This window comes from Rattus norvegicus, chromosome 12 (assembly GCF_036323735.1).
Source record: "Rattus norvegicus strain BN/NHsdMcwi chromosome 12, GRCr8, whole genome shotgun sequence".
Lineage (NCBI taxonomy): Eukaryota > Metazoa > Chordata > Mammalia > Rodentia > Muridae > Rattus > Rattus norvegicus.
In genome coordinates this window covers 43121670-43185332 of record NC_086030.1, presented here as the reverse complement: position 1 = coordinate 43185332, position 63663 = coordinate 43121670, and the positions used below count along the sequence as shown (strand labels likewise).

Sequence of the window (63663 nt, the reverse complement as noted above, 5' to 3'; positions counted from 1 at the left end):
GAACTCTCTGAAGCTAACAAATGGGTTACACTGGTTCAGTGTGCTGAGTGTGCCAGGCTGAACCGGACCTCCCTGCCCACATGGAGGTGGTTTTGGAAAAGAAACTCAGAGTTCTGCTTTTAAGCTGGATTCGTAGCTTGGAAACTGGGGTGTCTCTCAGGTTCCCTCAGTGTGATGGTTCATCCCTAGGGTTAACAGGATGCGTTTGGAATCTCTTGGGAGACACACCTTGGATGTGTCTGTGAGGGTGTTTCCAGAAAGGCTTGGCTGAGGTGGGAAGACCCACCACAAATGTGGGTGGCCTCATCCCACCAGCTGGGGTCCTGGACTAAATAGAAAGAAGAAAGTGATCTGGACACCTGCATTCAGCTCTCTGCTCTGGACGCAATGTAATCGGCTGCCTCAGTGTTTCCATGGCCATGACTTTCCCACCATGATGGATGTCTCGCGATCTTCCAGTCAAGTCTTCACAATCTTACAGTCAAGTCTCATGATCTTCCAAAACGAACTTTTCCGTTCTGAGGTTGCTATTAGCAACTATTTTGTGACAGCAATGAGAAAATTAATATCTCTCCCAAAACTATATTATGGCCATGTACTTTAAATTCAAGTTGGCTCTGCTCCCAAACTGGCACCTTAATCATAGACCCCCCTAAGACCTCCTCATCCTACCCATGATGCACTTCTGTTCCGATACCCTGTCTTATCCGTAGTTCTTGATCCTCTGTAGAAAGTGTTTACTGTCTTAGAGCAGAGAGCACCATTGGGTGTGGGGGGGAAGGGTTACACCAAGAAACACTGCCTCTGCATATGAAATATTGCCAGTAGGATCTTTCTGCAAGGCGGTGATCACATCCCTGACCCAAAAACCACAAGGGTGGGAAGGTATATCTGGGCTCACAGTTTCAGAGTCATTACAGTCTATCTGTGGCAAGGAAGGCAGAGTGGGCAAGAAGCTCCATCTGCAGCTTCAGCGGTATGAGGCAACTGCAGTTCATACTGTGGTTGATAGGAAGAGAGTATGTGGATATAACTTTGAGGGGCTGTCCGTAATGACTATTCTGCCAAGCATGCGCCATCAGATTCCTAAACAGGATCTCTGACAAGGAAAAAAATTTTCTCAGAAGGTGAACCTGGTGGATACAGTTCAGGCTCAAACTATAACAATCAAATACTTGGGTCATTTGTACACTGTATGAGTTTTTGATTCATTTTATTGAGATGGTAAAACATAAACACACAGTAGCATTGGTAACAACAGTGTTACTACGCACTCTGGCTAGTGAGGAGTCCTCGCTCTGCTAAGGATGTCTACTTTTTTTCCCCTCAAACTTACCACTAATTAGCACCTACAATTACGTCCATGTTATAGTTAAGGAAACATGCATAGAGAGATTGGTCACCTTGCCCAAGGTCACACAGCAGCAGAGGTGGGATTCTTCAGCCTGCCTTAATGCTGACATTGTTGCTTAAGACCAGGCTAAGCACAGAATGGAAAAATTGTAACATAAAGAATAAATGCTATGGTTGCTGCTGTGGGCAGGGGCAGAGGTGAGGTACCAGGAAAGGCAGGTATATTCAGATTGATAGGTTTCTAGAATGAGAACTAGAATGTTCCAGGATCTACATGACCCCTCCACTCCCCCCACCCACCCACTGTGTGAAACAGCCCATCTAATTGTTACAGATTTCTTCTGAGATAGAATCCCACGCCTTGATGCTAACTTCACTTCAGGTTGCGGAACCACAAGTGGGTGAGACTTTCTGTCACTGAGACAAAACACCGGAGGAACAGCTAGGGGGACAGGTTTATTTTGGTTCCCGGTTTCAGATTTTTCTGGCCATTTGTCTCCTTCACACCTGCCCACCTGCCGCCTTGAGTCTGTGGTGAGGCAGAGCATTGAGACAGGAAAGGTATGGTTTAGTATCCTTGCTCACCTCGTGACTGACAGGAAGCAAAGAGAAAGAGACAGGAAAAGGCTGGATCAACACATCCTTCACGCCTGTGCCTCCAAGGACCCACCTCCTTCATCTCAGCCTCTTTCCCCTAGCCTCACCAAGCTCACAGAGGCAAATTTTGAACCCACCCATTTGTGAAACCGTTCCTTAGGTTAGAGCCCTCACAGGCTAATCAAACGCTGCATGTTTGGGTGATCTTCTCTGCAGGCTGGATGCCTGGAGTTCAAGGCAGAGAGTGCACTGATGAATGTGGACCCCTGAGCCCCAAGGATGAAGATATTATTTTCATTTTTTCCTAAGTTCAGATGCCTCCCAACCTTAAGGGCATTTAGGATAGATATCCCTGCCCATTTCTAGTAGATTCTGTCTGGGAAACCCCATTAAGTTTCTTTCATCATACTCTCTAACTTGTGTACTTGGCTTGGCCTCAGAACCCCCAAATCTACCCAGAATGAGGCCACATAAAGGAAGGAAGGAAGGAAGGAAGGAAGGAAGGAAGGGAGGGAGGGAGGGAGGGAGGAAGGAAGGAAGGATGTGGGGTCTCCCAGCAGCCACAAGAACCTCTACCATGAGTCAAGCGTCCTAGCCTGGTCTTCTCCCCTCAAGGTCAGCTAAACCTGGCTCTGAGATTTCCCTGTCAACAGCCCAATTGATCATTTTCTCAGGCCGCCTGAGTAACGGATTCCCAGTCTTGGATGGCTGCCGTGGAAGCCTGTCTCTTCTACCCAATGCCCCGGGGCCTTGTTAAACCCTTTTCTTCAGCCCTGAGAGTCAATGTCCAATCTCAGAAATGGCCCCATCTCAAGATCCATCCCGGTCAGCGGGCAATATTGAAATCCCTGGTGTCACCCTGCAGTCTCCTTGTCTCTCTTCAGGGTCGATGGTTAAAAATTCATGGTTCTCTTCAAAGGAGAAAAATTGCTTAAACTGCTTTCCCACTTGCAAGCGTCCCCCTATTTGATTCAAAATCAAACGTTTGTCTAGACGGGCCAGAGCTTTTTGCTGACATACCTTGCCAGCTCTGAAACCTTGAGGTTCACCAAGATCACCCCTCCTGCCCCCCTGCCTCTTCCCAACCCTGGTTATGGTCTACCCTACAGGATTTCCTGACACAGGCTCCCAGCAGCTCAAAGCCCAGCTCACTGGCAGGATGCCTTGGGCTCTACCAAATCAGCTCAGCTTGCTTCAAAAACCTGATAAAGGACCCCCATTCCCCAAGCACTGCTCTTATACCCCCATCTCCTCCTCTCTCCTTCTTGACTTCTCTTCTGTTCCAAGTTATTATGTGTTCCTTGGAGAGTAATTAGTGATCGGGTGAGGGCCAAGACAAAAACTAAATCAACTCCCTACAGAACAAGACAGAGGCGTACAGGTAATCTCAGGACTCAGAAGGCTGAGGCAGGAGGATTTTCATGAGTTCAAGCCTGAGCTACATAGTGAATTCTAAGCTGATCTGGGCAAAAGAGTGAAACCTTGTCTTAAAACCAAAAATTCAGGGGTTGGGGATGTAGCTCAGGGGTAGAGTGCTTGCCTAGCAAGCGCAAGGCCCTGGGTTCAGTCCCCAGCTCCGAAAAAAAGAAAAGGAAAAAAAATCAAAATGGCAGTATGTATGTATGTATGTATGTATGTATGTATGTATGTATTATGTATATGTATATATAATATATATTATACCTGTGTGTATATAATATTTTATATATAATGTGTATATAAATAATATATAGTATATATAAATGTATACTTACATGTATGTATTCAGACATAATACATATGATTACCTATCAGACACATGATACACACACACACACACACACACACACTTTTTTACCAATATAATAGCGATGTCTATAATCACCTCTAAGCTTTCCAGGTGAACAGTATAATTCACTTTCTCTATTCTCTGTGAGCTAGTCATTTGACAAACTTGTCTGTATACCTGTGACTTGGGGCCTTCTATAAAGATGCCAAAGCATGTTGGGCATGCCGGGCCACTATCTAATCTGATGGCCTGCGTGGGGCTGAGGTTTCTGTTTCTAAGATTGAGTCCTCCGTGGTTATTCCTTAGTGTATAGTGTTGGTAGAGTAGCTCAGTCTCCCACAGGTAGGCCCTGTCTGCCCAGGCTGCTGGATCTCCTGAGAACAAGCATTCTTGGAGGAAGGAAGCAGATGCTACAGGTGAGTTCCAGTTGAGTTCCGAGGTGACTTTGGCCTCTCTCCAGGACTTCAGCCACATTGGGTTGGCCGATAGCCTGGCCGATCTTGGTTGTCAACTTAGTGGGGTTCAGAGTCTCCACAGAAACAAATCTGTGCTTGTCTGAAGGAATTTCTAATTGGGGTTAACTGAGCAGAGAGGACACAGCCTTTTAATCAGAGGCCGGGGTTCCAGGTTGAGTAAAGAGAATGTTAGCTGATCTCTCTCTCCGCCTCCTTACTGTGGATACAGTGTTGCCAGCGCCTCTCAGTCCTGAGGCTGCCTTTCTCCCAGAGGTGAGTACAGCCTCAGACTACCAGCCAGAACGGCCTCTTCCTCCCCCAAGTTCCCTTTGTCAGGTGTCCTGTCAAGATGAAGAAAATGTAACTAATATTATCATCCAATTTAACTGAGACATGGTAGAGAAATATGGTGTTAAAGTGCCCATGGGTTAGGAGGCAGGGAACACTGAGGCCATGCTGGACCTGGCAGCTGTTACAGAAACTTACTAGTCATAACCTGCTTCGTTGTTGTTGTTGTTCTTGCTTTTCTGAGGCAAAGATTCAGAGTATAGCACATGATAACCTAGAATGTGTTCGACAGCCCAAGCTAGCCTGAAACTTGCAATGACTTCCCCACGTTCTAGGATCACGGGTATGTGCCAACCTGCCTAGCTATCTAGAAAGGAAGGAAGGAAGGAAAGAAGGGAGGGAAGGATGGAGAGAGGGAGGGAGGGAGGGAGGGAGAAAGGAAGGAAGGAAAACAAAAACGTCACTGTAGCACATTTACCAACCAGCCAGCCATGCATGGTAACCACCTAGTCACTGATGACCCATTTCTCTAGCGAGGTAGGTGACTCCAGTTCCAGGGACAGTCCTTTGCAGCCAGGCTGCTGACATCCCCTGAACCACAGGAATACAGAAGGAAGGACGAAGCTCATTGCTATAAGAGGATGAGTTTCAATAACTTGCTCTTTTCAGGGTCCGCATATTAGGATCACCATTGTCTGTGGGTAGACATGGCCTCCCTTCTACTGGTTCCTAGGGGAACACCGAGGATCTGTGACAGGGTTAGGCTGTTATGGAAACTGCCATGCATCCTGCTGTTCGCTGGGAGTCCGATGAAAGCAGGGGACAGTTGCTGCTCGGCTGTGCTTGCAGTGTGTGTCCTCTGGAGCATAGAGCAAGATGACATTTCCCCCGCAGGACTTGCTCAGACCACGAGAGAGAGCACATCCAAGTGGGGGCATATGCAGCTGGGCTCAGCTCTCCAGCTCTGCCTTTCTGGGAGTGTCATGGGAGTCCATTTGTAAATACAGACTCCCTCCGTGAAAGATAGAGCTCACTACTTCTGTGGCAAATGAACAGGAAGGATTTCTAGTTATATTGTATCTTGGTCTTTTGGCTAAGACCATGTGTGGAGGTTGTAGCTGTTTCAGATCACCAGACAGGGGCTTTTCTTCCTTCCCTCCCCCTGTTTCTCTCTCTTCCTCCTCCTCCCTTCCTCCTTACTTCCTCCCTTTCACTTCTTCCAAGGTCTTAGACCGGGCTTAAATTCTCTATATATAGCCATAAGTGATCATGGGTGTGTTTCTGATCCTCCTCCTGAGCTTTGCAGACATGCAAGGCCATATCTAGTTTATATGATGCTGAGATGGGAACCATGGCTCCAGGCATGCTGGGCCAAGACTGAGTTCATTCACTGTCCAGAGGTATTTTTGTTACTGTGCAACTGACTAACACAGGGACTCAGGACAAGTGACCAGGATTGACCCAAGACCCAGGAACCGCGTGATACTTCCACACCCTCCCTTTCTCTGCTCTCTGCCTGGGAGAATTACCTCTCAGGCCAGCATGCTGTGACTCCCAGCTTCCCTGTCAGTTCTCAGGCAAGTGGAGCAGGAGAGTGCACGAGGCCACACTCCTTTCTCCGCCCCCTCCCCCGTTCTCTCAGGACACCCTCCCAGAAGAGACTCTTACATCACAATTGTGTTCAGCCTCCTGCACAGGACTGGTGATGGTCTGCCAGTATGGACCTGACTGCTGGACTTGGCTGCGGCTCTCCTTTCTGTTCTCCAGTCTTGGGGTGTCAGAACCTACTTACTGGCTTCCTTCACCATGGCCCATGTCATCTTGGGGTTCTCCATCCCATGGGCAACCGAGTCCCTCCCCAGTTTCAAACAGCTGGGGTGGTTTTGTTGCCAGGATTGACTCCTGACTGGTAAAGGCGTGTAGACTCCATTGGGGCTCATGGAAATCCATCAGTGAGTGAACCTGACCTGGGATCCTGCCTTGAGGATGTGGCTATGACAGAGGATCAGACATACAAGGCTACTTGCTCCAGGAGGGATCAGTACAGCGTGAGCCACACGGTGATCTCTGGGGTCAGAAACTACCAACTTGTTTCAAGAACTCTGAAGGATAAAGGACAGTCCCACTCCGTGGAAGTTTCCGGAATACTGACCCATGCCCCACTGAGGTACCAATGAGTTTGGCATCTGCATTGGGTCCTGCTCAAGAGAATTCAGGCATCTGTCACTGTCACTTTGCTTACCCAGACACCCTCTTCCCTGCCAGGGTTCATCTGGGTATGGTCTGAGCTTTCAGGATTTGAAATGATCAACCAAGTCAGGAAGAGAGCCTGGAATGGCTGGGAAAGGAGGCCTAAGGTCCAAATTCTAGGGCGAGGGGCATTATATGAGCAGAGGTGGGGAAACAGGTTCCAAAAGGCTGATGTTAGAACTCGGGAGGTTGGAGGTCTGAGGTCTGAGGTCTGAGGTCTGAGGTCTGAGGTCAGAGGTCAGGAGGGAATAATGGAGGGCCCATCACAGAAGCAGATAAGAGCAACCCAGACCCTAGGTAGGTGTCAGCTCCCACAGGGGTTTTGAGATTCAGATAAATATAATCTACAAGGACTAAAGACAGAAGAGCAAGGCCAGGCAGCTGGCTTCCAGTCCGGGCACATTCCTTCTCTAAATGTCCCTTCTTTGTCCATTAGAGACCTTCAGTCTCCACAGGTAAACAAACCAAGGTCTATAAAGGCTTCATCTGGCTCCCACCCCCTTTGAGTCCAGCCCTCCCCCACCAACAAAAAAAAAAAGGTGTTGTATAAATACAAAATACTGTCATTCTGATGTGCTGGACAAATCTGTGATAAAGATCAGAGTGGGGGCCCGAGGCCACCGCCGCAGGGGGGCTAGGCACCACTCTGTTCTCAACCGAGAAGACGAGCTGTGTTGCAGAGCCTCTGAGGTGGGCGAAGAAATGAAGGAAATTCCCCATTTCCTGGCACCGAGGGTGGGCCAGCCTGGCCTGACTTTGATGTAGAGATAGGACTGGCATGGATCTCCGAGGGACACAATGTAATAAACTGACACTGGCTTTTCCATGCAAAGCGCAATCCCTGGAGGAGCCTTGCGCTGGGAACACACTGGTGGGAGCTGGGAAGGGGAGCTTGACAGCATCCAGAAACCTCGCACGTGGAAATTAAGACTTTGAGCCCACGTGGCATGTCTGGGGTATTCAGTTCTGAGATGTTTGGGAAAGGCATACGTGAGTCTGGGTATATACCTGTCTGTCAGTATGGAGATGGGTATAAAAGTCGCAGTGTATGGAAATAGAGCAATAGAATTTATATACCGCCCGACAGCGGCCAGATGCATGACAGGCATTGTGTGCCCAGAACGGAATTCTACACTGCCCTGAAAAGTGAACGGCTACAATGCACAGTGGTCCAAGATTCATCCCACACAGAGAGTGAGGCAGGAACCTGGATGGATGGACTCCGTTTAAAGCTTAAAACTCAAAAACTCAATAGCTGCTGAACAGTCAGTGAGGGGACCCTTCTCTGGGCAAATAATTCTGAAAAGCAGAAAATAATTCTGCTTTTCCTAGAGATCTCGCGTCTCTTCACTTCCAGCCTTTAACTGGTAAGGGAAGGTTTTGGCTTCGGTGCCTCAGCACATAGCATTGCTGGACCCTTAGCAATACTTCCAGAAATGGCCATGCGACTCAAAGGCAGTCCAAGCACACAGACTGCTACCCCTCGTCCCCAGATTCCCACACGATGGAATCAAGACTCCTGGAACTTACAAGGGAGAACTTAAATAGAAAATAACAGGAGACAGGTGAGCTGTGCGGGCGCCTTGAGAGGTGGCATATCAGAACCAATATGGCTGGGACACGGAGAAGGGCCAGTTTTAGCCAACCCGAGCTGATTTCCTGTGTCTGCCTGCTCCGTCACCCACGCCAGCAGGACCACACTCTGGGTAGATGTCTCTGCCACGGTATAAGCTGCCATCAACCCTATCCTAACTGGGCTCCAGAAACCGTCCATGTTCTGGTACTATTCCCAGCCACGCATGTAAACGGTACCACTGAGAACAGATTCTGGGTACTAGAACTACCCAGTGGATTTTATCCCCACTGCGCCCCCTATAGGGAGGGGAGGGAATGATGTGGGGTAGGGAGGGGCACTGAGGAAAAAGAAGAGCCACCATTTCTCCTGGCTGGAGGGGATCAGAGAGAGCCTCACCGGATGCCACAGGACCTACCTTAGGCAGTACCTCTCCCGCCCTCAACCTCTCACCTGTTATTTTCCCTCCTAGATCTAAATCTCTTCTTTCATAGAGTGGGGGTATCCCTCTGCAGGATAAGTCTGGCTGTTAATATCCCTCAAGGACGTCTGTGTCCGTTTCTGGCCTGAATGGAACGTCTGTCTTTTAGTGTTGTTGATTTTGAGACGGAGTCTTACTCCGTAGCCCAGGCTGGCCTGGAATTCACCGCTTAGTTCTGGCTAGCTTCAAATCCAGGGCAACCCTTCTATCTCAGACTCCCTAGCGCTAGGATGACAGGTGGGCATCAGCACGTCTGGCTTCAATCTTGTATGTAATAGTCCAATCCCAGTCATCGATAATGAGTATTCGGTCCACACTAAGCCCTGTGCGGAGAGCAGCACTTGAGTCCTGTACCGTCTTCTATGTTGCCTATGGGGACACTGGCCCAGGCCACTGGAGTCTAAGTGGGCTGCCCCATGGAGGTGATCCAAGCTTAGCTTTTTCATAAGATCCTGCTTTCCAAATTGGCAGAGTCACGTCTCCCGAAGTGTTTACTTTGCTCAGACTCTGACTTCTGGGAGGAAGTCGTGTTTTCATTTGCCAGGTGTAGAAACTGAGGTTGCCCCAGGCACAGAGAACCTGGCCAGGGCCATCACTTCAGTGCGGTGCCCTGACGTCAGTCATGCGGATTGACACAGTTACAGGACTTAGGGGTCACAGCCTCTGTCCCAAGAAGCCAGGTGTGGCCACCCATCCTCAATAAGGCAGAGGAAGCAATCGAGTTAATAGCGAAAAGCAAAACAATTGGAGATTGATCCAACGGGGCCATTTTGAGAGGAAGGACGTGGGATCCAGAGATGCTCCCCACCAACCAAGTCCACCTTCTAGATCCTGACCAGAGGGTTTAAATGGTTTAAATGGTTTAAATGGAAAGCGCCGAGCCTCAACGTGTGGTACCCCGTCCACCGCTCCCAGCTTCTCGTACCTAATGCAGGGGCTTCGGACAAGCTGTCAATCTTTTTCAGGAGACACGCCCCTCCTGTAGCAGCCCCTGAGTCAGACCACTTCTCCTACCGGGAAATTCCAGGAGGAATCTTGTGGTTTCTCGAGGGCGCATTTTTCTTCCAATTATCTCATAGCCGGAGGGGACACAAGTATCTCTTTAGAGTCTATCCATGGGAACGCCTTCAGGAGGTCTTCTCTGGGCCGCGGATTTGAACTTTAGAGGAGAGGCTGGTACCCTGGCTGTAGACATTTTACTGACCAGGAATGGGAATTTAGCACGGAATGAAGCCCTCTCACCCAAGCTTGGGTCAGGGAGGAGGAGATGGGATGTGCACCCGAGAGGGGCTGGGTGCTACAGCTCAGTTTCTAAAGCACCAGGCTCTAGGGAGAGGCAGCCGGCCTACCCACCCCATTGTTCCCGGCTTGGCAGGCAGCTCAGATGCAGGTAAATAGAATTGATGCCGTCACTGTTTGTCCCTGGTCCTAATGACTTTAGGCTTTGTGTCTTAGGAGCCAGACCTCACCCCCGGGAAGCTGGCCCGTGGCCTGAGAGGCACCAGCCGCCTCTGAAACAATGGCCTTTGTTCTGCATACTTTCCCTATCAAAGCCTCACAGCGGGGATGGCCCTCCGAGGCGCTGGGCGCCGGCTTAATTCCTGTCCCAGAGCGGGGAGGGGGAGCCAGGAAAGGAGAGGCCAGGTGCAACTTTGACCCAGTTAGGTTAGCTGGGGTTACAGACCTGCTTGTTAAGAAGGGGCCTGTGAGGGAAGGGCCTGATAGTTCATCTCCTTCTCCGTTTTCTCTCATTACTTTCAGGGAATTGAAAGTCTTGGAGCGACATGGATGAGCTGAGAGGTATCTATAGCAATAATAATAATAATAATAATAATAATAATATAAAATAATAATAATAAATTTCTATTAGCTCTCTGATGGCTTCTCTTCTAAACGTTACACGCACTGCTGCTTTGATCCCTGGTTTTCCGATGAGGAGAATGAGGGTCAAGGAAGACCAAGTCATCCGTGGATGGCCACAAAGCGGGGTTTTGAAGCCAGGTTGTAAGACTCCATCTAACCTTTCCTCTTCCACGTGCTCAGGAGAGTCCTGGGAGCGTGGCGAAGCATGAACAGAAGACAGAGTGGGTGAGTTTGAGGCAACCCCACATGAGCTCTGAGGCTCAGCCAGGCCATGCACCCTTGGGAGGCTCTTGCTGAATCCGTCAGCCTCATTTTGCTCATCTGTGAAATGGGATGAGGCTTGCTAGTACTTGGGTGTAGTTGGCTCCCTGCAGGAAAGAGAAAGCGCCCGTCCCACAAGTGGTCCAAACACTGAAACTTTAAATCATACAGTGGAGGGGCAGGTGATGAAAAAATGGGGCTCTTCCAGCACCCAGAATCTATCAGGAGTTGGCAGTTTACATGCAGGGGTGCAAGTCTAGAAAGATGAGATTTCTGAATCTCACAGCAGGGATAGGTTTAGACTTTGGGGGATACGGAGGATGCCTCTGTCACTTGCTGGGTCTCCTGCCTTAGGGAGTCACACTCTCTTGCTATGGGAAAGCCTTAACTAGAGACAGGCATCCCAGAGACACACTGTTTTCCCATGCAAAGCCTCTGAGCATCACAGACAGAGTACGGACAGAGAGTGGCCAGGGCCCAGCTGTCAAGGGTCCTTATGATAATGGTGTGTGGCCAGCGGGCCACTCTGGTCCACTGGAGGTACATGCAAAGCCATTTCTCTGTTGAAGATGTAGTGCCAGGGACAGGAGAGGACCCTGGCTCATCGGTGGGTATACAACGGTAACATTTCTTCACAGGAGTTAAAAGAATGTTCTGATGAAGGAGGCAGGCTCTAGAAGCCTCAACTGTCAAGCTTCTGACACCCCCGCTCCCAGGAGTCCTTAACCTTGCTATACTCCATTTCCTTATCTGTAGTGACCACCACCACGGTGTCCCCACACTCTGTAAGGGTTTCATGAATTAAATACAGGGAGTCTTTGTAAGGCTCCCAGACCCTCTGTAGCCTGCTCAGCAAGCGGGAGCTGCCGCCTTTGAAATGATTGCCTTTGAGACAGGTTCTTGGACGGATGAGCTAAGCACCAGAGGGTGATGTGTTGCTATCTCAGGAGCCGTTATTGATTGGGAAGCAGAGACAGGAAGCCTGTTTCTATCAAGTGGATTGAGAAGGCCTCTCTCTATCGCTGACGATCTTCCTGCCACCTGGAGGGGGATTAGGAAGACCTGGAGAGAAGTAGCCATGACAGAGGAAGTGGAAGCTGAGGCAGAGACAGCTCAGGAGGCTCAGGGGACAAGAGAGACACCAGGCCTGGGCACACAGGTAGAGGCTGAGGTTAGGGGAGGACAGAGTGGCATGGGCCTTGGAGGCCTGTGTGAGGAACTCTAGTTCCTCACAAAAATCCCCAAGAAAGAAATAGTTTTGAGAAGAGAGGGGGTTTTTTGTTTGTTTGTTTGTTTGTTTGTTTTGTTATTGTTGTTGTTTGGTTTATTTTAAATGTGGGTTTCTGACAAAGCACGATGCAAGAAGGAATTAAATATATTAAATTCAGAAGGGTTTTGTTGAGGACAGGTGTCCAAGCAATGGAGAATTCGAGAGGAGGCTGGAGGAGGCCACAGAGCAGTGGTGCTGGCCTCCTTAGGAAAACGAGAGGGGCTTCAGGCTGTTGTGAAAGGCAAGGAGCTCTCAGCTGAGCCATGGGGGGGGGGGTCCTTGATCTGTCCAAGGAATGGCTTGTTTTCCAGAAAATTCCCTGCCTTGGTGCCCTGCTGTCTGGACTTAGGCTTCTGCAAAGGTACAACCTGTAACACTTGGCAAGGCATCTTTGAGCGTGGCTCTCTTCCGCCACTGCAGGATATCAATCAGCCCTGGCCCTGACAGACAGGCCATAGCATCTTCATCTCACAGATTCAAAGCAGAGGCCCATAGGACCTCCTGCTCAAGGCTACGCTGCCAGGAAATGTCAGAGCTGGGATTTGAACCTGTGCTCATAGCTCTCCCAACCCACACTCTACATGACTACAGACCTGGTCACAGGTAGGACAAAGAGGTCACAGGGAGGGGGAAGCCCAGTCCCCCTCCTCTTGTTTCTCTGGGCTCCCTGGGCTTCTCCCTAATTGCAGGTGTGAATACAAAGTGCACCCTTTCTGTTTGGCGGTTTTTCTTTTTTTTCATCCACGATGTTTTGAGGAGACCGGCCAGGAAAGTGGGCAAGAGGCTATGGAAGGTTCTAGTTGCAGAGCCCCACCCAGGGGCTGCGTGGGCAACCCCTGATGGAACTCATGGGAGGTCACATAGAGATAAGAGCCCGCTGGTGAGTCAGGAGTTGCCTGGCTCCATTCTTGGTCCCTGCAGGGCCACTCTACTGACACCCTGCAAATCCCCTGCCTCCCAGGAGGAAGTCAGGCCTGTAGCCTTGCTTCCTGTTATTATACCGTATTTTACAGCCTGGAATTGATTTAAGTGTTACGCTCTTGCTAAGAATACGCCCTGACAGTTGAAAGGAACCCTTATGATTGTCTTAATTTGTGAAGAATTAGTTGTCGCTAGGGGTTTTTATTTTTTTTCCTTTCCCCTCTCCCCTTTCTTCTCCACAGGGTCAGGCTGGAGCCCGGTCATTGTTGTTAAATTTAGACCTGAAACTATATTGGGCCTGGTCTGGTGTCACCAAGCTTTCACTATCTAAAACAGGAAGGAAGACTCCAGCTGGGGACTTTCAGAGAGCCAAGGAACTTTCTGAAGGCCTCAGGACGGCAGTGAGGCTGAGTACAAACCATTAGATTCTTGTAGGGAAGGAGAGATCCAGGGAGTGTTATTTGTCTTAAACTTTAAAGGAAAAAGAAAAAAAAAAGCCCTCCCTCTCCACATCTTCTAATGTACCCGTGCCCGGATCTGCAGCCATGGTAGGGTATGAGAGGTGAGGCTGAGTCCCTGAGTTCAAATCCAAGCTCTGCCACTTTCTAGCTCTGTGGCTTTTTTTTTCTTTTCTTTTTTTTTTTTTTTTTTTTTTTTTGGAGCTGGGGACCGAACCCAGGGCCTTGCGCTTGCTAGGCAAGCGCTCTACCACTGAGCTAAATCCCCAACCCCTAGCTCTGTGGCTTTGAGCAGGCTTCCTTGGGGCCTCAGTTTTCCGTAGTCGTCTGTGAAACGAAGATGGTAGTGCCTGTCTCTCGGTTCTGTAGGCGACATTTGGTATGGTGCTTGATTTGATGTGGCTGTGTTTGAAGACAAGCTGGCAACTCTGAAATCTGAGCTGCCCCCAAACCCAGGAATTTCTGAGGGCTGACCTGATGCCACAAAACAGGACCACTAGACAGACCCGAGCAGGTTGATTCGAAATATAACCTAAAATTACCTCCAGTCTGTGTACAATTCATGTTTAGTCTTGAGTCCTGTCTCCAGGATCACTCGTGGAATAGACACAAATATTTCCAAATCTGAAATTGGGACAGTTCTGGCCCCAAGCATTTTGTTTACAGGGTAAAGGACCCTAACCTAGTTCCAGATCCCATGATTGGTGGAGTTTAAACTTAGGTAATATCAAGGAAAGATTTAGAGATAAACACACACGCGCACACACACACACACACACACACATATACATACACACAAATACACACACACATACACACATACACACACATACACACACATACACATACACACACATACACGCACATACACACATACACACATATACACATACACACACATACACATGCACACACACATACACACAAATATACACACACATACACATACACACATACACACATACACACACATACACATACACACACACATACACACACATACACACATAAACACACATACACACATAAACACATACACACATAAAAACACACACACACACACACACACACACTCACACACTTCCATGACTAGCTGACTGCACTTACTAGCTATTTAATAAGGGAGACTTACTATTAAACAGCAAAAGTAGTGGCTGATGCTGACTGAATGTCCTGTATGTGTCCTGCCTTCCACCGAGCTAAAACCTTTATATGTGAAATAATATACAGTGACTGTTTAAAAAGCATCCTGGGGTTGGGGTGGAGGGGACTCATGGTTCTCATCACAGGGACTTTGGAGATCATACTAAAGAGATTTTATCAGCAGGGTAATTGGAGCCATTGATGATTTTAGGTCCATACCGGTCACAAGATTTGACACAAGAGATCCAGTGTCAATACCCCCTGGAAGGCTCTAGCCAACTTCTTCTGTCTCTCTGCTCCAGGTTTACTACATAGGGGCAGGAAGTCACAGTTATGAGCTTATTGTAGGGACAAGGGGGGGGAGGCTTGAGAATGAATGTGGGACTGTTAGCCTCACAGGTGACAGTCCCTTGGTGATGTTGCTGTGGCCCAGGAGTAGCAGGAGGCTGAGCAGGTGAGGAGAGGTAGAGCTGGGATTTATGGACTTTGTTTCAGGGGTCCAGCCCTCCCAGCCTTACCCTGTTCTCAAAACACCCTACTCATGCAACAGTGAGATTGGATCCAGAGACAGAGCTGGGCTGGTTTTTCAGAATTTGAAACCTGGCTCAGGAACCTCCCCTCCTTATGTGCTAGTAACATGACTTGGGGTCATGTGGTAGAGCCACTGACCCAGGGACACCAAGTAGAACCATTGATCTGTAACCCTGAGTAGTCTGACTTGTATCCCCAAGCAGACCCTCTGACCTGTACCCCCAGGACCAGTCTGTAAACTCCCCAAGGCCTGATTGGTCATCTGTACACTGTGGAACCCACACCAGCAGCATGGGGCTTCAGTCCTTTGTGTCTTGTCACTGTCCAGTCCCCCGTACTATCACCGTCAGGCCCCCAATACTAAAGCAACACTGGTATACAATAAATGCTTACTGTATGTATCCTGCATGAGGAGAGGCATTCCCAATCCATTCCATGTGTCCTCCAACCTCTGTATGAATACCTTGTTACACATCACAACACACATGCATGCACACACGGACAGAGGGAGGGAGGGTAAGAGACACTACTTGGGGGAGGGGGAGGGGGGAGAGGAGGGGGAGAGGAAATTTTAAGGTGGGACTGAATTGGTCTGGGGAGCTCATTCCATCTATAGAAATTGGTATATAAAATTAAATAGACCAAAGGGACAAATCTACCCTGTATCCCCATCTTCAGGGCCTCCTGTGGGATCTCCTATTGGTCCTTCCCTTCCCGTCCACCCACCTCTCCTGCTTTTTCCACCTTCAAGTGCTTGGATTCTGAACCCCCTGCCCCCCACTTTGGAAACCTTGAATCCTGCACAACTTCCTCAGAGCCCCGGAGCTGACCCCTCAAGGATTTGAAACAGTCAATACACAGTTTTCACAAACCAGCTGAAGACTCCCTCCCATCTTAGCTGCAGGTACCAGGGCATGCCCGGCTTGCCCTTCTGGTCTACCTGTTTAACACTCCTTTTAAGAAGAGTCTGAATCTCCAGGCTGGGAACAGTTGATCCTCTTCTTTCCTGTGGTGATCTCTTCAATCTTTCTGAGTTGCCCTGGGCATCCCTCCTCCTTCGCCCTGCTGAGGCCCGAGTTGCTCGGTTAAATTCAGTCACTCCAATTGATCCGGCAGGTATTTCTGGATGTGGCAGTCAGATCCCAGGTCTTCAAAGAGACAGAGACCATTATAACCCATCTCTATGCCTATAGCATTCATTCCTAGCCCTGCTGAGGTGAAGACACCTACTGTTCCTTCTAGAACACCATCTTTTTTTTTTTTTTTTGGGTTCTTTTTTTTCGGAGCTGGGGACCGAACCCAGGGCCTTGCGCTTCCTAGGCAAGCGCCCTACCACTGAGCTAAATCCCCAACCCCTCTAGAACACCATCTTGTCCTGAAAGGGAAAGTCTGGGTGAGGAGATTGACTTGGGCGTCTCTTCCTGTACTTACAGCTTATGTAAATTACTTTGAGTTACTGTATCCCAGCCCCCTCCTCTGAGGAAGGAGTAAAGAGAGACACATAGGTGCAGATATCCTCATGTGCACGTGTGTGTGCATGCACACACTGTTGCACACACCTTTATGTGTAAATGCTCACACATAGGTGGGGGAAAAAAAAAAAACCTCTGCCGAGAGAACGTATTTATGAAATTTGACCCCTTGGTAGCAAACTTTAAGTAAAAACGTTTGGATCGAAGAGGTGCTGAACAGGGCAGGGAAAGAAACAGAATTCAGGGATTCTGTTACTACCAACCAGCTGTACATCGGGATGCACGTCCTCTAACTTGACTGCCTCCACAGCACCGAGGCCACAATCACAGACCTTCAGAGATTGTTGGTGGAGGGGGGTTGAATTAGCTCAGACAGGGACCATACTTGCAAGACTCCCTGGCCCATATGTAATAGCTGTCGTGGCCTTTATTAAGCTTCAAGAAGACAGAGTGAAGTTTCTGAGCTTTGTGCAAATAAATAAATAAATAAATAAATAAATAAATAAATAAATAACAAAACGAAAAACCTGTGAGGAAAGAACGTGGTACAGGTTAAGCATTTTTATCCTTGACAATTGTTCCGTGCACTGAGCGTTGGGTTTAGAAAAGTGTACCCCCAGCCAACTGTGGGAGATGGATAAGAATGGGCTACACTTGCAGGTCAATGTGCTAGAAGTTCTGAGAGGAGACAAGAAGCTAATGTTTGAGGCAGAAGGGGAGCCAATTGTCAGAAAGTCCTTTGACGTTTATAGCTGAATCAGACACCAGAGCAGAGGGAGATGTATCCTCACATCTGGACCTCCCCGTTGGCGATAATAAATGATGCAAATAATTAAGGAGAAATTGAACACTCTGCTCTTAGCTCGTCCTCAGCAGATAGACTCTTTCCATTGGTCAATATTTACCTCCCAGAGTGAGTGATGGGAGTCAATACCTACTTCCTGTTGTTAGCCCATCTATTTTCTGTACACTACACGTAAGCGGCCTATACACACGGGCACCGGCGCACTAATAGCTATATCAATAGAAAATCAACAGTAATCATTTATTTTTAATGGTCATCACGGCGAAACACCAAACAGAGCTATATCATCCAAGACGGAGAGGAACACTTAGCGTGACAGATGTCTGTGGGTAATTGATTCGGGTTAACAACTTCCTGTCTTAATGGTGCTAATTGCGTTAATCAACGGGCTGATTTCATCAGAGGCTTTCCAAAGCACCTCCTTGGGTGGATGACTTCGCTCCCAGGTGAAACACCCAAGCTGTCTTCAGAACCGCCAGCAGGACTGGTTCAGTGGTGGCTGGCAGCCCAGCCAATCAACCTACAAGTCAGTCCTTGTCCACACTGAAGTTCAGGGGTCTGGTTAAGCCCATCGGTCAAGCACAGAGTGCAATGCAGTGGTGAAAGTGTTTGGGGCTGTCCAGAATTCTTCCTGTCATAAGACCCCCTCCCCCGTCCAGCTTCCCTTCCTGGTACTCATGACACTTGACTTTGTAACACTGGGCAGAAGCTCTGTATCAGGCTGATGCGTGCATCCTTAGAAATCAATGTCTCGAGCAGAAAGACCCAGAAATAAAGGGAAATCAGGTTTAGAAGGAATTACTTTGAGGGGCAGTGACCTGCAAGCCTTTCAACCTAGTACATACCTATTCCCAGTTCTCAGGCTGTTTCTGACTCTAGAGCGCCTGCCTCCCCAATCTCCCGGGCTCTCTCATTTATCACCAGTGGAGTCTTCTTTGGATTCTGTTGCTTGTAGTCACAGTTCTGTCTGGTTTCCTGACTTCACCACCCACGCCAGTTCCACTAGACTGATGACAGCTCTGCAGAACACTGTGCTGAGGACCCGGATGATGCATCTAAGAACGGTGCAAAGTCTACTATTCAACCAGCAACATCCACATCCGGTCAGAATGGCCTTAGGATGCCATTAGGGCTGTGAGTGACTAACAGGATCTTAGGGACCTAGAATGCAGGGTCTAAGGGGTTGGGCTCAGAGGCCACACCTTTTCCATCTCCTTGCTGTGGGGCCTTGGACATATCGCTTAACTTGGTTTCCTCTGCTGCGTAGTGCATGTTTTGAGAATGTAGTACGTTCATAATAGGTCAAGGGTCAAGGCTGTGTGGGGCTAAATGATGAACTCTGTGCCATTTTGACTGCTGGGTCATTATTCTGCTTGGGGTGCAGATACTGTGAACCCCAGCAATGCATGAATGCTAGAGTAAACGGACGCACTTGTGGATACACATCAGGTTAAAGGCAGTGGTCAGTGGGTGTGACCAGTATGTTCTCTGCCTGTTGTCTGAAGTTGTCTTTCTCCCAGACACCATGTGCAAACTGAGACCAATTCTCGGGTTTTTGCATCAGGTAAAAAAGTTGGCCTGATGAAACTCTCTCGCTGCCTCCCACTGTGATTAAGCCAGTTTATCTCGTATGTGTGTGTGTGTGTGTGTGTGTGTGTGTGTGTGTATGTGTGTGGGTGCACATGCATATGTGTGCATGTGTGTGGTGCATATATACGCATGAATGTGCCTGTGTGTGTGTGCTTGCATGTGATGCACATATGTGTAAATATGTCTGTGCATGTGGCTGGATGTATGCATGTATATGTGTAGGTATGAGAGTGTGTATGTCTGCCTGTGTGTGGTGCACATATTTGTATGTGTGTATGTGTATGTCTGTATGTATGTAGAATATCTGTGCATGGTGCAGATATGTGTATGTGCATGTGTATGTGTGCCTACATGTGGTATACATACGTGTGTGGGTGTGTGCCTGTGTATATGCACATATGCACATATGCACATATGCACATGCACACCTCAGTGCTCATGTGGAAGCCAGAAAACAACTAACAGGAGTCAGTTCTCTCCTTCTGTGTGGATCCCGGATTGAACTAGGTCATCAGGGACAGGTGGCTGGCACCTTCACCCATGGAACCACCTCTCTGGTTCAAAGCCAGTGTTTCCATTTATGCTTGCTGTGCGGACTTGCTTAACTAGGTCCCCTGAGCACACCCTTTCTAGCCTGCCCCTTGACCAATCTTGACCAGTCTTGACCAATGTGAGCTGCACAAGCTGCTTTGGACTCACTTGTTGTTTCTAGAACCAGACAGTGAATGACTTTTAAAACCCACTTCCTGAAAGCTCAATTACCTAAGCATATTTTGGTGTGTGTGTGTGTGTGTGTGTGTGTGTGTGTGTGTGTGTGTGTGTACTCATGTGGTATGGGTGTGGACACATGCATGCTCCCGAGTGGGAAGGCCTGAGAATGTTAGGCTCACTCTCTTCAACCTCACTCACTAAGTAGGCTCTCCTAATCGAAACCAGAGTTCATCAGGAGCCAGTATGGCTAGCTTAGCAAGAGTTGGGGAAAGGATGCAACCCCTGCAACTACCTTCTGAGGTGTATGTCTGTGTCTGTGTCTGTGTCTGTGTCTGTGTCTGTGTCTGTGTCTGTGTGTATATGTGTGGTGCACATATGTGTACATATGTGTGTGCATGTGGATATGCGTGTGTGTGCATGTGTATGTGTGCAGTATACATATGCGTACACATGTGTACATATGTGTGTGCATGTGTGGTGCACATATGTGTACATATGTATACACATGGATGGATGTGTGCATGTATGTGGTGCACATGTGTGTACACATGTATACATATGTGTGTGCATGTGGATGTGTGTGCATGTGTGTGTATGTGTGCTTGTGTGTGGTGCACATATGTGTGTGTGTGTGTGTGTGTGTGTGTATGTGTGTATGTAGGATATGTAGGATTTGGGGACCCAGACTCTGGTCATCATAACACTTGACAGCTGATCTATCTCCCCAACCCAACTGCTAACTTCCCTGATTCTTTTTTTTCTTTTTTCTTTTTTTCAGAGCTGGGGACCGAACCCAGGGCCTTGCGCTTGCTAGGCAAGCGCTCTACCACTGAGCTAAATCCCCAACCCCCTCCCTGATTCTTAATAAGATTATTTTAAAAGTTTTAATTCTGACCCAGGAAATGTATCTATCTATCTGTCTGTCTGTCTGTCTGTCTGTCTGTCTACCTATTTACCTATCTATAATATTTATTAATCTATTATTTATCTAAATGTTTCTCTCACCTATCTGTAATGTGTATTAATGTATCTATCTGCTATAAATTCCTATCCACTTATCATCTATCTATAATATTTATTTATCTCTCCTGCCTGTCATCTCTTGACCATCTATTCATTTATTTAAATTAATTAAGTTAATTTCCGAATCCTCCTTTCAGCACAAGAATGCCTCGTTACCCTCTCTTGCTGTGTGTGTGTGTGTGTGTGTGTGTGTGTGCAAACCCCTGTGATAACACTTCAATGTCTTATGCCATTGGCACTTCCCAGAGAAAGCATCTCTCTCTTCCACTGTTTATGTGGGGAAACTAAGGCAGAGAGCCTTGTGGTAGCTTCATCCCAGCCCAAAGCAGGTAGAACTATGTATGATCTGAAGCCAGGAGGCCCCAGCATGCAGTGACATCTTGTTCTACATATCAGCTCCAGGCACTGGACGAAGGCTTCCTAGCATCCAGTTATGTAATTCGTACATGATGCCTCTGTTTTACGTGCTGTTTTACGACCATTTTACAGATACAGGAAACAAAGACCGAGGGCAGAACACTAGCTGCAAGGCTGGAGGGATAGGGAAACATTGGTCAACAGCTACAGAGGTACAGCTAACGATGTCATGCGCGGTGCCTAGCAAAGGGGATCTGCGTGCTCTCCTGGCAAGAATGGAATGGAATGGAATAGAAATGTTTGTTTCAGTTAAACTAAACATTCCCAATTGACTGTCCAATGTGACCTGTCTTCAAATAGTACATGTCACCTCATTGAGAGAATTGTCATGTATCCATCAACACTAGCTTGGAAAGACACAAGTATTTTGAGGCCTGAGAGAGGGGCCTGGGAGAGGCACCTCAAACCTAGCAGGATTTTTAAGTGAAGGGTGTTTATCTGGGAGTGATCTTTAGCTCCAGGCGAGAGTGAACATATCATTGCTTGGGTGTTTAGTCTCACTACAAGCACTGTGACCTGTATAGGGCACACTCCAGCAATGAGACCACCTCCCACCAGCTGAGGTCAAAGTCTCCAGACTTCGGAGCTAACATGCTAAGAGCTGCTACACACATGACCACTGGCACTCAAACGCAATGACTGTAGAGAGGTGGGTGTGGGATTCACTTTGGCTTCTGTTGCTCTCTGGGTGACGTGTTTTCTTGACACACACCTGCTACCTGCATCAGTTTCAACCACCGAGTCCTTGCTTGCTGTCAGGACTGGGGAGAAATGCTGTGGCCTTTCTTTGCCCCCTGCCTTTGCTCATCATAACCCAGCATGTGGTCCAGGCCAAACATCTGTTCTCTGTCCTCAAAGCCATCCACAGAGCCTCTGCTTCTTGAAGAAGCATCACAAAGAGATTGCATGATTAGGCTTGCTTCTGTTTCTTTAAAATTGTTTTCGAACCAACTGGGCAACACCTGTCCAAGACACCAGATCCAGCTGCCTTCCGAGTCACTGGCTACTTAATCTGTCCCCTCCTGCTGAAGGAGACACTGTGTCACTAGGTGTGTGTCACTGCTATTACAGAGGATATTGATTTTTAGAGACGAGCCCATGACCAAACACATCTAACAGATAGGGAGCAAGCGGCCTGTACTTAAATATTTACTCTGTATGATCCAAACTCTCGGTGCTTCCTTGCCCCTGACATTGGACAAATGGCTGTTCTTAGAACTCCCATCGCCACAGCTTCCCAGAAGGGAAAAGTCAAAGATCACCACAGGACCTGGGAAGGAAGTAAGTTTGGGAAAGTGACCTTCATGGGCAACTGACATTTAGTTAGGGGAGTTTGTGTATTCTATTTAGTTGATTCATTCATTGTAGGACTCTTCACTCATTCATTCATTCATTCACTCATTCATTAGTTCACTCATTCATTCACTCACTCACCAATTCATTCACTTACCAATTCATTCATTCACTCATTCACTCACTAATTCATTCATTTATTCACTCATTCACTCATTCACTCACTAATTCATTCACTCATTCACTCACCAATTCATTCATTCACTCATTCATTCACTCACCAATTCATTCATTCACTCATTAATTCACTCATTAATTCACTCATTAATTCATTCACTCATTCATTCACTCACCAATTCATTCATTCACTCATTCATTCACTCACCAATTCATTCATTCACTCATTAATTCACTCATTAATTCATTCACTCACCAATTCATTCATTCACTCATTCATTCACTCACCAATTCATTCATTCATTCACTCATTCACTCGCTAATTCATTCATTCATTCACTCATTCACTCACCAATTCATTCATTCACTCATTCATTCACTCACTCATTCACTCATTCACTCACCAATTCATTCATTCACTCATTAATTCACTCATTAATTCATTCACCCATTCATTCATTCGCTCACCAATTCTTTCTTTCTTTCTTTCTTTCTTTCTTTCTTTCTTCCATTCATTCAGTGGCCACTACATTCACCCACACAGCAGTGTGTGAGGCCAGCTGAGGGGAGGCAAGTGCATACTTCCTTGTATTGTTTATGGTGTGACCTGTCAACTCAATGCCATCCCTCACCCAGAACTGGAAGTCCAAGATGGGCTTCTGGAAACTCTGGGGGTTGCATGCTTCCCCTCATACCTGCCACTCTGGGGATGGAACATGGAACCTCCGTTGAAAATCCAGCTATGGGGGCTGGAGAGATGGCTCAGTGGTTAAGAGCTCTGACTGCTCTTCCAGAGGTCCTGAGTTCAATTCCCAGCAACCACATGGTGGCTAACAACCATCTGTAATGGGATCTGAAACCTTCTTCCGGTGTGTCTGAAGACACCTACAGTGTACTCAGTCTACAGTGTACTCACATACGTAAAATAAAATAAAAATCTTTAAAAAAAAAAAAAGAAAATCCAGCTATGGTGTTGAGTACTTTCTTTTATTTTGATTTCTTTTTGGAGTTTTGATCTTAAGAATCAAACCATTTTCAGGTGAAGAATGCATCTAAGTTTAAACTGTTTCAATATCTCAAAATCAGACTCTTCTTCACCCTCCTTCCCTGTCTTCCACTCTCCTCCTCCTTCCCTTGCTCCCTCCCTCCCTTTCTCTGTCCCTCCCTGTCTCTTCCTTTCTTCCCCAGGCCTTTGTTTTTTAAGACAGGGTGTCCCAGTATAGCTCAGGCTAGCCCAAAACTCATCCTCTTCTTGAGATTAAGGGTGGGCCATCGTGCTCCACTCAAAGCAGGACTATTCATATGTATGTATATGAGTGGTCATGTATGTGCAATGCATATTCACACATGTCTACACATACATTTTCAACCTCAGCTGCCCTCCCTCAGGACCCCTTCTGCCCTTTTTGACACAGTGTTTCTCACTGGCCTAGAAGTGGAATATCTAGCTAAAATGGTTGGTCAGTAACTCCCAGGGATCCTTCTGTCTGTGCCTCCCCAGTGCTAGGATTACACCAATTTGGGCCTTTTTGTGTGCGTTCTGGCATCCTGATTCAGGCCCTTGTGACTCAATTTCTTACTTAGCCATCTGTCCAGTCTCTGATGCTGGAGTCTTGAAGAAACCAGGCACACCTTTTCAACATTCCTTGAGGTTTTTTTGCCCATCACACTAGTCTTGCAAACAGCATTTCGCAAAGCCCTTCAGTGTAGGCTAGCTCATGGCATCTGTCAGTATAGAGACATGAGTTGTGGAGGGTCTAAGGAGTATCCAGCACTGACATATGTGAGGGCTAGCCCTGGAATGTCCTATAGACATTAGCATAGCAAGTTCACCATCATGGAAAATTCCCCCCGATCAGAAAAATCGCTAGCATTTTCTCACTATCTTCTGACTCCATATTGAAGGATTAGAGAGGCACTGACCATACAGAAAAAGAAAGTCTCCATGGGATTTATTTAAAACTGTATCTCATGCTGTATGAGATTATATGTTAATTTAAAAGTAAAAATGAGTTATTTAAGAACAACCCAGTTGAGCAAGGCATGTTGGCACATGGACTCTGGTGGGGGGAATGAGGTAGGAGGATTGCCTCAAGTTGAGACCTTGTCTCAAAACAGAAAAAGCCAGATCCAAATCAAACCAAACGAAACCAACCCGCAGCCTTCCCTACACAGTTTGCCATGTGGTAGATTTCCCTGCAGACCTTCCACCACGATAGGAGCTGGGAAAGGCTGGGTGTACCACTTAAGTCTGCCATCTTCCCCGGGGCTCATGATCTTCTAGCTACACACAGTAGGCAGGCAGACGGTTGTATTAGAAAGGAGGGAAGGAGGGAGTGTCGAGAAGGAAAGTGCTTGCTATACGAGAGTGGGGACCTGGGTTCAGATCTCCAGCTCTCACTAAAAGCTGGATATAGCGGTTCACATCTGTAACCTCGGCTCTGAATGGAGGGTGGACACAGGGTCATCCATGGAGTTCGCTAGCCAGTCAGTCTAGGGGAACCAGTGAGCTTCCAGTTCAGTGAGAGACCTGGACTCAGAAGAAGAAGAGGAGGAGGAAGGAGAGGAGGAGGAGGAAGAGAAAGAAGAGGAAGAGGAGAAAGAAAAGGAGGAAGAGGAGGAGAAAAAAAGGAGGAAGAGGGAGAGAAAGAGAGGGAGGAAAAGAAGAAAGAAGAGGAGGAAGAGGAGGAAAAAGAAGAGGAGGGAGAGATGAGAAGAAAGAAGAGGAGAAGGAAGAGGAGGAGGAAGGGGAAGAAGAACAGAAAGAGGAGGAAGAAGAGGAAGAAGAGAAAGAAAGAAGGAAGAGGAGGCAGAGAAAGTGGAGGAGGAAGAAGATGAAAAAGAGGAGCAGAAAGAAGAGGAACAAGAGGAAGAAAAGGAGGAAGAGGAAGAAGGAGGAGGGGAAGGAAGAAGGAGGAGGAGGAGGAGGAGGAGGAGGAGGAGGAGGAGGAGGAGGAGGAGGAGGAGGAGGACAGTGACTGAGGGGAGTATGATGGTGATGTGGCTGAAACCCTTCACCTGTTAGCAGCCACCTGGGTGGAGTTCTTGCTGTGTGCGCACTTTACATCAGTAGGCCCTTGCGGTGCGGTGCAGCAGTTACCTCTGCTGTCTGCCTGCCGCCCTTTATCTCCGGGCAGGAGTTCATTTATGGCGCTGTGAAATGCCGGCCTTATCGAGGGATGTGATGGGTTAATAATGCCCGCCTGCTTCACCCTTCGTACCTTTGGTCCTGATGCTGATGTTTACAGTCCAAGTTTGAACTCGAGGGAAGGGGGCGGGGCGGAGGCGGGGGGCTGGGGCGGAAGAAGATCATTAGGAGGCTCCTCCTTGCCGGCTCACCTGTTTAGAGCAGGTAAGACCTGCCCCGGTGTGGGCAGAGGCCCTTCACCCACAGCGCTATCTCTCCAGGGAGATAAATTCACGGTTAATAAATATGAGGAGTTCAGGAGAGGTTATGAGCCAGCACTACACTGCCGGCCCAGCCCAGTGGATCAAAGAAAACTGACTCTCTCAGCCAGTGGGATAGAGCAGAGTTCCTGTCTAACAGGGAGAGAGGTCCCTGAGTCCTCATTTATCTGTAGGCCCTATTAAGGGCCTTGAGCAGATGTTCTCCTCCCTGTAAACCTTAACCAGCTGAGGCTTAGACTTGCATCTCCCTTGTCCTGGGGCTCTTGAGAGGATATTGGACAAAGAAAAACAACCAGTTCATGCCTGGTGCAGGCTGGGTGCATAAGAGGTGCAAATTCCCACCCCACTTCGTTTTATTAGAAATAAAACAAAGTCAAAACATATTTGTTTATTCGTGCAGTGTGTGTGTGTGTGTGTGTGTGTGTGTGTGTGTGTGTGTGTGTGTGTGTGTATACCAGTATCCTGGCCTATGGGTGGAGGTCAGAGGATAACTTTAGGGAGTCGTTTCTCTCTTTCCACCATGTGGGGTACCTGGGATCGAACTCAGGATGCCAGGCCCGGTGGCAGTCGCCTTTACTTATAGAGCCCTCTCTACGGACCCACCCTCTTCACTTTCTGAAAGTGGCTTTAGAAGCAAAGCCGCGTGGGGTGCTGACCCATGCGGTAGATGTATGAAAACAGGCTTGTACGTGCTTTGATTTGGGCTCAGCGCAGAGGCATTGGAACAGGGAAGCCCATGTAAGGGGCAAAAGCTGCCCTTGCTGGCCAGGGTCTGAACAGAAGAGAGATTTGGCTATGTTGGGGCGCGCCCCATGCTGGGTACCTGTGGAACTTATCTTGTGTTTCCTTGGATTTGTTTTGGCACATAGTTTCAGAGATTTCCCCTGGTAGTTGCTCCCCTCCAAATGCTTGGGCAGAAAGAACACCACGGCGATGGGCTCCTCTGTGAAGACTTGGTGTTCACGTTATGGCCAGCCAGGAAGCAGATTGTGCCACAGCTAATACGCCTACCAGAGACTCTCCCCGACTGGCCTGCTTCCTCTGCCCAGGTCCCTCCTCAATAAGCTTCCAAAAACTCCCCAAATATGCCACTGGCTGAAGACCGGAAGCTCAAAACGATTCAATACTTCATCGGCCACTTCCGGTGTCAGAAAGGGTTTGCGGGGGCACCATGCACTCAGACACCTCTCATCAGAAGGCTGTTGTAGAATTTAACTGATGCTGTTGGCTTCTCCTTCTATAACCCAAAGTGTGTGGTCCAGGGACCCACTCTGATGATGTCAACCAGCTGGACAGTCCCAGGCCCCGCCCACAGCTACCGAAACAGCTCTACCTTGGCAAGAACAAGGCATCGACTGTTTCCTTACTTGTAAGCTGATAAAAGCCATCGTCTCCCTTTGGCTGCTAGAAACCACCATGTTTTCCGATGCCAATTCACAGGTACAATCTCTGTTTTGTTATCCAATCTGTGATCAGGATCCTCCGGCTTCCCCTAATAAGGACCCCACGAGGACACAGTCTATCCCGGAATACAGAATCATGTCCCCTACAGGGTCCCATTCTCTGTGTAGGTTAACACATCGCCCAGGACACCAGAGGCGAGGATGTAGCCATTTGAGGGGGCCATTATTCTGCCTATCAAATGCCTTTATTGTTTACACCTTCCTGAATAAGGAGATTGGGTGTTCTCGGAGTTGGAGTCTTCTGTCTATATCATAACTGCTGCGCTCTCCCAAGGGCTTCTCTGCCTCCCCATACTTCCCTGAGACTCCGTCTTCCCTCCTAGGCCACCGTTCTCGGAGATTTAGATTCCTAGGTACCTTAGTCTGGTAAACATTCAATTTTTTAAATTATATATATTTTTCTATTAGGACAGAAAGACTCAATGCTTAGGGTATTGGTGTAAGTCACACTGTTTTAAATATGACAGCACGTGCTGTAGATGAGTTATATCTGTTTTCTTCTATTTGTTTGGTTCGTGTGACTCTCATACCGTCCACAGAGACGTTTGTATATGCCCAACTAGGCCACCAATCCGATCCAAGGTCATGGAATGTTCAAGAATAAACGAGAAACCAAGACATTCTAACCATCCTATGAGAAAATGGTTTCTGTCATTCCAAGCTCACAAAGTGGACCCTAAGGAGAACCGGGAAGTTTCAGCCGAGCTCAGAGTCTCCCATGCTTAGAAGAAACCAATGCTCACTCACGACCCGCATGTCCCGGTAGGGATCATTTCTTCCTCCAGGAGTCCTGTGAGGGTGACTAAGTGTCCTGGCTTCAAGAAAGGGTCCACCACTAGGAAAAGCGCTGAGACTGTCGGCGCCTCACGTTCCTGAGGTTCTAGAACTTTCTTTATTATTAAGGTGGTGCTGCTGAGCGGAGTTTGCACAGCGCCAGGTGGGATGTTCTTATCACTCGGGGATCATGTCTTCTCACCTCTCTGAGAGCTTCCTGGCTCTTGAGGGCTGTATCAAGGAGGGTGTGGTGTCTATGCACGGGCCCCCTCCTCCTCTCAGCTGTACAATCACACCCTGATTAGTATTAATAATTGATTTATATAGCACCTTTTACAAGCCTCCAAGTATTGGGCACAATCGGTCCCTCTGTAGACACACGCGTCACTTCACCCTCTTTGCCCCACCTGGGAGGAGCACGGGAACAGTGGCGCCAGTCACCTCCGTGGCGCCACTGATGTGACACAGAGACAATTTGATGCGGGAAGTGGGGCAGTTCGTTATCTCCCCCAGAGGGGGCGGAGGCCATGCTAGGTTTATTAATAAGTCAAAGGGTTCAACCACAGAGAAGCATGCTCCAGGAAGCGGGGTGTGGTGGCGCCCTCGCTATGGAGATGAAAAGAAACAGAGGGGCCGATGGGATAAAATAATCTCAATGGCAAAGATGGTAGAAGGTCCGCACATGTGCGCATGCGTCGTATCTGTGTGGTGTCCCTGCTTGGGCAAATTGGGAAGTAGGGGTGGCTATCTAAGCCTCAGGACACTGGCAGCCATGTTTGAGGGGACTTGTCTACATCTAGTATTTGAAGACATCTTGGGCTAGGATTTGTACAGCTCCAGTCAATGATAATCTTTATATTACCTCTCTGTGTGTCTCTCTTTCTCTGTCTCTGACTCTGACTGTCTCTGTCTCTCTCTGTCTCTCTGTCTCTGTCTCTCTTTGTCTCTCTTTGTCTCTCTCTGTGTGTGTGTGTGTGTGTGTGTGTGTGTGTGTACACACATACAACTGGTAGACATCTAATTCTCTGCATTGCAGATCCTGGGAATTGAACTCAGGTAATCCTGAGCCACCTCACTGGCCCCACGAGGTATTTGGAGACAGAGTCACTGACCTGGAGTGCACTCGTTTGCTAAACTAGCTGGCGTGCCCCCAGGGGATCCTCTTGTCTCCACTTCCTGGTGCTAAAATTACAAGTGTGTACACTACATCTGACTTTTCCTGTTTGTTCTGCAGATTGAACTGGGGCCCTAATGCTTGACCAGCAGCCATCACCCCGGGCTCCAAGAGCCCTCTATTACTTGTGTTTGTTTCCCAGAGTAGCCTTCACATAGCTTAAGAACACGAAGGACGCTCAACTGGGATCTTTCATTTAGAGACCATTTCTGAAGGGTCTCGGGAAAAACAAATCACAGATTCTCCGCTCAACTCAGTTTTCTTATTTCTACTTGTGCTTACCCTGCAGGAGTGAAGAAACGTCTGACACGTAGTATGTGGTACGGGCTCCATCGGGAGACTGTGTCTGTTATTTTATCGTCAGCCCCAACGTTTCCATTGCCACTAGCGTCACCCCCCATCGTTGGCATGTCCACCACCATCACCATCATCACCAATATTACCATCATCCCTATCACCATTGTCCTCCCGCATCTCCTCCCGATAGCAACTCTCTTCAGAGAAATGTTTTCTCTACTACAGAATGAAAAGGGTCTTTCCAGAAAGGAGGTCTGAAACATGAAGCGTCTCCTGGTTGTCTGAATCCTTGCTTTCTGTTGCCTGGGAGCTCAGGGGGAAACCTAGACTCGCCCAGGAGTAAAGATCAAGCTTGGGAATGAGTCAGAGGAGTTGTTTGGAAGCGAAGGGACTCAGACACCGGGACATGTGACAGTCGCAGGAAAGCTAGGTCGGAAGGTGAGGACTGAGCCGATGTGGAACCTAGGACTTTGATAGTGGCATGCATACTGGGGTTGTCTGAATTCATCCCACCCAATGACAGGGGCGTGGTCCAGGTTCTGGGAACCAAGCCCTATAGGGCCATGCAAATGAGGGGGCGTGGCTACAGTAGTCCCCTCTCTCAGAGAGTCTGAGAACCCACCACAGGGAGGCTGTGTGCCACTGGGTAGGTGCTGGCTGTTTTAGGAGGCCACCACATGGGCACATACAGGCATATCACATGTGTACATGTGAAATCCCAGAGGTTGAGCAGGCACTCCTTTTTGTCAAGAACTGTCCTGGGAAACACGAGGACCTGGTGGCCCAGGACACCCTCAGTCCATCTTTAAGAGAAAACAGGTATTAAATAGTCGGACTTCAAAGCTTTCAAAAACAACCATTTATTTTCAACATAAAAATACAAAAGACCAAGTCAGTTCTATCAGAAAAGCTCAAACCTCCATTGGAAAAAACAAACAAACAAACGAAAAACTTCACAAAGTCTTTTCATCAAACTCAACAATAGTACTTTTAAGAGGTATTTATTTCCATTTCACATGTGAGTGTTTGCCTGCATGTATGTTTACCTTGTGGGCACAGTGCCCACCGAGGCTAAAAGAGGGCACTGGATCTCCTGGAGCTGTGTTACAGATGGTTGTGAGCCTTCGAGGGGATGCTGGGAACTTGACCCGGGTCCTCTGGAAGAGCAGCCAGTGCCCTGAACTGCAGAATCATCTCTCCAGCCACAATTGCACTTTAAACTGATATTCTTCCAATCTCTTGCCACTCACTAGATATCTTAGACAGGGTTTCTATTCCTGCACAAACATCCTGACCGAGAAGCAAGTTGGGGAGGAAAGGGTTTATTTAGCTTACACCTCCACATTGCTGTTCATCACCAAAGGAAGTCAGGACAGGAACTCAAGCAGGTCAGGAAGCAGGAGCTGATGCAGAGGCCACAGAGAGATGCTTGCTTTCCCTGGTTTGCTCAGCTTGCTTTCTTATAGAACCCAGGACCACCAGCCCAGGGACGGCACCACCTACAGTGGGCCCTCACACCTCTGATCGCTAATTGAGAAAATGCCTTACAGCTAGGTCTCATGGAGGCATTTCCTCAAGAGAGGCTCCTTCCTCAGCTCTTCAAACTGCAATATTGTTGCGATTGCATGATGGTCTCCATGAGGTTGGGAGTGTGGAAACTGAGGCTGGGGAAACTCGGGTCACTTGTGTGTGGTTTGCATGCAGGTCACCTGAGAGTAGACTCCTGACACAGTGCACAACAAGTGCCACACTGGACTGCGCTCTCTCTCTGTCTCTCTGTCTCTGTCTCTGTCTCTGTCTCTCTCTCTCTCTCTCTCTCTCTCTCTCTCTCTCTCTCTCTCTCCTGACTAGATGAGAACACTTTGTGGAAGGGGCCTCTTCATCTCACAAATCCTGCTTGCCTGCATGGCTTTCTGAGTGCAAGTCTCAGCAACACAGAGGCTTGAAACACAGCTCAAGGTTGGAAACGTAGTAGGGGCTCAGTTAATATGTATCCGTGAGTCAAGGGCCAGTGAGATGGCTCAGCAGGTAAAAGTGTGTGCTGCCAACGGTGGCCATCTGAGTTTGATTCCCCAGGATCAACATGGTAGAAGGAAAGAATTGATTCCCCTCTCCCCCCAGTTACCCTCTGATGTGTATGCTGTTACCAGAAATCATGCATACACACACACACACACACACACACACACACACACACACACACACACGCACACAGAGAAAGAGGTTGGGGAGGGTAATAAGATAATAAAAAACTAAAGCTTTGTTAAGTTGTATCAAAATGAAAACCTATTATTCTCTTTGCACATCACAGAACTATGTTTCCGGGGGTGGGGGGCGGTCTATCCAACTGATTGACACCCTTTCTTTGCCACCAAAGTAAGAGATGATTTTAAGGTGCCAGTCTCCCATTGGATCCGAGCTTATTCTATACATCCGGCAGCCTCCTTTTTCTGAGAAGAGTGTGGTGCAAGAGCCGCAGTGGACACCTGAAACTGTGGGCAGGAGGAAAGCGCAGGCCTGAGGAAGCTGATGCAATAACCAAGAAGAGACGCTCACAGGATGATAGTGTATATGCATCGAGGACATTCTGTACAAACGAGAGAGAGAGTCAAGGGGTGGGAGTTGGCCCAGGACATACCTAGTTGCTTCCCGTCAGGATGAGATTCTCATCCGGTGTGTTTGGATAGGAAGAAACCATACATTCTCAGATCCTCGAGAAGAGAAGTTGTGAATAAGCAGCTAACTATGGAGCCCGAGTATGAGCACGCATAAAACATGCAGAGCTCAGCACATACCTACACGTATGTAATCCATACATTATGATAAGGATGAGCCCGTGAGCTAGCATAGTGCGTGGATGTTGGGAAATACTCGATTGGAATAATGAGTGCATATTGATATATCTAATGAGAGATCGTGAAGTACAGCTGTGGAGGAAGTCTTGCCAATAGATTTAGAAAGCTGTGCTTCTTGTCTGGGTCGGGCAGTCTAGGAGAGGAGGGAGGTATTGGTCTCAGGGGGGGAGGATACTGGCTCAGGGTGCCTGCTTCATAGACGCCCTGATGCCATCAGTGACTGGCAGGCTGCAGCCTATGGGTGGGAGCATTTGGATCATGGAGTATCTGTAGGTGAAGAAGCCATTTCAGTGACGGGAGCTAGCACGGGCCCTTCATGATGGCTTGCCACTCTGCCGACATGCTAGGTGTTAATTAAGCCAATTACACCTCACCGCAAGGCTAACGAGCTTAGTACAATTTAATCCCCCATTTAGAGATAAGAAGATGAAGGTACAAGAGGTTATGTAACTTGCCCAAGGTCCTGGATCTTGGAAGCCACTGTTTGGCTGGCGTCCATGCCTGACCCCTGCAGGGCCTTTCCCCACATCTTATGAAGAAAGGCCTAGGAATGTTCTGTGTGCCACCATGTTGCTGATTGGTCTGGGGAAGGTGGTAAGTGCCAGTCATGCCAGCACTTGGAGGCTGAGACAGGAGGATTGTGAATTTTGGGTCGACCTGGGCTTTCAGAAACACCCTGCCTCCAAATAAGAACAAGAATGTTGTTAGTTTTGTTGGCAAGAGGCTGACAGTTCCCCAAGATAATAAGTCCTTTCTGAACTGGATGCTTCCACTGAAGTGCATTCTCTCCACGAGTATCACGAGATACTTGTGAACATTTATTTCTTGATACAATGTACATGTTTTATACAATAGTTTCTTCTGTTGACCCCTGTTTTGTTTGTTTATTGGTGCATTAATTCATTAGCTTTTTGAGGCAGGGTCTAGAACTCACTATGCACTCAAGGTTGGACTTCAGCTCCCGCTTCTCCTTCCTCCACCTCCTAGGCTGGCAGATATGAGCCCCTGGGCCTGGAAAGCAAACCTATTTTACTTCTCCGGAGGCCTTAACACATTCTTGCAAGCTTCCTGCTGGGAGCTACCTAGCTTCTAGCCCTGGAGTCTTCATCTTGTAGATATGATGAAACTGAGGCAGATCTAGAAATGATGGCCCATTCAAGGTCAGCTGGAAATTTCTTATGTCTGTGAATAAACACAGACCTCATTCTACCCTCTTGGAGACAACAGAAAAACAGGGGAATCACTGAATAAGGAAATGCCCCAAAGCAACACACCATCTGCCTTGCAGTGGTCAGGATGTGTCTTGACAAGAGGTGTCTTGAGGTAAAGCAGGGTGCCCTGAAATACTGGAACTCCCTCCCCTTTCCTACTGTTTTCTGAGCAGGTAATCTTCAGTCAAGACTTGGGGTGCGGCTTCCCCATCCCTTGCCTCTCAGTACCACCTGTTTAGCCAGTTTTTCTCCATCTTCAAGGTAGTTCAAATGATTGATGGAGGTTAGAGGTCAACTTGGGTGTCAGTCCTCAGGCACCATGCACCTTGGGTTTTTGAATCAGGGCTTCTAACTGACCTGTAACCTAAGTTTGGAGTCCCAGGGATCCCCCTGTTTCTGTCTCTCCATCTCTGGGACTACTCACACATGAGGACCTGAGTTAGAGGCATAGAACCCACATAAGAAGCCATATGTGGTAGCTTGAATCATGTCCCAAGGTCCATGCTCCATCTCCCAGACCTCTAATTGTACGTAGTTCTAGTCTTCTTTGTCCAAAATGCCTCTAGTGTGTGTGTTTGTGTGTGTGTGTGTGTGTGTAAAACAGAAGCTCTCTAAGGCAGTGGTTCTCAACCTCCCCAATGCTGTGACCCATTAATACAGTTCCTCATGTTGTGTGACAAACACCTCCAAACCATAAATTATTTTTGTTGTTTCCTCTTAACTGTAATTTTGCTACTGTTATGAATCATAATGCAAATATCTGATATGCGGGATATCTGATATGCCACCCCCACCAAGGGGTCGTGACCTATAAGTTGAGAACCATGTCTCTAAAATGTCTCTTTGACATTTTCTTTTATGAGCTTTGGTTGGTGTTTTGCCTGCATGTGTGTCTATGTGAGGGTGTTATGTTCCCTGGAACTGGAGTTACAGACAGTTATATAACTGCCATGTGGGTGCTTGGAATTGAACCTGGGTCCTCTGGAAGAATAGCCAGTGATCTTAACTGTCGAGCTATCTCTCCAGCCCCGTCAAACATATTCGTAATCTCAAATATAGCTGGAAACTGCTTCTAACTCTATCTAATTTGGGGCCATTTATGGAGAGACTCACAGAGCAGGGGCACTACTAATTCACATAGTACATATTGATATTTAAACATGACCTAGGCGACTTCCTCACACACCCAATCCTGACCTTTCTTCTCTCTGGCAATGACCTAACGTTTGGGGAGGGCAGAGCTGAGGCCGCTGGTCCGCAGACCACCCCTTGACAGTGGTCAGGTCTCTTTAGATATTATTCCTTTCTGAACTTTGATTGGGGACCTCTAGCCACCCAGTTTGTGGAGCTTGAAATAGAGTTTCCTCGTGGAAGTTCCATACAGACGAGGTTAGTAAGACACGAGGAAACCAAAAGCGGAAGAGGAGCAAAGACTGGCGAACATGCGTATCGTGCGTGATTCTTTGAGAGCCAAAATTTAAAAGGACACGCCATGGAGAAACGTAGTGAAGAGAAAAAGAAGAGAAATCAAGTCGCCCGGGTTTTCACATCGTGACAGGGATCTAAAGCTATGGCGTCTGTTGTATGAACACATGAACAGGCTTGGAGTTGCAGAGTTCTTCACTCGGGGCTGCATCCCTGGGACCGTCCTGATATATCCAAGATTGGTCAGATGATAAAGTGACATGATAAAGGTTCCAAAGAGGGTCTGAGCCCCATAGTGGGGCCTGCTGGGTGAATTGAAATAAATTGGTTTAAGCTGGGTATTGTTTTGGTATCTTCGACATCACTATGCCAAAGTACCCAACAGAAACAACTTAAAAGGGGGAAAGACAGGTTAGATGGGTTTTGGCTCATGGTTTCTGAGAGTTCAGTCCATAGTTTATTGATATTTAGACCCCTGTCTTTAGAAGGAGAGGAACCAGAGCAAGGCAGGCATTGGGCACCAGGCCTAAGTCAAGGGCTGCCGTTGGTGTGTGTTTCGGGCAAGCCCCATCTACTAAAGCTTGCAGCACCTTCGAAAGTGGTGCTGGCCCCACGAGGGTCCAGCCCTGAATGCACCAGCCTGTGGGGGATATTTCATCTTTGAATCATAACTCAGCGTTCAGCAAACCCTGCACCGAATGGAAGGCAGGGCAGAAGCTGGAGAGGGTCATGGCTTTTATGACGTCAGTTTTACCTCGTGAGTGCAATCCATTTTATCCCTGAGGTGAGCAGATAACAGGAGTTATGAGGGAGAGGGTGTGGGATACCCAAGATAAGGGTACAGAGGGAGGGGTGTGGTGTGTGTGTCATAAGCACATTTCTCAAAGCATGTGGTTTTTCTCATAGCCATCTCTGTGATAACAGGCTTGTTGGTAGCATCATGCATTACAGACTTTTGATGATAGAATCACGCATTCATTCTTTCATTCGTTCATCCATTCATCCAGTCATTGGTTCAGTATTGGAAGGGGGGCTTCACTCTTTCTTTTATTTATTCCTTGGCTCATTTATAACCCCTAAGGTGTCTGTGAGCCGCATGGACTGAGCTAAGGTCCCCCTCGTTGTAAACTGAACGCTGTCAGGAAAACCAAAACATGGTTTCCCCATAACTCAAGCCCTTTACTGGTAATTCTTAGTGACATGGGCAGGAAACATTTGGGCTGTCAGTGGATTCCCACGTTCCCTCTTTTTCTTCTTGAGTGTGAGAGACACTGGGTATCCCTGTGACTGGCCCGGAACTGCGTAAACCAGGCTGTCTCCAAACTCCCTGAGATTCTGTCTGCTTCCTCTTTTTTTCCGTGGTGGGATTAAAACTGTGAGCCCCTATTTTTTTTTATGACCCTGTGTAATTAAATGTATGATTGGAAGACACAGCGGGTCAACAGTCAGAGGCTTTGAGAGAAGAGGGAAAGCGAGGTGGGGTGGGAGAGGACAAATGCTTGGGAAGTATCCAACACCATTGGAGGATTTTGGGGGGCTCCCTGTCCATTTTACTACCTCAAGTCTTGTCACCCCCCCCCCTCACTCCCAAACTTGTTGCTTTTTCCACCTGGGGGCAGGATATCTGGCGTCATTTCTCCCAGCATCTCTGGGAAATGGGGGAAACTAGTGATCATTATGAGGTAAGACCCTGGGAGTCAGTAACGGTCCCTACTTCTGGGCTGGGTTCTTCAAAGCCTATCCCATCACCCGCCACCCTCTTTTCCCACCCGCTCGTCAAATGGAGACTCCTTCAAGGATGGTAAGGAGGACTGAGCTCCTGACACCCTAGGTAGAGCCTTCTGTAGGCTGGGGTTGCGACTTGGGTTGGAGCAAGACAAACTTAGGTGACAGACTGAAGTTTTGAGTGCTTCATTGGTTCCAGGTGTCAAAGACCCTGGAGATACCAGGGACATGGAAACGCACTCTCAGTTTCAGGGGATGTGCGTCCCATCTGCGGAGACTCTGAGGGCCTCTCAGAGAGATCACCTGAGAATCCGGGTCAAGGGAACCCTGTCTGACCCATCTTCGGCGAAAGCGCTAAAGATGGAGTATATACAGTTAAGTCAGAAAGGTTTTGTGTTTTGAGACAGTTCCTTGATAGGCAGCTCAGCCTGGCCTTGAACTTGTGACCTTTTAACTCTGTTCCCCTCCCCCGCCCTCCCCCCCCCCCAGTGTTGGGAGAGTTGTATCTTAATGGAATGTGTTAGAGAAAGTCTCAAAATATGTCAGAGGAGGATAGTAAGGGCTTCACCCAGTAGAGTTCTCTCGAAGATGAGTCAGGGTTGTTTTTTGAAACTCTCATCCCGGGGAGCACTCGATACGACAGAATGGCTCTTATGGGCCGAGGAGGACGTTGGGGATGTGAAGGTGTATCAGGGCTGGGGTAGGCGTTGATATGGAAGAGGTCAGAAGGGCGGGAGCTAAAATGAACGACAGGAGCACAATCCTGAGAAAGTAGGAGTAGGTCAGGGAAGGAGGGGAGGCTGAGGCCAGGAGGGGGTGCCCTGAAGCTCTGCTCCAGCTCAGGGACTGCAGCTACCCAGGCTGAACCCGGATCGTGCCGCTCGCCACCACACTGGCGCCTCTTCATATCTCAGCTGCTAGTTCCAAGAAGCTCAAAGGGCTTTCCGGAAGTTATCTGCACGCCGGACCCAACAGCCCAGCCTTATCTCTCCATCTCGCAGATGGGAGAACAGGACACCACGTGGTTAACCTACTTATCCAAGATCAGAGTGTGAGCCGTGGTCCATGTGTAATCACATTCTAGATTTCTCTGCCGCAGGCTCTCCCCCGGCTATCGCTCTCAGTCAGAACCGCCAACTCGGCGGCGGTCCCTCTTCCTCGGAGACAGTGCAGGCTCCTCCCGCAATTCAGTTATTAGCAAGATCTTGATCTTTGATGACAAGGAGTTTGATTTATAGACTCAATATTCTCTTCAGATCTCCTGGACTTTCTATACTTTGCTTCCTGGCGTTGATTAGACAAAAAGTTCACACAGGGCTTTGGCAAGATGGCTCAGCTGGTAAAGACTTCTACGACAGCGGCCAAACCTAGCGGCATGAACGTGACCCACATGGAGGAAACAGAGAAGCTGCTATAGCCAGTTGTCCTCTGACCTACACACACAAGTGTCACATGAACACACATAAAAATAAAATAAAATAAAATACCTCATATAAATAGAAAATCCGGCTCCATGATGAATTTTTATCTACCTGGGATCTGGATTCAAGCACGGTCTGTTTTATTTCAGTTTATCGGTCGGCCATTATTAAATGGGGAGGGGGGTAGTTTGCAGTGACAAAGAAAGTTGGGCTGTCAAAAAAAATCTCTTCAAATATCTGCAAGTCATGAGAAAATGTAGTGTTTTTGTAGTTAAGTTTTGAAGGTTTTGATTGTATTTTTGTTCCTTTGGGTTAAAAAAAAACAAAAAACAAAAACCTCTCAAATCTTCAGCTTTCAGATAACAGGTTACTTTGTTTTTAATACAGTTAGTTTTGTGTCTGTGAAAGTGTTTGTTTTAGATGTGTGTATATAATTATATATTTATGTGTGTGTATATATACATCATATATGCATGTAAATGTATGTATATATGTATGTTTGCCTATGTATGTATGAATGTATATATAGACATGTGTATGTATGTGTACATATTGAATAGGTATGTGGGCCTGTGTATGTATGTATGCGTATATGTGCATGAGTATGTGAGTATTTTACATGTATGTATATGTATGTGTGCATGTGTATACATGTGTGTATGTATGTATGTATGCATATGTATGTGTATTTTAAAGCTTGCTTCCTCTCTAACAAGGAACAAGTAGACAACAGGAAAACCAGTGATGTGGTTCAGGGAGAATGGCCTGAAATCTGGAGTAAAGACACCCGCAGGTCCCCCCTGTGATGAACTGTGTGGTCATGAGGCATGTGGAATCTTGAGGCCCCCGAGGCAGGCTTGGCCTGTGGTCTTAGAACTCTGGCAACCAAGATAGGGGAATCAGGAGCTTGTGCTAGCCTGAGCTACAAAGCCAAACCCCATCTTTTAAAAAGAACTCTTGGTATCCTTAGATTCTTAGGTTACAGCTGAAGCTTCGTGAGAACCCTGAAGAGAGGTGCTGCTAGGTCTGTGGTTTTTTACTAGAGGCAGAGTTGGGAAAGTACTCAGGGGCATGAGGCCTCTATGTGTATACAACGTGTGTGTGTGTGTGTGTGTGTGTGTGTGTGTGTGTGTGTGCCCGCATGTGCAGGCGCACTCTTGCCAGAGTCAGAGAACACCCTGACAGGAGCTGATTCTCTTTCCACCATGTGTGTCTGTCTCTCCAACGTTGAACTCAACACACCGGGCTTGGTGGCAAGCTCTTTTACCTTCTGAGCCATTTAGCTGGCTCCGGCGTTCCTTTTTTAACCTTCCCCAGCGGTACCAATGCTAGAAAGCACCCAGTCCCCCTCTGCCTTTGCTTGCAGGGGAACCAGTGACTGCTTCCACCAGAGCAGGTGTGAGAAATATCCCTGTTTGAGCATCTTGGGGAAGAAATCCATTTGGGAAGACCATTGGATGTGAACTTCCGACGGAAGGCAAGCCCGCTGCGACTTGGGCACACACTAGTGGCACAATCTCATCAACAATGGTTTGGCCCTGGGTCCAACTCCTGAGGTTGTTCTGCCAAGTGGCCCAGCCAAGGCACCACAAGAGATGCCACACACCAGAACTGGATGTGTCTAGGTGAGGGGTTGTGTTCCCACGGGCACCTCTGGTTCTCTGCCGGGGGCCGTGCCTGGAAACCCGTCGTGTCTGGACCCCTGCTTGGACAGCAGAATGAAAGGTAGTTCCTAAGCTGGGAGCTGAGGCTGCTCTGGAGAAGAGAAGCATCAGAAACCGGTTCCTGCTCTATCAGAAGGCCATCTCCTGCCTGTGCACCGCAGAGACCTTAATCTCTGGGGCGTCGTTTGTCCGGGGACCTGTTCCCTGCACTAAACTCATTTAGAGGAGGGGTTGCATATTAATAAGGAAAATAACTGAACAGCCAGACTGCCTTATCTCACGACCTGCCCCCAGGCGAGTCTTAATCACTGTTTGTGAAGGGCAGCAGAGGGAGCCGCAGATGAAAGGCCCCAGGTGGGCGGGTCCTGCCCACTGATGTCAGGACACCTGCTGAGCCAGCCGCAGGGGTCTAACTCCGGAGCTCCAGCGGCGGTGGAGGAAGGGTCTCAGGGTCTAGAGACCAGGCTCAGGGGGACAGGCAGGGACATGGGGTGGGAAAACGGTAGGGGCGGGGAAAAGGGATTAGAGGGGGCCGGTGACACAGGTGAAAGCAAATCTGAGAGAGAAGTTGGAGAGAGGGAAGTGTGTGTGTGTGGGGGGGGGGGCGGGTATAGCATCAGAGAGCGGAAGAGAGACATCCTGGAGGGACCAGAAAGAAGCCCAGGCAGGCAGGAGGCGACATCGGCAAGTCCATTAGCGGTGCTGGAGGAGGAGGGGAGGCATCCTGCCTGCCCCCCACCCCCTACCCCCGCCAACACACACACCTCTTATCAGCGCAGCCGCGGCCCGCCGCCTTATTGCAGGTGCGCTGGCGCCGCCGAGTCTGCGGGGCCGCGTGGTGGCCTGGACGGGAGGCCAGGAGGGTGGCGGCGGCAGGCACGACAGCAGGCGGCGGGTGCGGTCAAGGCTTCTCACGCAGCAGCAGTGGGTAGAGGTGGAGGAAGAGGAGGAGGAAGAGGAGGAAGAGGAGGAGGTGGGGAGGAGGAAAAGGAGGGGGGGGAGTCAGCTGCCCTAAGCCCACAAGGCCCCTGCTATGACTTTGCCCAAGCTACCTGCAGGCAGAGAGGGTGGCCTCAGGGTCGTAGCACCTGACCAGACACCATGTCCTAGGACTTGTTTGGGGGCTTACACGGGACAACATCATCATCTTTACGTAGGTCACATTCCCCCCCCAAGATAACCCGTGGGGGCTTTCTGCTAGGCTATTTCCATTCTGTGGCCTTGGGTGAGGGCTTCGTGTCCAGGTACCGGCAAGGGCTCTGTGGAATTGAGCTTAGTGCTGGTAAGAAAGAGGGAGGAAGGGAAGGGAGATTCACCTACTGATCGCTTCGGGATTGCCTGGTGATATTTACAGCCCTGACAGGGTGGGAACCTGGGAGGAGGGGCTGATGCTGAACCCAGCTGGAGGCACTTAGGGATCTCTTTCCTCTGAGGACCAGAGTAGTCAGGAGCGGGTCCATGAGTCTCACTCCTTGGCGGCTAAATCATCTTGTGGGTCATGATTCTGTCTTCTTCCCGGATAACACAGAGCTCAGTCTTGAACCCAGAGTCACCAAGACCAGCACCCTGGGAGCCAAGCTCACAAGGAATGGAGCCCTGGCTCTCTCTTTTCCATTGAGACCTTGGGTCACCTCACTCCATCACCTCTGGGATTCCTCGGCCACCACTGTAACTCCTGGGAGCTGTATGGGAGGACACATAGACTGCTGGCCAACCTCTGCTGGAGGAATGCAGTGGCTAAACCTTTAGCTGAGTCAAGCCAGCTTCCACAGCCACAGCCCCACAGGGGACACACCCCACTGTCTCCATCAAAGACAGAAGCTCACCAACATGCTTGCTCCTGCCTTCCTAGGACTCGGGTCTCCTCCTTCCAGCAGCTTTCTCAGAACACTTGACGTCACCCAGACCTACAGGTTCCAGCTCTCCGTGCTCCATCCCACCTCCTGGCCCGTCTTCCCTTCCTCCTGCTGGTTCCTGTTACTGGCATCTGATATCGCCTCTTTGATTCTGGGAACACCTCTCGAGAGACCCCTCCTTCCCGCTCTGGTTCAGGAGCATCACCCTCTGTCCTCTCAAGGGCTGTCAGTCCAACAGGAGAGGCCACGAAGCCCTTTTCAGTCCAGGGTTGGGGAAAGCGGTCTGGAGTTGGAGGAGGGAACAATGGGGGAAGGCTTCCTGGAGGAGGCCTCTGTGTTGAGTCCTGAGGGATGAATGAAATTAGTCAGTTAACCTAGATAGAGTTGTTGTACCCAAATGAGTTAAGCAAATGGGACACACACCTGCAGGAAGGGCAGGGGGACATTATTCTAAGAGGAACCTAGATATCTTTGTGGAGATGGTGACCTTTGATCTGCTCCTATAAAAGAAGTAGGACGGTTGAATGGCCTGTTACAAAGTGTGTGTGTGTGTGTGTGTGTGTGTGTGTGTGTGTGTACACGAGCGTGTGTGAATTGTGTGTCTATGTGTGCATGTATATGCATGTATGTGTATGTATGTGTGCACATGTTTCAAATGACACTGCTCCCTAGATGCAGGAACACAGAATGGTCTGTGAGGGGGACAAAGTGGTTCCCCCATCAGCCAGCAATGGCCGCCGTATGGAAAGGGGTCCCTGATAACTGATGTTGTCAGCTCAACAGGTTCTAGAATCACAGTAGAAACATAGAAGCTTAATTGAGATTAGACAACTTGTCCTAAAGGTGGGCAGACCCTGGAAATGGGCTTGGTGGTGTGCCAGGCTACAACAAGAAGGGTACCCCAACAGAGCTCTCTGCTTCCGGGACTGCAGACACAATGTGACCATCTGTCTCCAGATCCTGTCCCTGCCTGGCATACCTTCCTTGCTACGAAGGATCTCAGCCTTCAAACCAGAGCCCACAATTAAACCTCTCCTTCCTTAAATGACTTTAGTCAGGTGTCTTGTCACAGCCGAGACACCAACTCGTTATCACCTGTTGGGACAGGCTGTCTGACATTCTGAGATGTGTTGGTCAGTTTCAGCTAAAACTTCCCATTTTATTTGGCCCCACTATTCAGCAGAAAAACATGCAGAAAACAAAACATAAAACCGTCAGGCACTGGGAGGACTGAAGTAAGCACTCTCTGGGGCCAGACTGAGCCCTGGAAAGGCCATCTGGAGACCCCGGGGGATGGAACCCGGATGCTGGCTGAGAGGGCAGACGGACCTTCTGTGCAAAGCAGGAACCTCGGAATGAGTGACGTGATCATCCTTGATCCCTCAGGTATCCACGAGGCTTCTCACCATGCCGCCTCCTTGGAACAAGTGCCCTCAGGTTCAGACGTCTGCACTGTTCTAGAACCCTTCTTTTAAAGCCAGCTCCTCCTGAGAAAGCATCTTGCGCTGTGACCCTTACAGCTCCGGGTTCAGATGGAGGCTGCCACCCTCCAGGTCTGAGCTCTTCCTTCTGGCTCCAAGGGTCCTTCCGGGACGGAAGGATGCCGAGCCTTCCCCTGTCTCCTCCCAACCCTTGCCCGGGTCCTTTCTTGGGGCTGGTTCTATCCTTTCTAGTTTGCATCATCATTAAGCCAGATGTTGAGCCACACTAGGAAATAAAGCAAATGAAATTGAATAGGAAGAAACTCGTCGACATTCTCTCCAGACAAGCCAGAAGGAAGTCGCCCATGCAAACCCCCGAATTAAGGTGGCAGCGCTGGGAGCAGAACCTTCAGGAAGGAAACCTTTTAGCTGAAACCAAGAACATGCAGGCTGAGGTATTTCATTAGAATAATGGTCTCCCTCGGACCGGCAATTTAGGAGAAAGGTTAGTAGCTAAGTGTGGTCTTACCCCGAGGATGCCAGGAGGCTGTAGGGAGAGTCTACACCAGCTGCAGTCTGAAGCTAGGAGTTTGGTTCAGTCCTTGGAGCCTTTGGGCTTATTTCCCTGGTTTTGAGGCCTTTGCATTGAAGATAAGCTTTGTTTTCAGACATCCAGAGGAAGCTTGGCTTCGGTACTCTGATGGAAGGCTCTGATTGCTCTCCCATTAGTTAATTGCCTGCAGACAGGTCTCTAATGATCCTCAGGGTTACCCCACAGGCAGGGGGATTAAGGGCCTTCTAAATTCACAGGATCCTTGCCAGGTGTACCAGTGATTGAGAATCCAGCAAAAACTGGACACAAGCCATGACTGCGTGGTCTTGGTGCCTCTACAGGGGGTGTCCGGACTTAAGGATGCTCAGCTAAGTGGAGGGGGGGGGGAAACTTACACCCTCGCAGGTAAACAAAAGGTGATGGGGGTGGTACTATGTGTTTACCCATGCTTGTAACAGTAGGCAAACGTGGAGACATGGCTCTCTGGCAGTGGTTCTCAACCTTCCTAATGCTGTGACCCTTTTAAACAGCTCCTCTGACTGCGGTGACCCCCTAACAAAATTATTTTTGTTGCTACTTCATAACTGTAATTTTGCCATTGCTAGGAGTCAGGCTGTAAATATCTGTGATTTCTTAGGTGACTCCCCGCCCCCCTCCCACGAGAGGGTAGTTTGACCTTGAAAGGAGTTGTGAGCCACGGGTTGAGAACCACTGCCCTGTGTGATTGACACTCTATATAGAAAGTGGCCATTAAATGTTCCCAGGTTTTCTCAATATAGCTTTCCTGTCGCCTTCTGATAAGGGTGCCTGGTTGTTAGATGGGGGACTGCTCGAGGATCTTGATTCTGTCAGCAGACACAATTTCCAAATAACATCACATTCCTGGGTAGTAGGGGTGAGCAAGCCAGTCTTTCTAGTTTGGGGCACAATGAGAGAGCCAGCGTGGTCTTGGAGCAGAGGGTGGAGGGAGAAGAAGCAGCGAGCCCAAGGCTTGTAGATGGCAAGTAGATGCTTAAAGGGGATGTGAGATATGATGTTTGTTGATGGGGTATACTGAACCATTAGGGCTGTGATATTTGAACCAGAGCATGAAGAAAATGAAAGACTCAGGAAGGTCGAATATGGTAGCCCATGCTCATAATTCTAGCATTTGGGAGACGGTAGCATTAGGATCAGGAGTTCAAGGCTACTCTTGGCTCTTAACATATAATGAGTTTGAAGGCAGCTTTGGACATGAGACCATGTCTAAGAAAACCAAAAATACTGCTGATACCACTACCACCACCACCACCACCACCACAGTCTTCACCACTGCCATCACCTTCATTACCCCTATCACCTTTGTCATAACCATCATCATCACCCTCATCATCACCATCGATACCATCACCATCTCAAACACCACCATCACAAGCATCATCACCATCATGATCACCAACATTGTCATAACCATTATATTATTACCATCCCCATATCATGACAAAATCCACCACCACTACCACCATCACCACCAATAAAAACCACCAACAGAAGAACCAGGAGGCTGCTGCTTCCTTCCCAAGCTCTTTAAGCTCTCCTGTAACGAGACTCCATTTTCTCTATCAAATCGAAGTGTTTAAGGTCTTCATGAGATTTTTTTCTTCATGAGACACTGATGTCTTAAACTAACACCCCCACATAAAGGCATTAGAAGCCAGTAAGGATTGACAGATTATTAAATGAATATTAACAGTATTCTTTGAGCACTCTGAGTGACACCAAGGAAATATTCCTAAAGGAAATGGTTGGGTTAGCAGAGAGGATGAACTGGCCTTAGGATAGAGGGGTAGAAAGAAGTTAGCACGGGCTCTAAGTATCTGTGAACTTGACCACATGCAAGGTGGCCTATTAGTGCCCTAATGTCTCTGTTTTATTGTGAGACAGGATCGTTAAAGCACTAGTGGGCCCACTGTGGGTGTCACTATTCCCTAGGCAAAGAGTGCTAGGATGTGTATGATATTTTCTGTTGCTTAAAACTGCCCTGGCTGGAAACTTAAAGAGAGAAAGGGGTTACTTTAGCTCATAATTCCAGGCTATGGTCTACTATTGAGAGCAAGTCAATGTAAGATCTTCCAATCTCCAGTCACGTCACACCCACAGTCAAGAGCAGAAAGAAAGGAATGCATGCTCAGTAGCTTGCTTGCTCAACTTTATTTCACCACAGCCCAGCACTCCTTGCCTAGGGAATAATGCTGCCCACAGTGGACTGGGTCTCTGTACATCAATGAAGACAAGCCCCAACAAAGATATTCCAAAAGGCCAACCCAAAGTAAGTGGCCCCACATAGAGACAGAGACTAGTTGCCAAGTAGACAGAGCTAATCAGTCTGATCTAATCATGTAGCCCAGACTGGCCTTAAGCTCAAAATCTTTCTGCTTCTGCCTCCTAAGGGCTGGGATCACAAACCTGTGCCAGCATCCCTGCCTTGTCTGAGTTTCCTACTGGCAGAGTGAGCTGGTGACCTCCATCCTTCCAGCTTCTTACACATAGTAGGTGAGTTATTGTTGCCCAAGGACCCAGTACTGAGACTGACACATATTGGAAGCCCTGTAGACATTGTTGGGGATGCTTGATCCAGGTCCTAGAGAGATGACCTATGGCCATGAGCGAAACCAAATCCTAAATGCCGTCAACCAACTAGCAAGATGGGAGATGTCTCACCTTAGACTCTAAGGCTTAGAGAAAGGTCCCTGGTCTACAGCACATACAGCAATCTGTGTGAGGATGAGACTGAGCGGCAGAAAGAAAGGGTGTTCTGGATGAGCCCGGCTTGATGAACCGGGAGGATCTGGTCACACAGGTGATGCCCAAGGGCGTTTCTCACAGAAGTAATGGGGCAAAATGGGCATGAGAAGAAGCTTTGTGGTTTTCAAGGCTGGATCGTAAGGTCACGGGGAGGGGGGTAGGAAGTGAGGGGAGTAGTGGTTGAGAAGAAACGGTGGTTGTTCCGCCAAATTTTGCCCTTGTTTTGCTCCAACAGATAATCAGAGCAAGACACAATGTATCCAACCGACCTAATGGGTGTAGCAGGATACAATGTCTCCAACGGACCTAATGGGTGTAGAGTCTTGACGGCCTTAACCAGTCAGAGCAGGCGGAAGGTGTCTGTGCTCCTGCGAGCAGTGTCATACCGGTGACACTGGATCGGAAACTTCTGCCAGAGATGAAAATGAAAGCACCTGTCACAAGGGTGGTGGGCGGGGGTGTGCTACATCCCCCTTCTTCCTCCTGAGTGCCTTGTAACCATAATCCCATCCTAGGACTTGATGACATTCGTCAACAAGTACAGCCCTGCCTGCTTTAAGGAAGGAAGGGTGTGTCAAAATTGCTCAAGGAAGGCTGACAAGGAGAAAGTCAGAGGTGGAGACAGGGATATGGAGACTCCCTGGGAGGTCCCCGGGGCCCCATCCTCTCAGTCAGCCGCCTGCACTGGGGGGGAGGGGGTGTGTGCGGGGGTGTGGACACAGTTGGTATCTTAAGTGAGTTTAGGATTAGAAGGTGAATCGCGGTGAGATCCCAGGTGTGTCCCTTACCACATGAATCACCTCGGAGAGCATTAGCTCAAAACTCACAGCCTGGGGTGGCAATTAGCGTAATTAAGCAGCCTGAGTTTGCTGGAGTTGGAGGCAACTTGGAGCAGTCAACAGGGCAGATGAAATTCGGGAAGCTGGGGGGAAAGAGGCCTTCGGGAAGAGACTGAGTGTTGCTGAGAGGGCACCTCGGAGGATGGGAGGATGTCCAGGACCCCTTCTGAAAACTAGTTGTGGCTGTATCCCTGTGGGTGGAGAGTCTGCCCAGCATGCCTGAAGCCCCGGCTACCATCCCCAGCACTGTGGAGGCATGGGAACAAAGGTTTAAGGCCATCCTTGGCTACATAGAATGTTTGAGGGTAGCCTGGGGTACATATAACGTGTATGTGTGGTGTGTGTGTGTGTGTGTGAGTGTGTGTGTGAGTGTGTGTGTGTGTGTGTGTGTGTGTGTGTGTGAGAGAGAGAGAGAGAGAGAGAGAGAGAGAGAGAGAGAGAGAGAATTTTTGGGAAATTAAAGCTTATACTTGTGTTGTTTTGCTGCCCTCCCCTATCCTTTCCCTCCCCCTTTCTTCCCCCCCTTTTTCCCCACCCCCTCCTCCCCCTTCCTTCACTGCTTTATTCTTTCATTCTTTCCTTTCATTCCATTCCTCCCTCCTTCCCTCGCCTTTTCTGTCTTTCTCTTTGGAGACAGGGTTTCCTTCAAACACACAGTCCTTCTCCCGAGACAGGGATTGTGGGATTGAGGGCTTGCCTCACCGAACCTGGCTTTTCTTTTTTTTTTTTTTTTTTTTTTTTTGGTTCTTTTTTTTCCCGGAGCTGGGGAGCGAACCCAGGGCCTTGCGCTTCCTAGGTAAGCGCTCTACCACTGAGCTAAATCCCCATCCCTGAACCTGGCTTTTCTTACAAAGCCTACAGCCCTCCCTGGGAACAGCTGTCCTGTGACTGGGAGAGACAGAGTGTCATCCAGGCCTAGTCCAGTTCCACCTGCACGAAATTAACCTGAGGGGCGTGTCCCTGTTCTCAGAACAAACTTCTCACACACCATTTCTCACCAGAGAACTGCTGTGGAGGGGTGTGTGTGTGTGTGTGTGTGTGTGTGCGTGTGCGCGTGTGCATACCTCAGTACGTGAACTCAGACTGTCAGGCTTAGCCACAAGTGCCTTTTACCCTCTGAGCCCTCTTGTCAGACACTTATTCAGAATTCTGAGAAACTTGGTCAAGTATTGTAATAACAAGTTTTTTGTGACCTTAGAAAAGTAAGACCATAGCGTACATGTCAAAAATAAGTGTTTTGGGAAAAGAAACAGTGGTGAAAGAAGTGCAGGGTCCCCATGACTCGGCAGATCTAGCCCGCTTTAAATCAGGAAATATGGATGGAACCTTCCAGAATGAGTCTTGTGCAAATGTTCATGGCAGTATCCCCCTGTTCCCAGTGTGCATCTCTGACTAGTGATGACTCCCCCCCCGGGGGGCGTGACTAATGGGACACAAGGGCAGGATAATTCCAATTGTCACAGTGATCACCCCTGAGATCTCCCAGGTCATTTGGGGTTAGAACCAGAAGCTCATGGACTGGGGAAATGACCGGGAGGGTGGAGCACTTCCCTAGTATGCAGGGAGCTCTGGGTTCGACCCCAGCATTGCTTTAAAGCTGGCAAGGCTGGTGGTGCACCCTTGTACATCAATCCCAGCCCTGATGGTCAGAACTTCAAGATTGTCCTTAGCTGCATTGTAGGGAGCCATATTGGATTTGGGTCTGGCCGCCGAGATCTTGACGATAGAATCTTGCTTGGTCTCCTTCTTCTCTCGCCCCCCCCCCATTTAGGCCCAAAGCGCCCCTTCGGGACCCTGAATAACTGGGTCCCTGCTGGCGGGGACACTGCATAATGAATTAAAGGCCAGTCAGGACTACCTGAGACCCTGTCGAAAAACAATCAAACAAGAAAACAAAGGAGCAGATACACAGTAGGTGATCTGTGAAGCACAACGGTACCCCAGGCATTTCCTAGATGCTAAAGATGCAGCAGCAGCAGCAGCAGCAGCGGCGGCGGCGGCAGCAGCAGCAGCAGCAGCAGCAGCAGCAGCAGCAGCAGCAGCAGATCCCTCAGTCCCACCCAATTCTTGGCTGTTCTAAAAAGTTGCCCAGTGTCTTCAGCCATTCCAGAGATGTTAGGTCACAGGGAGAATTTGCAACCACTCCCAGCCTCTCTTCAGGAGGAGTCCCCTCCTTCAGGAGGAGTGCTCCCCGCAAGAACCTCCTCGCCAGTTTAGCAGAAGTGAGATTCCAGAAAAGGCAGGTGTGGAGGTCTGAGCCTCTCGCAGCTCCATAGAGCAGTGCTTGGCAGATGAAGACCAGTGGCTGACCTTGGTCTCCAGCCTGTCTTCCTGGCACACAGCCACTAGCTCATTCACTCACATGCCACCTCTAGGTGCTTGGAGAGGGGGCTCAAAGGGCAGGGTGAGAATATTGGGACGATGGCCCTCTGCTCCAAAGAGTCGGGACGTATCTGTTGTCTGGAACATTCCAGAAAAAAAAAAGTGTGTATGTCCTTTGCTGTCAGGTGCCCAGTGCCCCAGATCACTTTATTTTTCTAAGGAGACGGTAAGATTGAAGGTGAGAGCTGCCTCACCCTAGGGTCTAGAGCCCAGGGAGACTTTCCTCCCATTTCCTCCCATCTTACTGGGTCAGGATCTCTGGACCTCTGCTCTGTGGACTTTGCTCCTTCCTCTGTACCCCCACCTGGGTCTCTCCTTAATCCTGTAATAAACCCTAGCAGGGTATCTGGGCCTTGTTTGGTTTCTCAGTCCAGGCAAACAGATGTCTTTGGACAGGAAGGGGTCATTTCCAACCCGGGGTTATTGCGGTACGATGGTGTACGGCATTGCTTGTGAAGCATGGCTGTAAACCACAGTGGAAAAACCGTGGGCCACACAGTGACAGGTGGGATTCACCTTTATCTTCCATCAGCTAAAGCTTGTCTTCGCTGCGGCTATAATTACAGGTGTGGCGTTGGGATGCTGAGAGCTCCTTAATCCACACTCAGGGGGCAGATCCAGCCCCCCTCCCCAAGCTCTTGGTCTTTTATTCTCTGTCAAATTCATTAACCATGTGACGCCCAAACAGCTCTGGGCTGATTTCTCACACCAATGACTTGAAGGTCCCTGCCTGTGTGCGTAGGTTAGGGACAAGAGCTGAATGCATCATGGACAGAAGGGTCGGTCATGCATACAACCACCTTGTAAACCCGCTGGCTCTACCCAGGGACCGGACCTCGTGTAGACCCCTGCTTTCTCACCTGTAAAACAGTGTATCCGTGGTTGTGGAGGCGCTTTGCCTTGCAAGCTTGAGGATTCCAGTCTGAACTCTAGTGTTGTAAAATTATAAAAAAAAAAATGTTGTCTTGTACCCCAACTAGATCCGGTACCGCAGTGCCCCAAGATACCTGGTGGATATCTTCACCTCAGTCAGTAAAGCCTCTCACTTGCTTTGCTCCATCCCATAACACACTGCCAATGGCCTCTCTCTGAGCCTGGTAACCATCTCTCTACTCATCCAGTTCCCAAGGCAGGCTGCCACCATGCCAGAAATATACATCCCAACTCTGTGGCGGCCCAGTGTCTCTGCCACCACACACTCTCCCAAACTCAGATCTCCACAAGAAAGAACACACAACACAATAACCTCTGATCCAATTGATAAGATATAATTGCCCACCTAGACATACAAAGCCCTGTACACATCCATCCCTTAAGAACATCCATAACAGGGGTTGGGGATTTAGCTCAGTGGTAGAGCGCTTGCCTAGGAAGCGCAAGGCCCTGGGTTCGGTCCCCAGCTCCGGAAAAAACAAACAAACAAACAAACAAACAAACAAACAAAAGAACATCCATAACAACCTGTAAAGGTACAAAGTGGAATCTTAACATCCGCCTCTATGTTCTCTCAGCGGCTTCTTCCTCCAGTCCAGTCTCCCCCTCTTCCCTCAAACTTTTCTCCCGCCCATCCTTCCTTCTCTTCCAATGACATTCCTCGTTCTATCTTGCACCTACCTCACTTGTATGACATCATCCTACACTTTAGGATCCACAGACAAAAAGCTGGGTGTGTGGTGCTTGGAAGCCAGGTGCTTGAGAGGCAGAGACAGATCCCTGGGACTCACTGGTTAGCCCAGCTTGCTACTTGATACGATTTAGGATAGTGGGATGCTCTGATTCAAAAGACAGGGCCTGGGCCCTGCAGAATGTAGCCACGGCTATCCTTTGGCACATATGTGTACAGTGTTCCCCAAGTCCCTTTGAAAACCTTCACCCAAGATCCCAGGGAGAGAAAACAGCCCTGAGCAGTACCAGGACCAACTTGGTTCTGAGCATGTTCAGGGGCAAGCGGATCCCACCTCCTGCTTAACGCGTCAGGGTCTAAGCTCCCTGTTGGAGACGTGACTGTAGATACTCTCTGGTCTCTGACCTTGGGCAAGAGTGGAGATGGGGATCGCAAGCCAGAAGTGAAAGAGAATGGAGAGGTGCCCTGCTATCGGGGTCTAATGGCTGTGGGCAGTCTTGCTGGTGTTGATGGGCAGAGCCCAGGGAGGCTGCTTAGTAACTGTTACAATGCTTAGTAAATGTTACAATGTTACTTCTTCCACTTTGGCAATGGAACCAAGGCTGAGGAATTGGTGCGGCTTCCTCCTCCTCCAGGAAGGTCTCCTTGAACACTCTGGGCTCAGTAGATGTATCCTCCTGCTCCTGAATGCTCCTGCCTGTGCACTCTGCCACTTTGGTCCTTATACATGGTATCCAGAAGGTCCCCTAGCCTGGGTTAGATCTTCCCCGAGTTGTCCTCTGACCTCTACAGGCACACCGTGTGCGTAGAAACTGATTTATACCCTCCTCTGCATGCACACATACATACACATTTTAGAAAGTGTTTGTTGAGTCAATAGTGGATGGATTATAATGGTACCCTGAGCCTCAAAGAGATGTCCTCTTTGTCCCCCTGTCTCCAGCTGGCTGGGTATGGCATCAAACCTGCTCCCCACCCTAACTTTCCAGTTCTTGTGCTCTCCTAGCCTGATGAGAATGAAGGGTAGTTCTTACTTTGGATGGAAGTGTTCCCCATAGTTACGCTCTGCTGGAGACTAGATTTGCTCCCTCACCTCTTGCCTACCAGCCCCTCCCTATCCAGGGGAGCCCTGAATTAAGACAATTGCACTCTGGAGAGAGGAGCCTGCGAGTCTTTTCTTTGACTTTATTCTGGAAAGCAATGCTTGTGCCCCACCCTTCCCCCAGTCCCCAGGAAAACCTTCACCAAAGACCCCAGGGAAGGGCTATGACTGTCTCTGCTCTGAGTGGGGGACTGGGTAGTAGAGGGGCAAGCAGGTCCCACTTCCGATTCAATATTCTGCTCTGAGCTCAGAGCACACTCCGGGGATCACCCTGCCCAGCCGAGAACAATGGCAGCCTGAGGGAGGGGCGTGATGGATTTGGGGCTCTTTCCCTTTGCAGGGATCTCTCAGCTATGGCGCCAGTGGCTCTCCAGGCTTGTGATCATCTGTGCGGCAGGTGGGGATGCTGATGGGGATTCAGGATGCTGTTTCTGGATTCGGGATTCTGACATTTCACAGAGCCAACTGGGAGCGCGGTAGGCCTGGGGAAGAATCCATTTGGTTTCGAACTGGGAACAAGGGACTGAGGCACATGTTTTATGTATCAAAGCAGACCTAGCCTCCAAGTTCTCCCAACATCCCTCAATCCCTAACCTGTATATCCTGCCCCCAACCTTGAACTTTTTGGGGGACAGGGAGGAAGGGGCTGGGTTGCCTCCCCCGAGGCTCTTCTCTATACAATCCAGATGTTTTGGTGTCTCCCTCTCCTCTTCTCTCTTTGCATTGTCACCCCTCTTCTCTCTCACGCACACTCACCCTGGCGACTTCCCTGGCCTTGGTCTTTGGGGTCGGGTGAACTCACCCGCCTGAGAGCAGCTTCCCAATAAACACACATTTAATATAATCTAGTCTGGTTTAAATTGGCTCATTTCACTGGAGTCAGAGAAATAGCCTATCAGAATCCACCAAGACTTCCCCTCCTCCTTTCCTCCCTCCTCTTCCTTTTTTTTTTTTTTTTTTTAATTTTGAAATACTATCTCCATATTCAGCCCACACTAGCTGGAAGCTTCCCATCCTCCTGCCTCAGCCTGCCAGTTGCTAAGGTTACTGCTGCCTGTGACCATCTTTGTAGCCTACCCTCGAAATTAGCCCTCGAACCTTTTTGAATGAGAGAAGGAGAAAATAAATGAAAATAATTATTACCGCTTTTTAATGTTGGAATCTGAGGCACAGAACCCATCAAACCACCTGTCACAAGTGAGTGAAAACAGATCCCTTTGTGCCTGTGTCGACCTAAGAGGCCCGGCCTTTTTTTTTTTTTTTTCCCCCTTTTTCTTTTTTCTTTTTCTTTTTGGTCTGGTCCAGAGAAGACAGGATGCAGGTACAATGGAACTCGGAATCAGGCTTGATTCTCCGGCTGTGGGGATCCAGGGAGAAGTCACTGGGGATGGGATTCAAATATTCAGGATCTCTTACAAGATTGCTTTGTGTTTCTTAATAAATAAAGGGATGGGAAAAGCATATTCCACACAATAGCGTTCACTGTCCTTTCTGATTTGGGGAAAAGCGTCATCATCGTCATCAAGAACATGCGTTTATCTTCATTGTTCCCCGTCTGACCCGGCATTCTGTTTTTTAAATAGACTCTCTGAAAAAAAAAAAAACAGCAATATCCGACTCCTTTCGAACAAAACCTCCATAAATAGGACTTGGGAAGTAATCGCTCAGGGTTGCTGGGCTGTCTGCAATGTGAACAGTAGAGAGTTCAGGATCAGTGTGTGTGTGTGTGTATGTGTGTGTGTGTGTGTGTGTGTGCGCGCATGCGCTCGTGTGCTCGTGCATAGGCAGGTGCACATGACTATGTGTGTGCATGTGTTTATGTTGGTGTGCATGCACAGGCATGAGGGCATGAGTGTGTGCTCACATGCCTGTGTATGTGTGTGCATGTGTATATGTGGGTGTGCGCACACTGGCATGAGACACACAGACACACACATACACACACAGAGAGAGACAGAGACAGAGAGATATAGATTGTGTGTGTGTGTGTGTGTGTGCGCGCACGTGAGTGCATTTTGGTGGGACACTGGGAGTGATTGTGAGAGTCTTTCAGCTGCAGAGCACGACGTGCTCGCCTTGGCTCCTGAATGCTCACATGCTCAGAGCGAGGAAGCACAAAGCAGGAGGCTCCAAGGCCGTGACACCTGCAGCTGAGATGGCATCACAAAGCCTGTGCATGTGGACTGAACAAAGAGGAATCTAACGCATGGTGCCTGGCTGCCTTTGGACCTCTCCTGTAGGGTTCTCTGCCTCACGTTGAGATAGGGATTGCGTTTCACAGCAGGCTCAGCTCCAAGTACTCGGTATGACACAGTAGACCATTCCATCCTTGGGACCTTGGGAGACAGGTTCATCCCCCTGTCTTCCTACAGCTAGGAAGTGACAAAGGCATAGGTACTGTGTTTCTAGGGGCGAGGCTAGGAAGTAGCCAAGCTGGGATTCGCACACAGAGAATCATGACTGAAGGTGACACTGTCATCTTCCCTTCTGGAGAATCCTGTGGAAAATATCCATTTCCTGGAAGCTGCCTATACTTCTTGGTACCTGACCCTGGGCCATTCTGCTCCTCTGGCTCTGGCCCTGTCCCCCTGCACCCACTTTTTGAAACAAGGTTTCTCTGTGTAGCTGAGGCTGTCCTTGAACTCACTCTATATGTACACCAGGCTGGTCTTGGACTCACAGGCATCTGCCTGCCTTTGCCTCCTAAGTTCTGGGATTAAAGGTATGTGTCAACACGTTGGGTTCTGTCCTTCCCTCCTCTAAGGATCTGTGATGCCGTTGGATCAATTTTGCTGGTCTAGCATGAGCTTGGTGCCTGAGGGTCCTTAGCCTAACCACATCATGCAATGTCTGATTCAGGTAAGGCAAGGCAACCTAGTCACAGGTGCTAAGGGTGGTGATGTCTTCCTGTGAATCAGGACTTTACCTCCAATGGGGTGTTAGTGTCCCCAGTTCTTTAAAAGAGAAATGGCCCGTGTCTTAGAATATCCTGTACCTATCAAGACATGGAATCTTTAGCTGTCCCTTGGGGCTTCTGATACTCCCCCTCTTAAAAATTTGTTACATTTATTTATTTACTTATTTTGTCTGTATAAGTGTGCACATGCACGCATAACATGCATGTGTATGTATGTATATGTGTGTATATTTGTGTATGTGTATTTGTGTACGTGTGTGTATGTGTGTATGTATATTTGTATATGTGTGTATGTTATATGTGTGTATTTGTGTGCATGTGTGTGCATGTATGTATGTGCATTTGTGTGCATGTCTATGTGTATATGTGCATGTTTGTATATGTGTGCATGTGTGTATATGCGTGTGCATTTGTGTGCATGTATGTATGTGCATTTGTGTGCATGTCTATGTGTATATGTGTATATGTGTGTATATGTGTGTGCATGTGTGTGTTTCAATGGGTGAGGACAGAATGAATTGACAGGTGGATTGAGTAGATGTTTGTATGTAGTTTTAAGACAAGGCATGCACGCACGTGTGCACAATGTGCTTCTTATTGCTAATTGGATACAGGGCCTTACTCTGTTTCCCAGGTTGGCCAAGAACTTGCAAACCTCCCATCTCATCCTTCTAAGTGTTGGGATCACAAGTGGGAGCCACTCCCAGGATTATTATGTATGAGCACAAGAGCGGCAGGGGTGGGGTGGGAGGGTGGAGCTGATGGCTGCACCCCTGGATGGATGGGCAGTCACTTAAGTTACATTCTGGTGCTCAGCACAGAGCTTCCATTCCATTGTTAATACTCTTTTGAGTCAATTAATTGAATTTCCTGGTGGTGTGCTGGCTGGGTTTTATCAGCTCAACACGAACAGAGTCACCCGGGGAGAGGGAGCCTAGATGGAGAAGTTGCCTCTAACAGGTCGGCCTATGGGCAGATCTGTAGGGCATTGTCTTAATTTATGGTGGACTCCAGAGGGCCCAGCCCACTGTGGGTAGTGTCAGCCCCAGGGCTGGTGGTCCTGAATGGCGTATGAAAGCAGGCTGACCAAGGCAAGGGCAGCCAGCCAGTGAGCAGTGCTCCTCCATGGCCTCTGCTTCACTGCCTTCCTCCAGGTTCCAGCTAGAGTTCCTGCCTTTACTTACCTTGATTATGGATCATGACATAGACCTGTAAGCCAAGTTAACCCTTTCCACCTCAAGGTGCCTTTGCCCAGTGTTTTTATCATAGCAACAGAAAAGTAGGCTGCTATATGTGTAGGTTTTAAAATAGTGTTTTATTTATACTTTGAAATTTTCAGGCATGTTATATACAATGTATTTAGTCATATCCACCTGTCATTACTTCCCACCAACTTCTCCTGGACTCTCCTCATCCCTCCTCTCCCTCTTCCCCATCCCCTTCTCCTCCTCCCTTTCCTCCTCCTCCCCTTTCTCCTCTTCTCCTCTCCCCCTCCTCCTTCCCCCTTCCCCTTTTCTCTTCTTCACTCCCCCTCCTCTTTCCCCCTTCCTCTCCTTTCCCTCTTCCCCCATCCCCTTCTTCTCCTCCCTTTCCTCCTCCTCCCCCTTCTCCTCTCCCCCTCCTTCTTCCCCTTCCCCTTTTCTCTTCTTCACTCCCCCTCCTCTATCCCCCTTCCCCTCTTCTCCCTTCCCCCTCCCCTCTCCTCCTCTCTTTTCCCCTCCCCTCCCCTTCTACTCTCCTCTCCCTCCCCTCCCTTTCTTCTTCCCTCCTCCTCTTCCTCTTCTCCTTCTTCTTCCTCCTCCTTCTCCTCCTCTTCTTCACAAACCACTTATTCCGTGTTGCCTGTCTGCATAAGGGGGTGGGGTCACCCACTAGAGCATAGGTAGTCTAGCAGTGACCACTCCCATCAGAAGAAAGCACCTCTCCTCCCCCAGCATCCATCAACTGCCAAGAGCACCTCAGCCAGGGGGTGGGGCCTCATGAGCTCCTCCATCATCTGTGCTAGAATTTTAACCGACTTGATCTTATGCAGGTCACCACAGCTGCTTTGAGTTCCTGAGCGCAATGCCACGTGTCCTGTCCAGAAGGTATCACCTCACAGTACCTCCTCCCCAGCCACACCCCTCTCCTTCAAGGATGGCTGGACCTCCATCTTTACCACAGAGGTTCTGGTCTCTTCTTTACACCCAAGCTTGAGGAAAGAGTGCCATGAAACACTCCGCTCTGTGTCCCGTGAGAGACAGTGTCTGTTGAAACATGGCAGTGTTGTACATGAACACAAATGGCCGTCTCTGTGGAAAGGGTCACATGAACTCTCTAGATGTCAGCTCTGTATCGTGGACCAGTGGCTGTTTTGGAAATTACCCCAAACTTTCTCAGCACTCCGAGGGCCTCAGCACAGTCAGGTACTTCCCTTTCGGTTTTTGGTTTGTTTTTTTTTTTTTCTTGTTTGTTTGTTTCGTTTCCAAACACAAAGCCCAGAGAGGGAAGAGACTTACCCAAGGCCACAGAGCAGACGGCCATCAAGTGGGGACTGAGAACTCAGGCTCTTGGATCAGGGCTTCTACAATCTGTCCCCATTGATCTCCCTGATCCCAGCTCTCCCTGTCCTTACCCCACCCTGTGTCTCTTCGGCTCCCTCCAGGACTCCTGAGCCAACCTGACCTCATTCATCTCCGGGGTGACATTTCCAGTTCGGTTCACTGCCAGCACCTGGCGGCTGAACTGCTGGAAGGATTTGGACCCTTGTGCAGGCAAATGCAGAAGATGCCCTCTGGAGTTTCATGTTTTCCCCCTGAGACTTATGACTCTAAAGGCAAATCTTCCTCCTCATTCCCTTCCATGAGTGGAACAAAAGGAAGGGAGATAGACTCACATAGAGCTTGCCCTGGTTACTCAACAAACGTCACAAAGGTTGTGTTTGTTCATGCCCGGGGCCTCAGGGCCCTAATCATCTTCCTGTAACTTTTTGAGTGGCACTCCGTGAACTCCAAGCCCTTCCTGCTTGCCTGTGTGGTTGCCTCCCTCCCTCCCTCCTCCTCCTCTTCTTCCTCTTCCTCCTCCTCTTCCTCCTTTTCCTCCTCCTCTTCCTCCTCCTCCTCCTCCTCCCTTTCCTCTTTCTCCTTGCCTTCTGAGCTATGAGTGGGTTCCGGGTCCCCCCAGAAAAGTGTCATTGTTGCAGTGGCTCTGAAAGCTACCCTTGCCTCTGTTTCGATCTCTGCACATTTGTCATCCAGAGCCCGGCAGGAGGAGCCCTCTTAGCACTCAGGTCACCTCACCTGGCTCAGCGTCTGAGAGCAGCAACTGTCACCTCTTACTGAGTGATGTTCTTGGCTAGAAGTGAGGCCTTCTTATGGCGGTGTCCTAAGTGTACCATAAGCACCCATTGGACAGGTATGGAAACTGAATTATGGGGAAATCGCCCAATGTGGGAGATCTCTTCTACTATGCTTATAACTAATTTGTACTAGTTGCCCCAAACCAGGTTCTTTCCACAGATTAGCTGGTTTGAACCTGCTCATGGTCTGACCCAGGTAAACACTTTTATTTTCTGTGTTGAGTCTGTATTGAGATTCCCTCAAAGATACACAGCATTCAGGTGGCCAAGCTCAGTGGCGATGCTGTCCGTTCTAACAGTGTATCAAATGGGTGTGCTTGGTTTTGCTTCTCTGTCTCTCCCGTTGCCGTGGGAACGTGGTACCCAGTGGCCACAAGTCAGGAGAGGCTGGAAGCCTTGGTAGGTCCCCTGTGAATTCTGGTTGTGAGCCTGAAATCCTGCCTTTCCTCAAAAGCACAGGTGTTTCCTATCCGAAGGTGCAGATGAGCAGCACGTGGCTGGTTCTCCTGCCTACTGAGCTAACTGACAACTTCCCCTCTGCTTCAATGAGTGCTTTCTTATGAGAAGTTGAGTTTGGAGAGTTTCCTTGCAGGAATCATGGTTGGGATTAGTTTTTCTTAAAATGTTGCGCACAGCCTGTCACTGTCTAGTGTATAATATCCCATACACCACCCATCCATCTACCAACCTACCATCCATCCATCTAACCATCCATCCACCCACCAATCCATCAGTCCAGTCAGCCAGCCATAGATATATTCGTCTACCCCCACCACATCTATTTATCTACCCACTCAACCACTCAGCCAGCCAGCTAGCTACACATCCATTGATCTATTCATCCATAACTAATTATCCTTCCATCTATCCATCTATCTAGTTACCCACCCATCCATAGAGCCATTCATTTACCTCCACCCCATCCATCCATCCATCCATCCATCCATCCATCCATCCATTCATCTACTGACCCATCCATCTATCATCCATCCATCCATCCATCCATCCATCCATCCATCCATCCATTCATCTACTGACCCATCCATCCATCTATCCAGCCAGCCAGCCAGTCAGCTAGCCAGCCATTTATCCATCCATCCATCTATTCATCCATCCATCCATTCAGCTATCCAACCAGCCATCTATCCATCCATCCATCCATCATCCATCCATCCACCCATCTATCCATCTATTCATCTACTCATCCATCCATCCATCCATCCACCTACCCATCCATCCATCTATTCATCTACTGACCCATCTATCCATCTATTCATACATACATCCATACATCCATCCATTCATCCACCCACCCATCCATCCATCTATCCACCTACTTCCCATCTGTCCATCTGTGTAACACATGGGTTACCACAGGGGGATTTTCAAAGTTCATATTTCTCTTATTTTTGTGATATCTTCATCTTTTTTTTACTTTGTTTTGAAACAGTCTTGTAGCCTTGAACTCCTGATCCTCCTGCCTCAATCTCCACATACCAGGACATGGCATGTGCTGCCCACCACATGTTCATCTTTAAACATCTTGGGGGAATTGTTAGTGGTTCTAACATTCTTGTTCCCTAGACTTTTTCACCACCATCCAATATCATTCTCTTTTACTTGGGTTATGATCATAGCACAGAACACATTACTAAATCATATATCCTTAAATGGACATCCCAGAATATCTCCCTATGTTACTGAGCATTAATTGCATCTTTTGAAACCCTCCATGCTGTATGCCTTCAACGGAGGAAGACACGGTAGGCTTCTCCTTTATCACCTTCAGTGTTTGTTCTGGAGTGACAAGGAGGTCACTGAAAACTTATGGCTTCCTGGATCCACATCTCTTTCACAGGGGCCTTCTCTGTGCTCAACAAGCCCAGGTGAGCTTGTGACACAGATGTCTTTAAATCTTACTAAGGCCAGGCCATGCAATCTCCTCTACCTCTGCTTGTCGTGGGTGGGTGATTATGGGAGATTTAGGGAGAGAGGAGGAGAGGTGACTTGTCCATTTTTAATCAGCCATCAGTCCCGGTTCATATAGGAGAATGCCAATGAGGGAATGCCAACCACACCATGCATTCATCAGAAACCTCCGCTGGTGTCTCTCTACTCTCAGGACCCAGACTGAGATCCTTAGCATGGGTGTGGACCTAGATTTCCATCTGCCTACCCACCTGTCTTCACTCAAGGCACATGTCTACTCAGTCCTGATTCCTAGATGCTGTCATCGACTCTGTCAGGCTCCTCCTGGAGATTTACCCCGCCCTCATCCTGTCCTGGATAGTGGAAAAGAGCAGAAGAGCTCGTGGCAGATGTCAGTCTGTATCTACATAATCCCCACTTAACAAGGCAGTTGGAAGGGGGCTGTGGATGTCTGCATTGAGCTGTGTATCGAGATAACGTGAATAGGGTCCCAACTCTGTTGGCTTTTACCAGACGAAGGGACATGAAGCACCGGGGCACCAAATTAATTTCTCCCCCAGACCTCCAGATATCTCATTTCCCAATCTGACAAACAATAAGCCCACTCTTCTATGGTTCTCTTCAGGATGAAATGAAAGGAAATACATTGCAGAAGTGTACGGTTCCTGTTCCCACGTCGGTGTTTGGAGGAAATCATGGAACAGAGTGGAAATGTGGGGAAGCGAGGAGACGCTAAGATGAGACAGAGTGAAAATAAGGCCCAGTGTGCTCCCAAAAGGGCTTTGTCCTGCAGAGAACAGATGGGATAGCACAGCTACTGAGCAAGTTGCTGGCTGGTTGAGAACCTCAGGAGTATGGGCTGGTGGCATGATGGAAGGAGGCTCAGCCCATGCTGTGGCGAGAACGAGGCTGGGCGGTAAGAACCAATAGAGAATATTCACATGGAGATCTGACCTTCCGGGTGTGAAGTGGGAGGCCTCGCACGCCAGGGAGGGCAGCTGGGAGCACGGAATCAGACACACCAGCCTTCTGTTACGCCTAGCATGATGTCTCTCCCTGAGCCACAGTTTGTAGAACATGGAGAGAAGGCACCCATTCTCGGCAAGACTGAGGAACAACGGGGAGACCGAGGCTACAGGCCTCATTGCAGGTGTTCTCGAGCTACGCTACCCAGCATGTACTTCCCGTGGGAGCACAAGAAAACACTCTTATCACAGCACAATCCCACAAAACTTACTCTCAAGCATAACAATGCATCTGGGCACATCGCAGTCCTATGTGTTTCTTTGGTCACGTAGTAAAATGTTAAAAATCTGGGTATGTGTGAAAGGTGTTGAAAAGCCAGTGTAGGTTCAAGCATTTGAAGATGGCGTCTTAGACCTATGGTTTTCATTCTCTCAACACGGTATTGTGGGGAAGGGGAGAGGAGAAGTCACTGCTACCAAATCTCTCCACCATCTCTACCTCCACCTCCACCATCGGTGCCCACAAACCACCACCAAGAGAAATGCTGTCACCAGCACTAGAAATAGCTCCCTTATTACTGACCCCACCCCCAACAATCTAGTACCATCACTGTCATCACCATGGCCACCACCACCACCATCACCAGTTCCACCATCATCAGGACCATCATCGCCACAGTTACCAATATAACCATTGTTATCACCACCGTCATGATCACTACCAGGATCACCATCACGACAACCTCCCGGCCACCACCATTACCACCACTTCCCACCATCACCGCCGCTATCACCACCATCACCTCTACCACCAGCACACTCGCCAACGTCATCAATCACTTAACGGGAACACCATTGCCATCGGGACCCCAGAAGCAGCCAAACACAACTATACCAATACCACCAGCATCATGAGAATTACTGCCACTCTCTCTTCATGGCCATCCCCTCAGCCCAAAACACCAACAATATCAACTAACGGAAACCATGAAGCCTCACTTTTTTGCCTTTGAGGATAATGCTTAATCACCAACAAGAACATAAAGGCAGGCACCAATGGACTAGGAACCAGAAAATCAACACATATCTAGGAGTCACGGTGACGGGGGAATGTGGTCCAGTTCGACAGAAAAGAGACAACTTGACAAGGCAAAATCTGTCCCCTTCAACAGGAATAGCAAACAGAATATTTCTGCTCCCTATGTTCTGCCCCTAGTAGACATTCACAATTTATCAGGCACGTTGAGCCTAAAGATGGTCCCGGACCAATGTACCTTCTTAACTGGTAGATATCCTTGGCTGGGTGATGGATGTGTTTCGGAGATGGAGCAAAACATCGTTGATGAAGGAAAAAGGGTGAAGAACTTGAGAGAGCCTGTTTCGTATGTAACCACTGGGGGTTTTTGAGAAGGAAGTAGAATGTGGACCAATGAGATAACCTACCTAAAAAGACCCCAACTAACCACTGATGATATAGGTAGCTTGCCTAGAGAGACCCCAACCAACCAGTGATGAGATAGATAGTCTGCCTAGAGAGATCCCCAACCAACCACTGATGAGATAGCCTGCCTAAAGAGACACCAACCAACCATTGATGAGATAGCCTGCCTAGAGAGACCCTAACCAACCAGTGATGAGATAGATAGCTTTCCTAGAGAGACTCCCTAACCAACCAGTGATGAGATTGCTATCCTGCCTAGAGAGACCCCAAACAACAAGTGATGAGACAGCCAGCCTAGAGAGACCCCACCCGACCACTGACATATGATAAAAGTAGTTTAGAATGGTAACAATTTATAGTACTCAATGTTAATCACTCACAGTGTTCAACTGTAAG

The 63663-nt window shown here is 48.6% G+C and overlaps 1 long non-coding RNA gene across 2 annotated transcripts; it reads left to right on the top strand.

Annotated features, from left to right (window-relative positions):
• Window positions 1-27257: 27257 nt before the first annotated feature.
• LOC134481198 (uncharacterized) lies at window positions 27258-30094 on the top strand. 2 transcript variants are annotated; one of them, XR_010056545.1, is made up of 2 exons: window positions 27258-27548; window positions 29809-30094. It is a non-coding gene; the product is annotated as an uncharacterized LOC134481198 (long non-coding RNA). The 2 variants fall into 2 exon arrangements; XR_010056544.1 differs by lacking the exon at window positions 27258-27548 and adding an exon at window positions 28061-28333.
• The last annotated feature ends 33569 nt before the right edge of the window (window positions 30095-63663 follow it).